Here is a 72,089-nt window from a genome sequence, read left to right as displayed (position 1 = left end):
CATTCTATATGGCCTTACGAATCTACATTTTGTTCTATTGTAAATCTCTGCTTGGAGAGCCCAAGGTTTCTACTGATTATGACAAATGAGGGAAACCATTGAGCCTATGTTCCTTTGAGTCTGGCTTACTTCACTTAATATGGTTTTTTCTAAGTCTTTCCATTTCCTTACAAATGGGGCAATGTCATTCTTTCTGACAGCAGCATAGAATTCCATTGTGTATACCACATCTTGCTGATCCACTCATCAATGGAGGGACATCTGGGTTGGTTCCATATCTTTGCTATGGTAAATAGTGCTGCAATGATCATCATTGTGCTACTGGATTTAGTCTTTCCTTGTTTCTGGACTGGGTAAATGCCAAATAGTGGAATTGCTGGGTCCTAGGGGAGTTCTATGTATAGTCTTTTGAGGAACTGCCATACTGCTTTCCATAATGGTTGAATGAGTTTACACTCCCACCAGCATTGTAGTAGTGATCCCTCCTGGCCACATCCCCTCCAGCATCTGTTGTTAGTAAATTCCTTAATCATGGCCATTCTAACTGGAGTAAGGTGGAATGTCAAAGTTGTTTTGATTTGCATTTCTTTTATGGATAGAGATGTGGAGCATTTCTTCATGTCTATAGATCATTCTTATTTCTTCTTCAGAGAAGACTCTCTTTAAGTCTTTGGCCCATCTTTTAATGGGATGATTGTTTCTTTGGAGATTAGTTTTGGAGTGATTCAACCTTTTGAGCTGTTGATATATTTTAGATATGAGGTCTTTGTCCTTTGTATGGTTAGTGAAGATCTTCTCCCACTCTGTAGGCTCCCTAGTTAAATTGCTAGCTTTGTCCTTTGCCATACAGAAACTCTGCAGTCTAATGCAGTCCCACTTATCCAGCCTTTCTTTGATTTGTTGTGTTTCTTGGTCCTTATTAAGAAAGTTTCGACCTGTGCCAAGGAGATCTGGTGTATCTCCTATTCTTTATTGTAAAGTTTTCAGTATATCTGCTTTTACCTCGAGGCCTTTGATCCATTTGGAATTAATCCTAGTGCAGGGTGACAAAGAAGGATCCAACTTTACTTTTCTGCAGGTGTTTAACCACTTGTTGAAGAGCTGTTTTTCTTCCATTCTATTTTTTTTGGCTCCCTTATGAAAAATTAGGTGGCCATAGTTCTGTGTGTTAATATCTGGGTCCTCAGTTCTATTCCATTGGTCTTCAGGCCTGTTCTTTTGCCAGTACCAAGCTGTTTTGGTCACTAGAGCTCTATAATAGAGTTTAAAGTTTGGCATGGGATATAATAAATGTAGCTGGGTTTCAGCAAAGCAAATTTTTTTAAAAGAAAGAGGATGAAAAATAGTATACAAGTAATTGATTTCCAAGCATTTATATTATAGGAAATAAAATTCCTTTTTACAAAACCAAAATGTAATAACTAGGTCCTTTTTCACCTTCTCAACATGCAGTCTGAGTTTTTGTAATAGCTTAAATAGGCTATAAATAGACTTGAAGAACTATATGGGATACTGAATAAAATAAAGTGAAAATATACTTCCATAACTCCAAAAAACACACTGGTGATTTATATTATTATATTTTTACCATCAGAAATAACTATTATAATTTTTGTATAAGGTGCTTGTTTTCCAAAAATTTTGTTTTATTGTACTATAATTTTGGATAGGGAGTAAAAGAAGCTTTGATTTATAGTTCTAAGTTCATGTATACACTTGGTCATAAATTTTGGTAGATCATCAGGACCTGATGTTTGGCCTAGTGGTAGAGTGCTTACCTATCATGCCCAAAGACCCGGGTTCGATTCCTTGGTACCACACACATAGAAAAAATTCATAAGTGGTGCTGTGGCTAAATTTGTAGAGCTCTATCCTTGAGAAAGTCTAAAGACAGTGCTCGGTCCCCTGACTGGCAAAAATAAATCCACTACTCTCTTGCGTTTCTACATTGAGATTCCCTGGTGATCTATAGTTATATCCACCACTTCACTCACTGAAGGGCGCATGTGGGAAAAGACTTAAGCAGCTGTTGTGAGAAATTACCCAGTTTTCCTTCTTACTTTCTCCTCAGGAAGCTTTTATGGTTTGGTGTGTGTGTGTGTGTGTGTGTGTGTGTGTGTGTACATGCTAGGGCTAGAACTAAGGTCTCAACCTCTCAGCTTTCTTGCTCACTGAGCTAAAAAATAGTTAAAAGAAATGAAGCTTGAATGTAATTATAAAATTATTAATATACTGTATATGATTTGAAAGACAAAAACAAGCTAGCTGGGTACAGGTAACACATCTTTAATCCTAGTTACGTATGTTATGAGATCTGGAGAATTCTGGTTTCAAGGTAGCCCAGACAGAAAGTTCTCACAATTTTATCTTCAGTTAACTAACCAGCAAAAAACTGAGCTAGAGGTATGGGTCAAGTATTAGAGTGCCAGAATGAGCAAGAAAGCTAAAGGATCATGACATCATGAGTTTAAGCCCCAATATTAGAAAAGAAAATAAGTGAAAATTTAAGGTAGTTAAATTATAGACGATATATTTAAGGGTGTATAAATCTATATAAATTATATAGATTGATTAACGTGATTAGAAATGAATAGCGAGTTAAAAATCGTGGGCATTTAGAAGAGTAGTGTAAAATTTACACAAACAGAAAACATGATGCATAATGGTTAGAACAACATAAAAACGAAGACAAAACAGTAATTATACCACATGTAAAGTAGATTCATGAAACTAGACCTGTATTGTATAAATTCAAAAGTAAATCTGCAAACTTCTTTCTTCATCTTGAGACTTAAGAGTTTAGATAGTTTAAGTAGAAAAATATTTGAAAAGTTATTGAATGGAAGATATAAAAACAAAACATTGAAATGAAAGACTCTGTTACCTAAATTTCTGAACCAAATAGACATTAATAAGGAATAAGTGTGATGAAGAAATTTTCCCAAGCATTTGAAATAGAAGTAGAATCATTTTTAGGGTTTTGATAGTTTTCTCCAATGACTATATATGTAAAAAATGAAATTATCAATCTATATCTATCTATATTTACATGCATATATTTATTTATATGTACACCTATATCTACTTATATGAATATTTATATATATATATTATCTATCTATTTATTTAGGTAGACATTGTGGGGCTTGAGCACTGAGGTTAGGGATTACAATATAGATTCAGTAAAATCATTTAGATGAGGATGTAGAGTCCTGTAAAAGTCACATGAAATCTCTGAAGACATATGGTAATTAAGTGTGGGAAGAAAGGATATGTTGTTTACTAGAGGGACAAGATTATATGCAAGATTAAATGCATTTTTAATTAATTGAAAGGATATAGAAGCATTAGGGATACAAAAGAGATATAGAAAATAATTTAAGACAGGATCCTATACAGAAAGCCGTGGGAGGAAATGTGGATGAATTTTTAAAGCAATGACAATAATGATAGAAAAACTTTCATTCTGAATCCATCTCACTAAATAAGCTGAGAATCAGAATACCTTGCTTGATTATAGACATAAAGACATGAATTACTGTGTTATCTTTCTTAGATGTTATTGATGAACATAAGTTCACAAATCTGTTGTTGATAGCATGCTTTGTTTAGAGAGAAAGAGAAGGGGGAATCTCCTTCTTGAAGTAGATTACAAAACACAATTTCAGATAACCTAAACATGGACATTACCAGATTATTTATTGTGATGTTAGTATTATTAATTTCTTACTAGAATTTCAATAATAAGGTTAGAAAGTTAAGAGAAGAAATTACAGTGCATAAAGTATTATAAGAAGGCTAAAAATGGGAATTATTCTGTAATGCTGGCCATCAAAGGAAATACAGATGAAATAACAGAACACTAGGAGCTTAAATAGCTAGATAAAGAAAACCGTACTAGAGATGAAAGAAAAGAAAATTAGAGTTTGGGTGCAAATTATATCCTGAATATTAAATTTGAAAGTTTCAAAAAAGTGTAAAGAAGACAAATTATAGGTACTTGATGGAACTCTCATAGATGGTCACTGAGAGTCTCAGTACAATAGAATTGATTTTCTTTGCTAAGAATTAAAGGATTGATTGAATATAGTCCTGGGACAGCCTCTGACAGGTGGATATAAGGAAGAGAAAAGTCAAGTGACACTGACCCACGTTAATAATGCATTTTCCTTCTGTTTGCCCATGTTTTTAGATGCAAATGTAGTCACCCTTGAAGTTCATTCTTTTTCATAATGGATAGCATGACTAATACAAAAGGAATATCTATTTCCTTTTTTTCTTATAGTACTTCTTCAATGCTTATCAGGTGTATGTATATATATGTATATATAAGAACATATATGTACATATATATACATATAATTTGTGCTAGTCAGTATGGGACAACTGCCATTCTTATATAAATGTCTTCTGAAAATTATTGTACATACATAGAATAATGACTTATCTATTCAGTGTTGATTAATAACTCTAAATTCCTTGTACAGAAAAGATAATTCCAAATTAGGTTGCTACAAATCATAATAATTAAATATTTGTAATACACAAGATAATGTAAAAGAAAAAACTTTTATTGGTGCTTTATTAAGTCAATTTTCTATCTAAACATATTAGTTGCTCCCATTCAGAAATAAATCATTACCCAGTCAGAAATTAAAATAATTTTTGCAATACAAAATACAATAAATTCTATAAGTGAATGTGTATTTTTTAATTCTAATTGAGCTAAAGAGGATCGTGTGTCATATATCTAATTTCTCCCTAGTGAATACAGCAGTTGCACTCTGTGTTTATGAAGTTGGTAAGTAAGAATTTCTTTGGCCTTTGACCTCCCTATATTATGGAGGAAACTTATGCCACTGACTAGAAATTTTCATATTTCCTGGGACTGGAAAATATGATTCAAAGGTAATTTTGGAAAAGAAGACAGAGAGAACAAAGTCAGAAGGCTACCATACTCCATGTTTAAATCGTTTTTCAATTTAGTAATACTTATTAAAATATCTTGAGCTGGGCACTGATCTTGATTAAAGTCTCATTCCGATAATCCAAGCTAGTCAGGAGGCTCTGAGCTGAAGTTACAGTATTGGAAATACACACACACACATACACACACACACACACACACACACACACTCACATGTATATATATACATATATATATACTTATTTATTCTGATGTTCAACTTCATGTACATTTCTCATTCATTTTGTTTATAGAAAATATTATTCTAAACTACCCAGAAAAATCACTAATTGATTTACCAGTTTTAATTTTATTTTATAAGTTTTAAATACAAATATAAGAAACAGTAAGGAAGGAAAAACCAAAGACAAAAAACAAGATTGTACTCAAGTCACATACACATCTAAAGTCTCAGATTTATGTGAAATCTTCTGTTTGGTAGAGGATATAGAGTAAAGAAAGAGATATTGAATTTCTGACAACATATGTGCTCAGTGCTTTGTCTCCCAATGCAGTGAGCATATATTTATTTTTCCCTGAGCTTCCTGCATTGAAACAAGTATATTATGAGCTTATCATACAAATGATTCAGAAAACACTTACCATTTATTTTCTAATAGTTCTTTTTCCCTTGAGATTACTGCCCTACCCTGAGCCATTTTAACCTTCTCATGTCTTTGACAGAGGGAACATCTTGACACGACTCTAATTCTAATTCCAATGTGTGAGAAGAATAAAAACACATTCACTTAAAAATTCTAAGGCATATTAATGACACCCTGGAAAGACATCTCACTTGTGATAAGACCATAAATTATACCTTTGCTAATGTGCTTTCATTGTGACTAGGCAATGAAGTTTCCACTCTGGATGCTGAAAGTGTGGCAACCACAGTTGCTGAGAACTATAGCATCGTGGTCTCAAACCTACAGAGAATGGTGAGGCTGGCAGAGTTCATTTACCTTTACTGTTTGGGGCTTTTTATGGTGTGTGTGTGTGTGTGTGTGTGTGTGTGTGTGTGTGTGTGTGTGTGTTTCCTTTACACCACTAGTGTGACATGAAATTCCAGTATGATTGCTGAAAACATAGGAAAAGAAGGAAAACTTGACCTAATAGTACTTATCAAGCTATTTTTCTCAGGATGAAGAGCAACCCGAGACTTTTAATTTGCGACAGCCAGCCTAAATCTGTGTTCTAGGTAGATTAACACCACTGATAGCAAGATATCTAGAATGAAAGATCCTGAGCAGGAATGACACTGCTTGTCAGTTATTTTAACAGCCTAGTATCTGCCCAAATAACTTCCAGGCCACAGATAAAATAAGAGAAAAAAAATCCCGATAATAGGTACTATCAGGTCTGGTGACTGTTCTGATAGTTAAGGACCTCTCCATCTTTTGATTCCAGTGCAGTTCTTGTAAAAACTACAAATCTGAAATTCTCACTGGATATGTCTGTAGCAGAGGACTTCCATTTCTCTGGACACTATTGGTTTCAGTGTGCTGTCGATTTGAAATACAAACAAGCTAGAAGTATTCAAGTAAGATTTGCTTTTATTTTTCCCCCCCTCAGTATTGGAATTTGCTTACTGCAGTTTGTGATATAGAGGCCATGACATGTGAAGGCCTCAGTGAAAAGCCACAAAAGAAGGGGAATTCCTAAATGAGAGGGCATGTGGGTTTAGTGAGCTGACTGACCTCCATTTCAAATATTACTCATGGAATCAGGAGTATTGGGTCCGCTGACAGAACAATTGCAGGAGGGTCAGCATGATGTGCATCTGCAGGAGTATCTGGGGACTGAAATTTGACCATTAAAATGAACTATGAGCACTATATTGGCCACAAGTGGAATGCTGTTATCCAATTTGTTCTCTTTCGCTTTTCTTGACAAATGCCCAAATCAATATTTCCTTCTTTGTGGCATATATGTGTGTCTGTGTGAATGAATATACGTGCATATAAATCTATGTGTGTATACATGAGTGTACATTAATATACATGTATATATTTGTATGTAAAAATATACATGCGTGAACATGTATGTATATAAATGTATATGTGTATAAATATATGTGTGTGCCCATGTGTGTTTATGTATATATACGTGTGTGGCATGGCATACATACGCATACCTGCTCACACGCTTGTGCAGGTCAAGACAGGGGCTTCCATTCAGAGACTGTTCACTTTTGAATTTTTGCTGGTAAATTGGAAATAAGGGTCTGACAGATCTGTCTACTAGAGTTTGTTATCTAATCAAGATTACAGGAGTGCTCCTATAATCAAGGTCAGTGTGCAGTTCCAGATAATTTAGCAGGTAAGTATTAACAAATTTTACAACATGGATTTGAACATGGAGTATAGTACAGTTGTCTTCCAACTTTGTTCCCTGTCTCCTTTTCCAATATTTATTTTCAGTCCTAGGAGGTGTGAAAATTTCATCAGTGGCATTTTATAAGCTTTTATCCATTTCAGTAAAGTTGAGGGCCAGAGAAATTCTTACCAACTTCTTAAATGTTTACTGTGCAATTGCTGTACTTCCTAGGGAGAAGTTACATATCTGCACATGGTCCTTATAAGCTCAATTAGAATGTAAAATACACATTCACACATAGGAAAATTTTATTGTGTTGTTTTTCAAATATTATTTTACTTTCTATCTCTATTTTTACCAGATAAATGAGAGAGTGTAGTAGAAAGTAATTGTGTAGGTTTTGAAAGCAAGGTTACAAGGGAGTATTTTTATTATATTAATATTTTCATTTTCTATGTATTTCATTATTATATTAATTTTTTCTCAATATTGCATTCAAATAATTTCCATAGGATTTATTTTTTGAATCATTTTTCATTTTTCAGAAAAATTAATTGATCTATAGTATAACCCCTATATCCTTTTTTAAGAATCTTTGTAGTTTGATTTATGACAAAAATTTTGTGTCTTTTCTAATTGCATGATTTATAAGCAAAAATCCATTGCCATTTGTAATTACAATAATATACTCTTACATAATATTATGTGAGGTTATAATACATTATTTTCATAAATTTTAGGATATAAATGTATACAAATCCAGTGTTAGTAGCACATTCCTGTAACTCTTGCTATTTGAAATATTGAGAGCTAATAAATGCCATTCAATGCCTGTCCTGGCAGAAAAGTCTGAGAGAATTTTATCTCTGGTTGACCTGCAAAAAGCAGTAAGTAAAGGACTGACTCAAGTGGTACAGGAGCAGGCCTGAGGGGGAAAAAAGTATACTATTATTAATAGATAAAATATAGAATTGGAATTGAATGGCCAAATGACTCCTGCAATACCTTTCTTTTTTTTGTTTTTGCCAGTCCTGGGCTTGAGCTCAGGGCCTGAGCACTGTCCTTGGACTTTCCTCAAGGCTAGAGCTCTACCACTTGAGCCTCAGCACCACTTCTGGCTTTTTTCTATGTATGTAGTACCAAGGAATCGAACCCGGGTCTTCATGCATGCTAGGCAAGCACTTTAACCACTAGGCCAAACTCCCAGCCCCTGTAATACCTTTCTTGAAGTTACTGACATACCTAAGAGAAGCTCTGACTCGAGGGTGCATGAATAACAAGCATGTAATTTATCATGAGCAATAAACATCAGAGAAGTATTTGACAATTTCAGAATTGATGATGAATCAAACTTTTGTTTTCTTTTATTTCCTTAAGGCTTAGAGTGTGTCAACAAGTCCACTGAGTCATATTATTTCCTCTTCTAACAACTATTGTGCAGATGTAATTCTTGATCATATTGATAATTTGTGATCACCTCTAATGATAGTACAAATTACTATTCCATTTGTAGCTCTTTCAAATTCAGTAAGCTAAATAGCTGGGAAAGTGTGAGATTTCACATAGTTCAGAAAACATGACACTAAAATAAAACTATATGAAAGGCATTTTTGCACTTAAGAATCTATAGAAATGGAAAAAAATCCCTCTCCATTAAGATGAGTATATTATGTGTAGTAGTGAGAGACGTACACAATGTATTCTATAAAGAGGAAAATAAATAATTTGTATTTGATAGAATTGAATGTCTTATTTAAAAGAGTAAGCATTTGGACCAGGAGTTTGGCCTAGTGGTAGAGTGCTTGCCTAGCATTCACAAAGACCTAGGTTCGAGTCCTCAGCACCACATACATAGAAAAAGCCAGAAGTGGTGCTGTGGCTCAAGTGGTAGAGCTCTAACCTTGAGAAAGCCCAAGGACAGTGTTCAGGCCCTGAGTTCAAACCCCAAGACTGGCAAAAAAAGTAAGCATTTGAAATGAAATGTGTTTTCTTCCTTCCTTCCTTCCTTCCTTCCTTCCTTCCTTCCTTCCTTCCTTCCTTCCTTCCTTCCTTTCTCTTTCTTTTCTTTTATTTCTTTCTTCCTTTCCTCTTTCTTTCTTTCTGTCTTTCTTTCTCTCTTTTTCCCTTCCTTCCTTCCTTCCTTCCTTCCTTCCTTCCTTCCTTCCTTCCTTCCTTCTTTTTTCTATCTTTTTTGTTCTAGTGCTGGGGGGTTGAACTCATGATTTAGGTGCTGTCTCTTAGTTTTGTTTGCTTAAGGCTAGCACTCTACCTCTCGAAGCACAACTTCATTTTTGGCTTTATGCTGATTAATTTGAGATAAGGTTCTACAGACTTTCCTCGTTGTCTTTGAACTGTAATACTTAGATCTCAGATTCCTGAATATCTTGGATTATAGGAATGAGTGACCGGTATCAGGCACATTTTAAGCAGTATTTGTGCATTATTCTACAAAAGTGGACAGAAGTTGCTTCAATGTAAGATACATGGAATATGATGAGAAAAGTAGTTTAGCATACACACGAAAGAAAGCCTAAACATAGGCTCAATGGTTTCCCTCATTTGTCATAATTAGTACACATCTAGGACTTTCTTATCAGAGGATTACAATAGCTCAAAACCTACATATATAAGGTCATTTATGATGAAACTAAATGAAAGGAACTCTAAGATATTGAAACAAGAGCTTTATCTTCTGTGATTGTTGTTCTTAATATACTGTGTTATTTCTCTTTCCTTTTTTGCCCTTATAGTTAATCTCATATGGTTACTGTATCTGAATTTGTTAGCTGGTATATTGTATATAAGTTTAATTGATAGGAATGGGGTGAGGGAGGGAAATGGGGAAAAAATCATAAGACGGGGTATCAATATGTGAGAAGTAATGCATCTACTACCTGTTGAATGTAACTAGTAAACTCTCTATACAATATTCCAACAATGAAAAAAAAAAGAAAATAAACCTATTAGAACAATTGAAAATGGCTAAAAGTTTTTTGTTAGGAATATGAATATTTTCCAAAATGTTTCGAAGAAAATTAATATTCATTATTTAAGAAGTGATACTTTTACAATATTCATAATAAGAAATGATCACTATTCCATTCATGCTCCTCATGTGTCCAGTCTGTACCACTTAATTTATCTGTTCTTGTTCCCTTAAAAATAATATGTATATACATATATATAAATAGAATATTGATTTTTTTATTTTTAGCATACAGCATATATCCTTTCTGTGTCTTGCTTTATTCACTAATTGTATTGTTTTTTTTTTGTTTTTTTGCCAGTCCTGGGCTTGAGCTCAGGGCCTGAGCACTGTCCTTGGACTTTCTCAAGGCTAGAGCTCTACCACTTGAGCCTCAGCATCACTTCCGGCTTTTTTTTCTATGTATGTGGTACCGAGGAATTGAACCCAGGTCTTCATGCATGCTAGGCAAACACTTTAACCACTAGGCCAAACTCCCGGCCCTCACTAATTGTATTGTAAGAGCTTTCCATGTTAACACATGCAGAAAATTCTCATTACTTTTTATAGCTACAGAATAGTTCATCAAAAGAGGGATAATCATTTATTCATGTAACACTGCATCAATACTTTTGATATTCTTAGAATATTTTTCAATGAATATTGTTATATATATATATATGAGTCATTTTGTATGCCAGTAATTATACAGATAACTTACCTGGAAGGTTATTGATTGGAAATGTTTATATACATTTTTAAAATTTTTGTAGATACTACTGATTGGTCATAGATAAACGTATATCAATTTACATTCTATTCAAAAATGCAAAATTTGGAGTTCTTGCTTTCCTTTATGTCTACAAAAGCTTATATAATCAGATGATATATTGTTTTGATAATCTACCACCATAGAGGATTAACATAGTTTTAATTTAACTTTTCTTATTAGGAGTGGAGCTGAACATCCTTTCATTTTTAGTTAAAAGCTGGTTTCCTTTTTAAAAGTAAATTTAATATATTGGCCTAGTTATCTTTTGAATTATGAATTCTTTTGTTCATGGGGTTCTGGAAATACTTCATATTTTAAAGGAAGTTTATGATAGAAAAATGGACAATCATTGCTTCTCGATTGATCAATTATAATTTCATTATGTTTATAGATTACTGTTTCCCATGAAGTTTATTTTTAAGACATTTATATTTTATAGACTTTAATCTTATAGTTTTTTGAATCCCTGTTATAGTTAGGCAGATCGTAGCTACTTAAATACCACAAGGAAATACCCCATGAATTTTTCTAGAAACTTGTACATTTAATGTTTCAGTATCACTATATGTAATCTTATAAGCAGTAGAAATATCAACCACATTCTTTTTCAATTAAATTATATCATGCTTTATTATTATTATTTATTTCCTTATTTTTGTGCTGACCTGGGACTTGAATTCAGGGTCTTAACACTGAAACTAAGCTTCTTTTGTTCAAGGATACTGCTCCATCTCTGAAGGCACAGTGTCATTTTTTGCCCCTCTTGCTTCTTTTCAGCAGCTTATTGGAGATAGCAGTTTCATGAACTTTGTTGCCCTAGCTGTCTTCAATGTAATACTCAGGGCTTAGCCTCCTGAGTACCTAGAATTTCAGGCATAAATCACTGGCCTCTGGCTCTGTAAATCATTTCTACTTAGTGATTTCACAATTAGTATTTTGGGAGGCTTACTTTCTATTATTATTTAGTTATCAGTCTCTCTGCTCATGAAATATATAGCCACCATATGAAGTATTATTATCAAATAATCCATGACATTTAGTAAGTTTTCCATGATAAGAGGTAGGAAATAATAAATTCCTAGAATATTGTGATGGCACAGATTATAAAACCAATATAACTAATGGGCTGGGAGTTTGGCCTAGTGGTAGAGTGCTTGCCTAGCTTGCACAAAGACACTTGTTCAATACCTTGGTACCATACACATAGAAAAAGCCAGAAGTGGTGCTGTGGTTCAAGTGGTAGAACTCTAGCCTTGAGAAAGCCCAAGGACAGTGCTCAGGTCCTGAGTTCAAGCTCCAGAACTGGCAATATATATATATATATATATATATATATATATATATATATATATATATAAGTATTTTTTAAAATTTTCATTACCATCATTACAAGATTTCATCTTGACATGTCTGCATATTCATGCCATATAAGTTGATTAAACTTACCACCTCTGTCAGTTTTCCTCATCCACAGTCCTTGCTTCCCAAACCAATCTCAATATGCTTCCCTGTTATATTTTCACACAGGTATACAAAGTATCGACTGTATTCATCCTCTTTCATCCTCTTTCTTCACTCCCTCCCCTGTTCCTACTTGTCCTATGGTTTGGTGAGAAAACTCAGTTTTGCGAGTTTGAGTAGGGAGGGACAGGCCAGGACAGAATACAGCTGATGCTAAAGTTTCAGCCATAATGATAAAAGTTGACATATGAGAGAATCGTCATTGGGCTTGAGGAATTGTGGCTAAAAAGACAAAGAAATCCAGTTCTCCAAAATGTTTGAAGATCTGTTTCATTTATCTCCTGGACATTCTACTTAAAAAAAATCAAGTCGAGCCGGGAGTTTGGCCTAGTGGTTAAAGTGCTTGCCTAGCATGCACGAAGACCTGGGTTCGATTGCTTGGTACCACATACATACAAAAAAGCCGGAAGTGGTGCTGAGGCTCAAGTGGTAGAACTCTAGCCTTGAGAAAGTCCAAGGACTTTCAATCAAGTCAACAATATTTTATTGTTATTCTCCTTTGGTCACTTATTTTTTTTATCAGATCGACACTTTACTTACTATAATTTAGATCCCATAATTTTACTTACATCATTTTACCTACAACTGAAAGAAACCACACCTCTGCCATACAGAAATTAAATAGTGAGAAATAGATGGGTAGAAATAGTTTGACTTTGCAGGATCATCCTTCCAGAGATCTTAAGAAATGTTCTCTCTGCCTCTATACTCTACATGCACCCTCTCGCTTCATTCAACACTGAACTCCCCTTGCAATGTCCAATGTTTCCCAATAGCAATATTGTAGACATATGCAATGCATAGCAAGGTATGGTTATGATCACTTGTGATCTCAGCAATTAGCACACTTCTAGAAACAGTAATTCAGGAGGTGGAGGTAGGAAGTTTATGAATCTGAAACCATCCTAAACAAAGTTAGTCCCGCTCTCAAAAATAAATTACAAATACAAATGCTGGTTGCATGGCTAGCGTGTATTCAAAAAGACAGATGGACAGAAGAAAGGAAGAGAGAGAGGTAGGGAGGGAGGGAGAAAGGGAAAGAGGGAGGCAAGCCGAAGGGAAAAGAAAGTAAAAGCATGCAAGATAAAAGGAAAGATAAAATAAAGTAATGGGAAAGGAAAGATGATGAAAGGAAAAGGAAATAAAGGAAAATTGGAAATGGGGAAAGGAAGCAAATATTAATATTGGAGGAAATTATCAGTATTAATTAAAATTTAAAAAGAAACTCATTAGCCTCTCCTAAGTCAGAAATCTATGTAGGGTAACGTAGGTATCCAAATGGAAAGAGGTCTTGCTAAGGAAGCAAAATGCATTCTTTTCCTAAGAATGTGGTCTGCTCCACATTTGAAGATCATTTTTTTTTGTTCCTGGAAATCTGTTTGAATATGTCTTTTGAATCTTAATTTTTGTGTTTCTTTTCAAAATACCAGCTATTTGGTAGCCTTCTCTAAGTTAAGACAATTCATAGTCAGTGCGATTTCTCTTCTAATTATAGAAATGTCTTTGGAAGCTCATGAATTTGACATGATCTCAAAGGGGAATTGATTAAAATATGAATCGACATTTTATGTGATGGTCTGATAACTTGTATTTCCATAGTTATTGCTTAGTCTAAGGCTATCAGAGCAATAAGTGAATAATTTTATTAAAGAATTACTGAGAATTATACATGTTTTTGAAGGAAGAATTTTTCATTAGGTCTAAAGTGAATTTTATATCTAACTTTAAATTACAAAAATCAAGTGTGTGACTCTCACCTCTGGATCTAAGTAGAATCCTTTTTATGTTAAGGCTTTATAAGCATATATTTTATCTATTTTTCAACATCATCACTACTGAGATGTTCTAAGAAGCTTGTGAGGTATTTTGACTGACTTTTGATTCTTAAGATATGAAATTGAAATGTGAGCCAAAATTCTTAGAATGGAAACTGAAAATGATGAGAAGCAGATTTCATTGTGCAAATTATGTCTTTATATTGGAGATATAAATAAGTAAAGCTGTCCTTCTTTTGTCATTTTAAATTTGATTATGTTTCCTTATAATCCATAGGTTGAAGCGTCAGTGGCTGATGGGATTCCATTAAGAGATCAACTCTGTAAAGAAGTTACTGCGTTAAATGAGGTCACAACCAAGGGACTCAACCCCTATAAAACTAGTGTTCCAAGGGTGTGCCAGTGGCTCACACCTGTAATCCTAGGTACTCAGGCTGCTGAAAACTGAGAATGGTGCTTCAAAGCTAGCCTGGGATATGACATCTCCAATTAACCACACAAAAGTTAGAAATGGCTCTGTGGCTCAAAAATAAAGTGCTAGCCTTGAGGAAAACATTAAGTGAAAGTGGTTAGACCTTGATTTCAAGTTCCATACTGGGCATCAAACACAAACACACACACACACACACACACACACACACACACACACACACACACATAATAATAATAATAAACAAAAAACTCTAGTGTCCTGTAAAAGGCACCAGTAAAGTGTTTATGCACCGGGGGAAAAAAAAGGTGAAGATATGGCTAGAATACAATCATTTGCAAATCAAGGAGAGACATTTCAGAAGAACCTCTGTCCAGTACCACCTTGACTCAGCTTCTAGCCCACAGGACTATAAGGAAATAGCTTTCTGTTATGAAGCCATCTGTTTTGTGGTATTTGTTATAATGCCCTCATGTGATGGAAATGCATTTCTCTATATGCTAAAAGCAGGCAAGCCAGCAAAACAGCTAATGGTCTAGCATGTGCAAGTGTCATTGTAGGATGTCTTTAGCACCAAGTTGGCATGATAGCCTAGTATTCTTCATGTTAAACAAAATTAGAACCTTTCAGGTACATGGAGCTGAGCTCCCCAGAAATATCAGTGATGCTATGTGCCTAGTTGAACACAAAGTAGGGAAGATTTGTATATAATATTTTTTCTTATGTGAAACTATGTACTAGAACCTATTTAATAACCTATTTAACAAAAGAAAACCCAGAACTTTCCCCATTTCTCCCTGAGCTTTCTGATTCTAGGCTTTATGCTCTAGGCTTTTATATTTTTTAAACAGCAGCTCCAATTCATATGAATTAAATTTGAGATCCTGTGTTATTTCACTGATCGTTTTACTATTTCAAGTAGTATACATGAATTCTTAGGTCAGTAGGCTAAATGTGCACAACATTAAATTTATTTCGAGGAGAAAATGTACCTCCCTTCATCTACCACCAGTTAACAATAATAATACATAGAACAGTTACTTAAAAACATTTAAGGCTTTGAAAGCATTTAGAATTGGGAGTTAGACTAAGTCATAATTCTCCATTAATAAACAGTAACATCACCAGTAGTAGTGTCCACTGGAGTGGAAAATCTTAATTTTTATATTACTAAACAACCAATAAAGATGATAATATATCAATTGAGAAAACTACTTTCAGTTTTACTCCTCAAATAAGCATGGTGTTGGAAGGTAGACTGTGAGATCATATATTTGATTACAAATATTAGGATCTATTTCTTAAATTTTCTTAGTAATATTTAATGAATCCCATAGCAGCATTTCAAAGAGCCTAACAACCCAAACTATTAAAACAACTCATATAATTTTTTAAATAGTCCTTATTGTCCTTAGTGGACGTAAAGAATTAACTGCTCACCTTTCCATATCCTCTCTTAAGAAATCTTTTTTTTCTGCCAGCAAATTTCATAGCTATCTGTCTGTCTATCTGTCTGTCTATCTATCTATCTATCTATCTATCTATCTATCTATCTATCTATCTATCTCTCTCTCTCTACCTGTGTACCTATCAGTCCATTAGTTAGCCAGCTAGCTAGAATCTACAGAAAATTGGTTCCATAAACTCTATATCAAAATCCAGGGATGGTGAAGTATCTTAAATAACTTTAGTATTCCTGTTTTGTTTTACTATTCATTTATCTATCTCAATATTATTTATAGAAATATAATATACAAAGTAAATGCCATGTAATTAGCTAAAATATTATCATTTATAGATTAATGTCAAGGGAAATTAAACTATATTTTGACTACAAATATTGTTACAGTATCTTATCTTGTTATCTAATATATTATATATATGTTTATTTGGTTATTTGAAATGTGATAGAGAATGGGGAAAACAAAATGAGGAGGGGTGGGGGAGGGAAATGGGGACAAAACATGAGAAGGGTTATCAATGTGTGTGAAGAATTCATGCTCTATCTGACCAACATAACTAACCCTTCTATTAATTAAAAATAAAAAATAAAAAAGAACTAAAAATAAAGCATATAAATAGAAAACACAACAAAACATTCAGAACTGTTTCCATCATGGTGTAAAGACATGTACATTCTTTGGTTATTCTCATATTGTACAGTGTCTTACCTTGTTATTTGATATATTGTATATACATGTATTTGTTTATTTGAAATAGGAAAGGGAAGAGGGGAAACAAGATGAGGGGAAGGGTGGGGGAAGAAAATGGGGACAAAAACATGAGAAGGGATATCAATGTGTATGAAGTAATGCATGCTCTATCTGGCAAATATAACTGTAATCCTTCTATTAATTAAAAATTTTAAAAAAGAAAAAATAAAGTTCTTTTATGTGTGAAAGAAATAATTTTCTTTTTTGACGATTTGGACTTTCTAATGGGTTGACAAAGAATGAGTTGCATATACACTTTTAATAATAAATATTAAATATATTTCTAATGAATTGCCATTCCTTCTTTATTTCTCTGAGCTATTTTCATGATGCTTAAAAAATACTAGTCGCTACATGTAAGCATTGCATACCTTTAAAAGAATAGTGACAGTTACAGAATTTGTAAGGAAACTGTAAAGAAAGGCAGAAGTGATTATATGTAAAAGGAGTCGAACCATTTGGGATCAACACCAAACCTAAAACAATGAATTAATCTTTAAATCGTTGGTTAAGGGGAGTGTGCATGCCTCTGTCCTAACCACCCCGGAAACCTGTGAAGATGTAATTTTCTTGACAGTCCTCCTGAGCAAGCTGGTCTCCATCTTCCCTTGAAGTTACAGAAATGTAGTTTACTTATAAGTCATTCAGAATATTCTCTTCCTACATACAGGAAATATGTAACAATCATTCAAGACAGTCATTTCCAGTTCAACTATATCTCATTCCTACACCTGTCCACATATTTTTTTTATTAAGAAAAAAATGTACTCCATGGAAGCCCAATGAAAAAGGTTAGCATTGTTGCAGACATTTTAGTGAGCGTCAAACCACATTAGAGTCAATGTTATTCTGTGGTAATGTGTTTATCTACAATAAATTTGGGCTGGGGACAAGCTTTTCCTCATCTGTTTATTCTTTCCGCTCATATGTTTCACGTTATATTTTCCATTTGTTTCCTAGAGCATTTTTTGAGGAATGCCTCTGTATTAGTCATAGGAACATGAATATTATTCTTTCTATAAAATATTTCCTAAATGATCTATTTACTCTTCTTAAACTCATTTGCATAATAAAATAGGTGAATCCTCCATCATTTTCTGAGGGCTACAAGTTAGCTTTGTATGTATGTATATATTCTAATTTTATATATACTATTATTTTTCAAAAACACATGCTGCTCTAAAACATCAAACAGGTGAGGTTCCCTTATCAAATTTATTCTGTACCTTAACTGATTCTCCTGGAAGTCGCAGCCTTGAAGAACTTTTTTTTTAAATGAGAGAAAAGGCATTCAGTCATTTAACTAAATTAAGGAAAACTGACCTACTGGTAATACTCATAAACTTAAATATTTCTATTTTTTAAAATAAATGCATTAGATTTTACTTGCCTCTTTAATTTTCACTAAAATTTCATTTACAATCTGCCCATGTGCACTAAGGCAATAGCAGCATGTGAGAATTATAATGTCTGATGACCACAATGTCATATGTGTAAGTGTAAATACACACTTGTTTGTTTGTTGTGTGATCCACTGTGTAATCGTCATAATATATGAGATTATTATTTTTGTTGTTGTTCTTTTAGTAGAACAACATTTATCATATTTTCCCACACAGATAATTAACTGTTTTTGCAAGAAAAATGTATCACAAGCGAATCAACACAACTGCTATCACAGCTTCTTGCTTCAAGGACCCTAGTATAAAAAGGTATCAAAGAGATTCCTTGGTTTAAGTTTCATTGCATCACTCCAGTCAGTGACTTCAAACTGTTCCCACTCACTCAGGAAAAGCCAGTCTTCAGGGCTTGTAGAGCCTGTGTTCTACTTTCTCTATTCCTTTTCTGTTTTGTCCTTATCTTTTCTCTAATATCCTTGAGAAATCTCTGCACTGCTAGGCGCAGTATTTTCTCCCTGTTTTCCAAAACCTCTCAACTTTCTCTGTCTTTGGGCTTCACATTTGTTGCCTGCTCTCTTTTACTGGTTTTCCTCTAACTGGGGATAATTAATAAGAAAACTTTATGAGGGGCTGGGAGTTTGGCCTAGTGGTTAAAGTGCTTGCCTAGCATGCATGAAGACCCAGGTTCGATTCCTCGGTACCACATACATAGAAAAAAGCTGGAAGTGGTGCTGAGGCTCAAGCGGTAGAGCTCTAGCCTTGAGAAAGTCCAAGGACAGTGCTCAGGCCCTGAGCTCAAGCCCAGGACTGGCAAAAAAAAAAAAAAAAGAAAACTTTATGAAAAATCCACCCATTACGTGGATACATTTCAAATATATTCTGACTAAAAAGACTATTAATCAAATGAAGAATAAATGGATATTTCGAATTATTGATTATTATTAATTGATTGTGTTTGGTAAACTGAAAGAGGCCCTTATTTTTTAAGAGTTTTATGATTATGTATAATGGCTGATAGTCTGATTCTCGTATCTGTCTCTCATATGAGATTTGTGTTTAGTTTATGTTGGCAAGAAGCACAATCTAGGTTGAAGGTTGTGGGCAAGTTGTCCACTGAGGAACTGAGCTCAGGAGAGAGGCATGTGAGTGTGGAAACTGAAAGGGAGAAACCAGAGCTCTTTCAAATAAAAACTAAGAAAAATGTAGACAAAAAAGAACCCTGGTATTTTGTCAATACGTATATATATTTGTTAATTCATATATTCATATATGAATATATTGCATATATACATGAAATGATATATATATTATATTTGTAGTATATGCATATGCATGTTATATATACATATATATGTGTGTATATACATAACTAATATTCTTGTTGATACCAGAAAGAGATTCCAAAAGGTCCAAGGACATGCTAGAAAGTGAATGAAAATAGGAGCCAGATGTTGGTGTAGTAGGCATGAGCATACAGCAGCTTAGGAGGAAATCACAGAGATTGTAAATCTGGATCCCTTGGTGCTTTCAGGTCCTGAGAATATTGCATTTGAATCTCTCTCCTGGGAATGTGTGGCAATTTCCACATTAAACAGTCATCAGGAAACCTTGGTGTTTCATTGTTGTTGATGGTGTTTTTAAGCATAACAGACAATAGGAAATTTTGCAAATGAGGCATATGGAAAATTGTTCTCATTTTAGAGACAAAAGATTTTTTCTTTTACTTTCTTCTCTCTTACCTCTATGAAGATTTCCTCTTCTTTAAAACTGTGAGAAATGTTCGAGGAAATAGAATGATAAAAAAACCAACACAATCCTCAAATACCATATATGCTTAATGATAAATTCCTTTTCTTTACCTTTAAGGAGATTTAGACAGTTCCGTTTGTCCTGTAGCCTTGGGGTAGCCAGGAAAGTTAGGCACAGTGTTTTAATGCTTATTCCTTCTTTTTCACTGTGAGCAATCATTAATCCCTAATGCCTGGAACTGCATAAATTTCATCTACAAAGGAAGCCCACAGGTCGTTTTTATTTGGAGCATTTTTTTATATGCGCCACAATATATTCTGTTATGTATTACCTCGTCTGAATGCAAAACTGTTTTATATGCAGATTTAAGGTAATGAGCACTCAAGTTTAAAAAATGGCTCTGGTATCCTGTAGCTTCTCAGTAATAATATACTCTTACATTCCAACAGCGAAGGATGGATTATGGGTTTTTCAATTTGCATCAGGCATATTAATTGCAGAGTAGGGTTTCCACATAAAATATCAATGTACTGGAACAAACTGTTAATGTACCAGAATATGAACACTTACATTCATTTCTGGAGCTCTAAAAAGATCCATCTCTTTCTTTTTCTTTCCTTGTATACTTCTGGAGATGGTGTAGTTTTGGAGTCAGTTAATGAGAACTACTACATAACCAGGCTTTCTCCAAAAATTCCTAATTAGATTAAGTGCAATAGGGCTTTATGTAAGTCATTTCTGTTAAGAAACAATACAATAAGCCATTAGGGAAAAAGAATAAATTCAGCAGGTTTGTGAAAAACTTATTTTGGAGTTGCTTTTAAGAACTATGACATGGAAGATGAACTTTATGTTGTAGTTGGAGGCCAAGAAGCACACTTGAATTTTATTTGTTTTATCTCACTTAACTGTGGATAGAATACCTAAACTACTGAAACTGTGGCTGGAAGTTTTATAACTAATATGCAGCTGAGGTTTGGCACTTCAGGTTTAATTATAGAAAATGGTGTGTGTTTCGATATTTTATTTCATGGAAGTATTCAAGTTGTATATTGTCTTGTAAGCTTAAATCCGTGAATGTCCATTTTCCTAAAGGATTGTAATAAAAGTGTAAATAAATGAGCCATTATATTGTAATTTGTCTTGTTGGCTTGATAACTAATGTAAATTAATAGAATATAGGTTTAATTCTGAAAACATATTCTATATATCCTCTAATATGAACATATCTTATAGTGAAAAGAAAGCTACAGAAAGAAAAATTGAGACAGGATTTTTTACTGACTACATTTTTTCTCTTGGTATCTGTATATAGTATGTGATACGCTATTGAATTGGATAATAGTTATTGAGTACATAATGTGTCCATCTCAAGTTGAGACCTTTTCTAAGTATTACTCTTTCATTTTGTGTTATTTTTTATACTTAGTGAAATGTTATTCACAAACAATAATAAAATGGGCATTCACTTTTTTGAAAGTATTCTCAGAAAGACAATATTTATGTTTGTATGCCTCAGCTATAAGCAAGGAATTATCTCACTTGGGAGAGAAGAAATACAACCCACATAACCCAACAGGAGACTTGATTCATTTTGTGTCTGAAAGGATCTCTGCAATGTTACAACCTGAAATGAGTTTCCTTTTCAATCTTCAGGTGAAAAAAGTAGTGAGAATACTGTTTTTTTTTCTCTCAATGTGTCTTTTGCTAAAACTTATGAGGAAAAAAAAAGAAGAAAAGAAAAATGTAAGATGTGTATTTTTAATGTGTTATTTTGAACTGATATATTTTTACATTCTAAATGCTACCTATGACAAAAGGAAAGCAATGTATGCTTTTTTCATGATTTAAACATAATCTAATCAATGATAAAAGTAATTTAATACTATTTGAAGAATAGCCAAAGGCAATGTAACTGTGCCTTTGCAATAGTAGCACAGAAGCTGAAAACCAGGTGTGGTGAGCTCTGTGAAAAGAGCAGGGTAAATCACACAAGTTCTAAACTCTTTCTGCATCTTCTGGGTTGCAAGCATTGTAAGAGTAGTACCCATGTGTTATTAGACTTTTGTTTTACATTTAGTAGGGTGTGTGTTAACTGATAGGGATTTGATTTCTAATAGAAAGGCCAAGTGCTTCTTTACAGTTGTTTTATTTATGGACAATTCTTTCGCCTGCATACCTTTTGTTTCCTGATATATTTCCTTCCTTCAAAATGCCGCAATACACAAGATGCTGGCTGTTTTGACTAATATTTTTATATTGCACACTTGGATAAGAAATAGGTTCTGGTACCACATTCTTATAGAAATGTAATCTTATTTCCATCAACTGGAAAGGTACTACATTTTCAGAATTTGCTTTTTTTGGGAAAACATCATTAGTACAAGTAAGGATATATCAATTAATATATGCATAAATTTAGATCTTAGGAACTTTCACTCGTTAATAGAAAGTGCTTATTGATTACATAGGAGAATTATGAAATAAGTGATTAAATGTACCTACCTCTCCTCCTAATATACATGCCTTCTATTTCCTCAGATAAAAAAGTCAAATAAAAATTAATATCAGTTCAAAGTGATGGTAACTGCCGGAATCTTATCATTACATCTTCTAAATCATCACTCGACACAACCACAATTTCAGCAAAGCTTTTATGATTTGGGGTTGCAAGTTTTACTTTATTTTTTAAAATATTTTAATGTTCTTGTGAAGAGATTTAATCTCTCAAAGTTTGTTGGTAAATTACATTGATGAATGCATTCTGACAGGAAGCTTTACTGAAATGAAAAGGACTCATGTCAGGGTGGGAATAACTATTCTAAGAGCTTTTTCCTGCTCTGGTTGTCAGGGAAACCACGGCTTTGTCTGTACGTGTTTGGAATGGCTTCCTCATTAGAGCTCAGGTTCCCAGACAAGCACTTTGTGGTGCTGATGAATCGGAAGGGATGAACCTATTTAAGGTGATTAACTTCAAATTATGAAAAATAGTATATTTTTTAAAGATAGATTTTTTAAAAAGACAAACATCTAGAAATGTGGGGAATCTGTGACATTAATGTTGATTAGTGTTCCATTTCTGTGACTGAAAGAGTATTCTCATTTTTTCTTATTTTGTTTGTTCATTTACATATTTATAGAGGAATAAGTAGATAGAATCTAACCTATTACTGCTACCAAATAAGCCTGGATGTACAAATATACAGATATCATTTCTTATTAGCAATCTTGGTCTTTTCCTTGAAAAGCCAAATCACAAGGTATTTTAATGCTAAAATATTATAAAAGCAGACTATTTTCTTTGACCTAAAGACATAAAAAAGAGTGAGAACTAATCTTGGAAACCCAGGAAATTTTATTATTTTCAAAAACAAAGGAAATGTTACTCTCAGAAATCATGTGAACCAATGTTTGCAGCAGAAATTATATGAACCAACATTTACAACAAAGAAGTCAGCATAGCATTTTTATTGCTCTAAATTTAATATATTTTCTAAGAATGATGTGAGGAAGCATTAAAATATCTCAAGTTGAAGAAATCTCTGACCCATTCTCAGTATCATAGTCCTCTTCCTTCTTTTTCATTTTTCGTCCAATTTCCTTTAAAATTCAGTGGCATTGAAAATTCTGTTCTTGACTTATGACACAGACATTAAATGGGTTTATAAACACTTTTCTTTCAACAACAGAAATTGTATAAAGCCTAAACTATTATGCAATGATTTATCCTGATTACAAAAAGATGAACCAAGTTCAAAAAACAATCACTGGATCATTTTTTGAAAATTATATTATTCAAATCTGTTAGCTTCGATCAACTTGAAAAATATTGATTTTTGTCTGTGGTGTCTCCTAGAAGAGAAATGTCAAAATGATATTCTAAACCATGCCAGCCTAGCTGAGGTTAGGGATACAGTTTCATTTGATTGCTTTTGTACATGTGCTGCTTAAAATTCTATTAGATGTGCAAGAGATGGTATTTAGGAATATATTACAAAGAGTGTAGAGAACTTAGCTTTTAATTGCTTTTAAAGTGAGAGGGAATTAAGCATGAAGCCAGAGTTCCACCTGATATACAGACTTGCATGAGCAACTGTGTGTAAAAAAAAAAGAGTATATTGACTGAGATTACATATACTAAAATCTGTGTGTTAGCAGCACTCCCCTGTAATTTTAGCTAACCAAAAAGCTAATAATAGAAGGATCATGGTTCACAAACAATGGGGGCAGATAAGTTTATATGACCCCCTCCTCAACTCATAGCTTGTTGATATGCCTATGTCTGTCATTCTAAACTACATTTGAGGTTGAGACTGAGATTCCAGTCCATTCAAGGCAGAAAATTACAAGACTACCTTGTCAGAGCACAGTCAGATAGGATGTAGTGTACCTGTCATCCCAGCAATAACAGGAAGCCTAAATATAGGTGGATCCTGCTCAACACATGCACCTATGAAGAAAGGACAAGCCAAGAAAGAGAAAGAAAGAAAAAAGAAAGAAAGACGAAACAAAGGAAGAAAGAAAGAGCGAGAAGAGAGGGAGGGAAGGAAGGAAGGAAGGAAAGAAGGAAGGAAGGAAGGAAGGAAGGAAGGAAGGAGAAATGGAAGGGAAAGGAAGGGAAGGGGTGAGAAGGGAAGGGAAGGGAGGCAGGTGGGCCCCCTAAGTTCAGATCTTGGTAGGAAAACATCAAGAAACAACGAATTAACCCCAACCAATCATACAAACAAAATGGCTCATCTGAGCACCAATGTCTCATGCCTGTTATCCAACTACTCAGGAGAATGAGGTCTGAGGATCACGGTTCAAAGCCAACCCAGGCACTAACCACAGAAGACCATAAGTGGCGCTGTGGCTCAAGTGGTAGAGCACTATCTTTCAGCTGAAGAGTTCAGGGACAGCACGGAGGCCTAAAGTTCAAGCCCTTGACAGGAAAAAAAAATTGCTCAATAACACATCATCATTGCAGTACTTTCTTTTTATTTTTCTAGTGTTTCTGGGGTTTGCCTGCATTTTGTAGGCAAGTCCTCTAACACTTAAACAAAATCCCAGCCCTTTCTGTTTTCACCACAATGATGGCTCAGGCCTAAAATTACATCTACCTGGGAGATAGTGATTAGGACGCTCACAGGTCAGTTCTGGCCAGGCAAAACTTAATCAACTCTATCTCGATGAACAAGCTAGGATGGATGTGCGCATTTTGAACCCCAGGTAAAAGAAAAAGGAATACTAATGGAAATACAGAAGTAATTCAAGTAAAAAGGCCTGGGATTTTGTTTAAGTGATAGCAAATGCAGGCAAACAGCAGCAATTGTAGAAAAAGAGAAGGAAATACCATAGTGATAATTTTCTATCTTTCCTATGTGAAAGCATCATGTCAGAAGCTTTAAAAGCTACTAATTTTTGACGTCTGAGGTCAGAAATTTTTACGCCATTGAAATGGGATTGCTTTGACAGTGCTATTTAAAAGTTGTTCCCTTGTAGTTTAATGTGAAACTATACAATGTGACCATAGTATTAGAACTCACTCTCATGTGTTTAATTTTGCTGAACATCCAAAGCATCTGTGATATTGTTGCTGCTGTTTTAAATCTATCTTTACTGGATGTGCAGGCCAGCAACTTAGAAGGTGAAAATGAAGATCTTCACTAGTAAGCCTGATCCAAAGGAATATAGGCTCCATGGTTTCCCTCATTTGTAATAATTAGTAGACACCTAGGACTCTCTTGGCATAAATTCACAATAGCTCAAAACCTAGGTACATAAGGTCATATAGGATGAAACTTAACACAAGGATCTCCAGAATATGGAAACAAGAGCTTTATCTTGAGTGATTGCTGTTCTTAATGTTTTGTTATTTTTCTTCTCTTTTTTTGCCCTTATAGTTAATCTCATGTTCTTACTGTATCTGTATATGGTATATACATTTATTTGTTTATTTGTTTAGTGAAGGAAAGGGGGGAATAAAAGTTGACTAGGAGGGGGTGGAGGGAGTGAACTGGGGACCAAACCATGAGAAGGGGTATCAATGTGTGAGAAGTAATGTACCTACTACCTGATGAATGTAACTGTAACCCCTGTATACATTATCCCAAAAAGAAAAAAGAAAAAGAAATAAATGGGACATATGATGCTATGTGATGAAGCAAAATGAGTTCTGACATCAGATCCCATTGCTTTTATATTCTAGCATTGAGACTTAGATATTGGTCATTCCTTTTGAATAGTCATCTTCACTGTAGTCTGTTATACGTTAAGAATAATTTTATCTTCCACCCAGAAATGTATTTGTGTGTGTGTGTGTGTGTGTGTGTGTGTGTGTGTGTGTTTGTACAATGCAGTGAGGGACAAAACTTAAGTAAATTATTACTCAACAAATATATTTACTTCATCATTAATTATAATGTATACTTTAAGTTGAATCTAAGCTGTCTGAAGAAATATGAGAATATTTCAGTGATTTAGAAATAATATGAGAGGGCCTAGAGCTTGGCCTAGTGGTAGAGTGCTTGTCTGGAATGCATGAAGACCCAGGTTCGATTCCTCCATACCACATACATAGAAAAAAGCCAGAAGTGGTGCTGAGGCTCAAGTGGTAGAGCCATAGCCTTGAGAAAGTCCAAGAACAGTGCTCAGGCCCTGAGCGCAAGCCTAGGACTGGCAAAAAAAAAAAAAGAAAGAAAGAACATGAGAAAAATTCTTAACAACTGTAAGTTGCTTAAAAATCATGAAGAAAACATTGTTTTTTCTCATTTAAAGATTTATTATTTCAAGTAATTGTATGAACAAGTTGCCATTTAACAAAGTAGATATGTCCACTTTGGTGGATATGTGTGTCATGAGTACCACAAACACTGAGAAAATCAGATACAAATTGTAAAACCCTATTTATGTAAAACACAGTTTCCAAATAAGAATAAAAACACATCTTTTGTGAAGAGTAATGCATTAGTAATGTTTAAATGTTTATTTATATTGATCGAGCTGTTCACTTCTACTTTGATTTCAACTTTTATTTCAGGAAAACCAAAATAAAATGTAATGTGCTATGAAAATAATTAGAATATTGACTAGATTGTTAGCAGTTGGACTTTCTATATTTTCCAAAAGTCATGCTAGATTTCTTTTTACTAAGTCTGTTTCCTTGTTTTAACATCAAATAAGTTTATAAAGATATCATCAGTTAGTTGGGCCATGAGTGTGGCCTAGTGGTAGAGTCCTTGCCTAGCATTTATGAAGCCCTAGGTGCCATTCCTTGTTACCACATACATAGAAAAAGCTGCACGTGGGACTGTCAATCAAGTGGTAGAGCACTAGCATTAAGAAACCTCACGGACAATACCCAGGCTTCAAATTCAATCCTAAGGACAGGAAAAAAAAGGTATAAGTTATTGTACGTATTTTTAATACACATATTTGAATTAAGCCAAGTGCTTAGTGTAAAGAAAAGATAAGATAGGCATGCTATGAAGGACCCTGAAAAACAGAAATATTGACATAAGCTTGTACATGCTAGGATGGAAGTGGTATTATAATGCCCAGAAATTTGAAGCCCCCTAAATGGATCACCAGAGGCCACAGATCAATGCAAACAGCAATGAGTCGTTTATTGACGAGCTCGAGTACAGGTCTCTGTGCACTGATAATCTAGTGCAGACCAGAGGCCCTGAGCACAAAGTTACAGCACCTTTTATACCTTTTTGGTAGGGGCAAGGACCTAGCAAACATTGGCAACAAATCAGTATACCACACGGGAAAATTCATACCAAACTTCTAGAGCAACACAAAGTGGGAAAGGGGCAGAGGCTAATTGTTGGTGGTCTAGTGGGCTGTCGTGCTTTGAATTGATTGGTCAGAGCCCCATGATCATTTAGGGGGATGGTTTTTAGGGCCGATAGGGGTCTAGGGAGGTCTCCATGGTAACGGGTTTGTGATTGGTTGACATTTGCCCTAGTTTGCTGGCCCACCGCAAGTCAGACCTTGTAGGCATCAGATGGCCACTATCTCTAGTTCCAGGCCTAGGTGGAGGGGTCTGGAATGTGTACTTTGTCACGTACTCCCTGCCAAAGGGTCGTTAAATCATTCTCCAGATCTGGGAGTGTCTGGGGCCCAGGACGAGTGGGTGGTTGTAGATTAGCCACATTCCTCAATGTTTTAGCAAGCAAGCAAGCAAGTATACAGAAGCAAAAAGGCAAGTTCAAGAAAACACAAATTCAATACAAATTTAAAAATGCAAATGGCTATCACAGGCTCATCAAAAATATAGATAGATATTTTTCTATGCTCCTCAGTATCTACAAATATGCAATTATTCATGTATGTGTCTTCAGGGCTTTGACATTATACATGTAGTATAATTCAATAATACCATTACGTATATGTTAGGGATATCTATGTAAGAAAATGTACAGTGGATATAAATAAGTTGCAGTTATAGATATATTATAGGTACATAGAGAAATATGAGTATATTCCCTGCAAATTATCAAATACATAAACATTTAGTAAGCAAAATTGTTGAAGTAAACTTAATTTTGCTTTTAATTTTGCATTGAATGCCTTTTTAATTGTATTTTAATTAATAATCCAGTATTTTCTTATTATTACCTCTAATTGGAATTTTACATTTTGGATTGCAAGTACATTTTATGCATATATATTTATCAGTTTCTTACTTGACTTCACAAAAAAAGATAAGCATGTCAAAAATTGAAGGAGACCATGAATATGTTTATTTGAATCTGGTTTACTTCACATAATATAATTCTTTCCCAAGTCTTTCCATTTCCTTATGAATGGGACAATGTTATTCCTTCTGATGGAGGCATAGAATTTCAAAGAATTCTTGATCCGATCATCTACAAAGGGGCATCTGGGTTGGTTCAATATCTTAGCTATGGTAAATAATGCTGTAATGAACATCATTGTGCTGATAGCTTCAAAATGGCCTTGTTTGTGGTCATTTGGGTAAATGCCCAGAAGTGGCTATTACTGGGTCATAGGGGAGCTGTGTTTAGTTTTTTGAGGAACCTTCATATTGCTTTCCATAGTGATTGAATGAGTTTACACTCCCAAAAATCGTGTAGTAGTGATCCCTCCTGGCCACATCCCCTCCAGAATCTGTTATTATTAGATTTCTTGATAATGACCATTCTAACTGGGATAGGGTAGAATCTCAATGCTAATTTGATTTATACTTTTGTGACCAGTAATGTTGAGCATTTCTTTGTATGTCCAGATAGTTCTAGAAGATCACAATAGCTCAATAGTTATGTACATATGATCATAGAAAATGATGCTAAAGGATCTCTTTTGTTGTATCTTGGTTATCTCATATTGTTACAATATCTTACCTTGTTTATCTGGAACATTGTATAAATGTTTATTTGTTTATTTGAAATAGGATAGTGAAGTAAGCCAGACTCAGGTAACATAGGCTCAATGGTTTCCCTCATTTGTCATAATTAGTATAAACCTTGGACTCTCCTAGCAGAGGTTTATAATAGGGCAAAACCTAGATACATAAGGCCAAATAAGATGAGGCTAAATGAAAGAACTTCCAGAATATGGAAACAAGAGCCATATAATGTGTGATTTTTGTTCTTAATGTGCTATGTTATTTCTCAGCTCTTTTGTTGTTCCTTGGTTATCTCATATTGTTATAGTATCTGACCTTCGTATCTCATATATTGTATATATATTTGTTTATTTGAAATAGGATAGGAAAGGGGGGAAACAAGATGAGGGAAGGTGTGGGTGGAGCAAAGAAATGGGGATAAAAACATGGGAAGGGATATCAATGTCTGTGAAGAAATGCACTTCTATGTGGCGAATAAAAAAAAATGATGCTAAAGGGAATAAAAACTAAGATACAGAAACAAGAGATTCTTTTTTTTGCCAGTCCTGGGCTTGAGTTCAGGGCCTGAGCAGTGTCCCTGGACTTTCTCAAGGCTAGAGCTCTACCACTTGAGCCTCAGCAGCACTTCCGGCTTTTTTCTATGTATGTGGTACCAAGGAATCGAACCCGGGTCTTCATGCATCCTAGGCAAGCACTTTAACCACTAGGCCAAACTCCCGGCCCCAGAAACAAGAGATTTTTCTTTGTTGTTTTTAGTGTATTGTGTGAAAGTATTTATTTTTTTCGTTCTTTTTTCCCTTTGCTTTATCCTATGTTGTCATTGTATTTGATTTTCATATCCTGTGACTTGTGAATACATTATCTGAATAGGAAGGGAAAGGGAAACAAACGATGAGACAAAGGACAAAGGGCATTGCTGGGGGTAGCAACTCACACCTATAATCCTAGCTACTCAGGAGGCTGAGATCTGAGGATTGTGGTTCCAAGCCAGCCCAGGCACTAAAGTTTGTGGAAGTCTTATCTCCAACTAAACCGCTAGAAAAAGAGAAGTGGTGCTGAGGCTCAAGCAGTAGAGCAGTAGCCTTGAGCTGAAGAGCTCAGTAACAACGCGTAGGCCCAGAGTTCAAGGCCCATGACCCACAAAAATAAAGGACAAAGGCAAAGCCAGTACAGCAGAAAGACTTATAAGACAAAATGTTGGAAATGAATTTTACAACCTAGAGGAATGTGGAGGAGGGAAAATGGGAGAAAAATAGGGGGGGGGTAATTAATGTTCAACAATAAATGTACTCCTTTAATTTATTTATGAGACTGTGACCGCTCTGTACATCACCTTGACAATAAAATTAAATTAAAAAAAACAATTAAAAATAAAATGGGAGGATATTAAATTTTTATTAGGAAAATTGAATATCCAGAGGTTTTTAATATAATGTGAATTGCAAATCAATTAATGTAAATGTAGATGAAATATGATCTGTAATATAGATGTGAGAGAACTTTATTTTCCTATGTTATATTAAAATAAATACATTTAAAAGTTTCCTGAAATGAATGGAACTTGTGGACTTCCAAGAATGAGAACAACAAAGGTTAACAAAAACAATTATGTAGGGGCCGGGAGTTTGTCCTAGTGGTTAAAGTGCTTGCCTAGAATGCACGAAGGCCCGGGTTCGATTCCTTGGTACCACATACATAGAAAAAAGCCGGAAGTGGTGCTGAGGCTCAAGTGGTAGAGCTCTAACCTTGAGAAAGTCCAAGAACAGTGCTCAGGCCCTGAGCTCAAGCCCAGGACTGGCAAAAACAAACAAAAACCCAAAAAATAATTATGTAAATTGTTAGAGGAATGAACTAACACATTATCTTTATGGAAGTTTGCAATCATTGAAAGAGTGATATTGACAATGATGGTTAAGATACATTGACACAAATAAACATTTATACTTAAATTTAAGCACAAAGAGCATTCTAGGTCCTGCTATCACATACATCTTTATTTTAACATCTACATTGGAAAAAGAACATGATATAATGATTGATTTTTAGAATGTACAGTATTTTCTACACCAGGTCTGACCATTCTAAACATCCTGTGGCTTAATTTTGAGAAATCACTAAAGAAGTAATCAAAAGAAAGTCTCCATAGGTCGCTGAATAAACAAACCTGAATAGAGGTGACAACTTCTAAAAATGAATAAACAAATTATTATAGTTATAAGAAGATATTTAAACTTTGTCACTTCCTTTTCAGAGCTTCACCACCTAGAATCTTGTACCACTTAAAAAAAATGTACAAAAATAACCCTGAAGCTTCCTTCCATGACAACCCTTAAAGAAAAATAATAATTTGTCCTCATCCCATGTCTGGACTTCACTCATCTTTATTGAAAGAGCATGCTAGTCTTGTCTTTCAGTCTGTCAATCATGGTTTCACTTCATGTTTTCTCTTAATCACTCCACACTTACTGTGTAGTTTTTGCATGTTGTATTTTGTTTGCAATATGTAGGAAGTCTACAAGAAAGAAATGCAACAAGAAAATAAATTCTTCTTCATAGAAATTTGGTGGAGTGTGTTGATCCTGTACACTGCCAAAAGTTTTGATAGCCTCAGCATAGCTTGATCTTCTGGGTACTGCAGTTTTTCTGTAATACTAACTATTCAGGGGGTTGACATCTGAGAATTGCTGTTCAAAGCCAGCCAGGGTAGGAAACTCATGAAGACATTTAGCTCCAATAATCACTGCTACCCCCCAAACAAAACAAAACAAAAACAAAGCAAAACAAACAAACAAACAAAAAAACAATCAGAAAAAGAGCTGTGGTTCAAACTGGTAGAGCACTAGAGTTGAGTAAAAAAAACAAAAACAAAAAAAAACTTAGGGCAAGTGCCCAGGACTTGAGTTCAAGCCCCATGGGTGACACACAAACACATACACGCACACACACACACACACACACACACACACACACACACACACCAGATGTACTATATATTTCCATGTGTAAAGATATTTCTGTAATTTCCTGATGGTTTGATAGTACATCATAATTTTATTCTTACTCTATTACAAAGGTATTATAGTTTTGATATCGAATTTTCAGCAATCATTTAACAAGAGAGTGAAATATAACCTAAAAGCAATCCATTTATAATTAATAGGAATATAACATCATCAACCAGTTGACCTTCAGTAATGGAGAAATTTCTCAATGAGAAATGGGTTTTCAGGTTGATATTTTCCTGGTACAGAACTCCTTACACATACAATAACTGAAAGCAGTATATAGCTTTATGTTTAATATGAAGATTAAAGGGAAATTATCAAGGAAAGCTGCAGAATTAAAGACATTTTTTCTGAAGTAGTACTATTATAGTCTCTCAGAAGTAGAGGTAATTATAATAATTACATTAAAAATTTGTTCTAAACACATGATTTACAGAACATTGTAAATAATCATTTTTAAAAATGAATATTTGTTATTCATATTTACCACATTTCTTTGTAGTGTCCTTTTAACATGACAATAATTCTGATACTGCATTCTACAAAATGTGAGAGAACTGATGGGATCAATGCTATAAAATGTACTGAATACAAATAACATGTACATTACTCTTCTCAAATTGTATTAAAAATATTTCACCTATTCAATATACTCTGTGAAAACTAATGATGTTCAAACATCTAAACAAATTAAGACATATTACATTTTTCTCTGCTCCTCCATGGATATGTATGTACCTCATGACATATTTCAGATCTTTGCCTATGATTTTAAATATATTTGCAAATAGTTACAAAACTTAATCAGAACACAATGAATCCATGTTGTCTGTCATTTAAAACCTTTTAAAATTTTTGAAAAGATTTTCTCCCAGAATTCATCATTTTGTAAGGCTTGCCATAATGTGAAATCTCTCTGGGAAAAGTGTGAAGATCATTAAGTTAATATTACTATTGCTAAACAAATGTATTCAAATGTATTTGCATGATTGAAATTTTATTAAGCAAGTTCAGTGTTTTCCTTTGCCTTGCTTATATGAAAATTGTTCAAGGTTTTTTTTTATCCTGAAAATAACATCATCCAGATTAAAATGTTCAAAATATCCCTAAACACATACTGCTTATAATAAGCAGGGGAAGGATGCATGCCAGCTAATCTACTTTACTGTTCTCAAAAAGGGCAAGCATGGCACTTGAGAGTCAGCACAACTATTCATTGTAATAAAACCACTCCTGAAAGTGACTTTGTCCGGAATCAATAGCTCTGTGTTATAACTTGATGTATTTTAGAGCCAGGTTATTAAAGATTACTAACGAATGCAACCATCCTACATCTTCATAAAAACTCACAGTTCATTCACCTTTTTATTCCAAATGCAGAAAATTTTTTCCTGCCAACGTAAAACTTAGTCCTTGTTTCTATTTAAGTCAGTGTAGCTACTATCAAAGCTAACCAACAAGAAGTTATACAGTGGAATATGTAAAGATCTCTCAGGTCTACAATCACTCATTATATGGCTTTTGTTTTTATATCCTAGAGGTCCTTTCATTTAGCGGCATACTGTATGGCCATATGTATCTAGGTTTTGCTCTATAGAAAATCTCTGCTAGGAAAGCCCAAGGTTTCTACTGATTAGAACAAATGAGGGAAACCACTGAGCCTATGTTCCTTTGAGTCTGGCTTACTTCACTTAATAGGATTTTTTCTAACTCATTGCATTTTCTTACAAATTGGGCATGTTGTTCTTTCTGACAGCAGCATAGAATTCCATTGTGTACAAATACCACATCTTGTTGATCCACTCATCAACTGAGTGGCATCTGGGTTGGTTCCATGTCTTTGCTATGGTAAATAGTGCTGCAATGAACATCATTGTGCTAGTGGATTTAGTATGCCCTTGTTTCTGGACGGCTGGGTAAATGCCCAGTAGTGGAATTGCTGGGTCATAGGGAAGCTCTATGTTTAGTCTTTTGAGGAACTGCTTTCCATAGTGGTTGAACCATTCCCACCAACAGTGTAGTAGTGATCCCTCCTAGCCACATCCCCTCCAACATCTGTTGTTATTATTTTTCTTGATCCTGGCCATTCTAACTGGAGTGAGGTGGAATCTTAGAGTTGTTTTGATTTGCATTTCTTTTATGACCAGGAATGTCGATCATTTCTTCATGTGTCTATAGGTCATTTTTGTTTCTTCTTCAGAGAAGACTCTCTTTAGGTCTTTGGCCCATCTTTTAATGGGATGGTTGTTTCTTTGGAGATTAGTTTTGGAGTGATTCAATTTTTTGATCTGTTGATATATTTTAGATATGAGGCCTTTGTCCTTTGTATGGTTAGTGAAGATCTTCTCCCATTCTGTAGGCTTCTTATTTAAATTACTAGCTATGTCCTTTGCATACAAAAGCTCTGCAATTTAATGCAGTCCCACTTATCCAGCCTTTTTCTGATTTGTTGTGTTTCTTGGTCCTTATTGAGAAAGTTTCGACCTGTTCCAAGGAGGCCTAGTGTGTCTCCTACTTCTTCTTGTAAAGTTTTCAGTGTGTCAGCTTTTACCTCAAGGCCTTTGATCCATTTGGAGTTAATTCTAGTGCAGGATGACAGAGAAGGATCCAATTTTAGTTTTCTGCAGGTGCTTAATCAGTTCTGCTAGCACCACTTGTTGAAGAGGCTGTCTTTCTTCCATTCTATTTTTTTTGCTCCCTTGTCCTTAATGTACTATGTTATTTCTCATCTCTTTTGCTGTCCCTTGGTTTCTCATATTGTTACAGTATGTCACTTTGTTATCTGATATATTGGAAAAATGCATATTTGGTTATTTGAAATTGGATAGGGAAGGGGGGAAAATAAGATGAGGGGTGGGGGTCGGGGTGAGAGAAATGGGGACCCAGACATGAGAAAGGGTATCAATGTATGTGAAGTAATGCCCCTTCTAGCTGGGGAATATAATGTAACTCTTCTATTAATTACAATACAAAATATATGAAAAAAATTCCTCAGGTCTCATAGAAAACAGAGAATGTTTGCAGTAAAACAGCAAAGAAAACTGACATGCTGTAATAGAGAATTTTCTGATGTACTGATTAGTGTTTAAAAAGGAAAATCAAGGAAGCAATAGTTGTATGTATTTTGAATCTATGTTTATATCTATCTGTTTATCTATATCTAGAGAGATAGATGATAGGTAGATATAGATGTGTATAGATCTATCTATCTATCTCTTTCTTCTTTAGGGGAGAAATATATTTTAAAGGGTATGCTTACATACAAGTTTGGAATATATTCTGTAAATGACATAACTCTCAATAAGATGAGGGCCAGGAGATCGGCCTAGTGGTAGAGTGCTTGCCTGATATGCATGAAAGCCCAGGTTGGATTCCTTAGTGCCACATTCATAGAAAAAGCCAGAAGTAATGCTGTGGCTCAAGTGGTAGACCTCTAGCCTTGAGAAAGTCCAAGGTCATTGCTCAGTCCCTGAGTTCAAGCCCCAGAACTGGCAAAAAAATGAGGCACTCAATTATAAATGCTTGGGAATTTCAATAATTTTGTGTACAGCTGATTTCTCTTGTGATCACAAATATAACCTAAGGATTCTCATAAAGGTAATTGGCATTGCATTGCATATTTCTTATCATTTTGTAGGAAAGCTGTTTAGCAGGTTTTGCTTGTAAGAATATTTGATAATATCTAGTATCCTGACTCATTTTCTAAAAGTGAATGAGAAAGAGTAAAATCACAAAGCAGAAGATTGTATGTGGAAATCACTGAGCGGAAGATAATTCTTCCTAGTTGTTCTAAAAGGAGAGCCTATGCATCGAAGTCTAAATCAATTTTTACTGTGCTTGTCTAGGATTAAGTAAGAATGGACACATGACCTACAAACCATTCTTATAGCAAAAATCCAAGGACGTCTCCGGACACAGGTGTGAGAAAATTTTTGAATCCTTCATCTGGGATCTGTTCTTTCTCCTGCTTGCACCAGACAGATGGGCCAAGGGTGAGGCTCCAGTATAGAAATTTGAGTGAACTTAGTTTACTAGTCATTGCTTTGCTCTAAGAATAAAAACTCTGCAGATGTTCATATTGTACATACCAACTTTTTTCTCATATGCTTCTTTTCTTTGAGGTGGAGAAGTCGTGCTTGAGAGCATAATGAGATGTTTCCTTAAGATGTGCTTGGCCACGTTAGCCACTCCTCAAATCCTTTTTGCTCTGATTATATTCAAGACAGCATCTCCCTTCAGTCCTGGACCACCCTGTTCTACCTTGTGTTTGTCCTACTGGTGTATCCCTTTGTCCCTAAAGATGACCAGAATATACCTCTGTACACAGGTATTGTGCTGACCCTGTAGTGGGGATGAGAGACACAAGTAACTGTGGGCAGTCATTGAGTGGAATGAAATCTCTCAAACTTTTATGTCTAAACCAGTCTGGAAACATGATTCCTGATCTCCACCTCTCAAAAAGTGCAGATTACAGGCCTGAAACTCCCCACTGAGTTTTCTTAAATATTTCCCAGTCATTTCATATTTATTACATCACAACCAAAATGAACAAGTTGCACTACTACAACTTAGAGATAAAGATATAACGATATAAAATAGAGAGATGAAGATATAAAAAAATTCCTGCCTCAGAGACTTTCTTAAGGTAGAGAAGACAAATTAATTAGCTGCATTTTGTGATACTATACATGAACACTCTGATGAATAGAAAACTATTAGAAAAGATACTATACTAGTGTTGAATGATTTTAAATGCTATTAGAAGCAGGAGTAGTTATGTTAAAAATTATAATTTTTAATATCTACCTCTCCATTCTGCATAAAAATATCATGCAAAGTCTGTCTGTTAAATCTTTCCAACTGCGGGCTCTCCTATTTGTCTTTTTTACTTGTGTGTCACACACTACATTTTCTTGTGCTCAAATTTGTTTGTGAAAGTTTCATCGTATTTAATCTTTTCTCACCTCCAAAGACCTTTGTTTTCTGTGAAACCAAACAATTTTCCACAATGCATGGTAAGAATACATGGATGTATTCTGTCTGCCTCGCGTCTCTCCCCAAGTCCTGATTGAATTTCTCTCATTTCTGTCCTCAGATTTGCTTCAGGAGCACTAGACTGTGTCATTAGATATGACTCATCAGTTGTGGCATAATCTTATCAATTCCAGCCCAATGTCTTCTGTCCTCATTTAAATAGAAATTTTTCTTTATTGCAAGGCTATCAAATATGTTTTATTCACAGAGTCTTGTAATAAAAGGTGAAACTGCAGTCTACTTTCAGTCATATAATACCTTCAAAAATGGCTGTAGCCTGTAGGAAATCGCTGCATGCATTTTTCTATGGATGCTTCTTTGTTTCTGAGAAATCGAACTAGTATAACATGGTAAATGCATTTCTGCCTGTGACAATACTCTGAATGTTTATGAAAAATCAGAACAATATTTATTATGCTTAATTGTTTAGTTGTTTATATTCTTTAAACAACTTCATAGCCAACTTGGAATTTATCCCCCAAATCAAATTTCATGATGTATTTTCAAACATATTCTCTGAACAGCAACCCTCAATATTGTAATTGGAGTGTCTTTGTTATACATGAAATATGACATGAAAGGCTGACAAAATTCTTCTCAAATTTTGTTACCAATCATCTTTTAGTTTTACTGTCTTAATTATTTCTCGTAGGATTTCTGTATTTTCTGTCCATTTTTCAATTATTTTCATTTGTCCCATTTCTCCCTACTGTCATGATTGCCCTTACTTCTCACCAGGAATATGTGCTATCTACATACTATATATCATTACTACTCACATCCGAATAAAATATAGAGAAAAAAAGAATGAAACCCCAAATCCCTCAAAAAATTACAGCACATATTAGGTTAAAAATCCCCACTTAGGCAGGTTCCACTTTATTGTTTAACTGCAATTTATCCTTAAAATATTGTAAAAGTTGGAAGTACCACTAAATGTTTTTTTATAATTCCACAATCATTTTATTTCTCAAAATATGTAATATCTTAAACAAATTGCAGAATTTTTTCCACATATTAAAAATAGGAAAAAATAGGGAGTTAAGATGTTTTACTTGATGGTTTTTTAAAACTATACACAGAAACCAGGTGCAGGTGTTTCAAGCCTATAATCTTAGCTACTCAGGAGGCTGACATTTAGAAGCCAACCTAGTTAGGAAAGTACTTGAGAGAATTATCTCTAATCACACACACACACACACACACACACACACACACACTCACAGAAGTGAACCTGTGGCTCAAGTGGTAGAAACAGCCTTAGCCAAAATCTTAGACACAACATCCATGCCCTGAGTTCAAGCCCCAGGACGCACTCTGTCTCTGTCTCTGTCTCTGTCTCTGTCTCTCCCCCCCTCTCTCTCTCTCTCTCACACACACACACACACACACACATACACATATACAAAGCTCAAGAAGTCATAGATATTTCAGTCTATTGAAAATGTAATTTGTATGACTTACATAGCCATTGGTATTTATCAGATTAAAACTATAAAATAAATCAAAATCTATAAAAATAAATCAAAATCTATAAAAATAAATCTAAAATAAAAATATCATAAATTAAAAATGTTAGTTTTCATTAATATAAAACTTAAGGAAATTTGCAGTTATACCTCTCTCAGGCACAAGACTTTGAGGAAAGGGTCATTCTTGGTTTTAATTTTTCTCCAGCTTGACTTTTACCACAGTTTTTCACCCCTGCACTATTTAGTGATTGTTTTTGTTATCCACTCTTGGGATTGTAATTTATAAAAAAGAAAAAGGATGAGTGAAGAAGGGATTTTTTTTCCTTATTAACACTGAGTGATGTAATTCTGCTTCAATTTTTATGTCTTACAGCTTATTATTTAGTTATTTATTTAGAATCATGGGAGCATACTATATAGTCAGATTAGAACTAATCTGGCTAATTTTCATTCAGTCTGGCCTGAAACTCTGGTATTCCTCATCTCTGCCTCTTAATCAGCTGGGATAACAGAAGTTAGCCATGATGCCTAGCCATGCTAGAAACGTCTTCTGTTAACTTCTCATCCTCCAAATGACTCTTTCAGGTCTTTAGATTTCTGTCTACCTCAACAGTGTATCATCCCTTTGATATTTTTCTTACCCCTTTATCCTCATTTTTTAGAACTCTGTTTGATTACTATACAGAATATTTCGTACCAATTCTCATCTAACTAGAAAATTTACATTTTCAATGCACATTGATATATTCTTTTTATTGTCTTTTCATAAAATTTCATTTACTTTTTATTTAAATGAAATTTACCATGAGGGTTTTATACAGAGGGGTTAGTTACATACATGAAGTCTCCCACATTTTTTCTCCATCTTTCCCTCTCTTCCAATCCTTCTCCTACCCCCAAGTTGTAAAGTTCATTTCCAGCAGATTGTCTTGTGGTTATCACAGTTATTCTTACGCCTTTACCCCATTCCCCACATTTCCAGTATCCATTTCCTAGTATTTGTTTGGTTGGAGTGTGAGTTAACCCTCCTAAGTGGATTTTATCATTTTATTATATTAACACTAATCCTTCATGCTCTGGTTATTGCATCAGGGATAAAGTTAATAAATTCTTTTTTGGATATCAGTGAGAAATTTAAATATTTCTCAAAATGCAAGACAAGGAGGTGATTGGTATCAAATTAATAGTTTAATCCATATATAGTTTATTTTGTCACATTTGTGTCCATGACTTTATTTCCTGGAAATCTAACTTCTTTGAGTTCATAATCAACCTTGCACACATCTCTCACAACATATATCCAATTAATACCTGCAGGAAAAGCTCTCATAATAGTTTTAAATTTTTTCCTCTGACATGAAGTCTTCTTAATAACTATTCCAGAAAAGATTACACTCTCAACATAAGAAAGCCAGGCATGTGCACAGAGTTTGGTCGATTTCCTCTTTTAGCAAATAAGCAGTTGGAGTAATTTTGGTGCTGACAATGTGACATCTATTCATTGCAATCCTGTAGTTTTTTTTTGTTTTAAATTGTATTGTAAAGGTGACATACAGAGGGGTTACAGTTACAAAAGTCAGGTATAGAATAAATTTTCTTTTTCCATTTTTCTCTCTCTCTCTCCTATACTCCTTCAAGTTATATAGTTACTTCTCTTTGTTTCTTTTCTTTTTTTTTGCCACTGCTAGGACTTGAACTCAGGTGCTCTGCCACTTGAGCCACAAAACAACTTCCAGCTTTTCCTGTGTATATGCTACCAGGGAATGGAACCCAGGGCTTTGTGCATGGTAGGCAAGCACTCTACCACTAAGCCATGCCCCTGGACCATATAGTTCATTTTCAACATAGTTTCTAGTGAATATTCACCCTTTGTCTCACCATTCTGTGCTTCCCCTTATTCTCACGAAATCAGATAAACAGGACAAAAGCTACAGAAGTAAAAAAGAGTGACAAAAGGGGGGAAAGCCATAAAAAGTAAAATAAAAATAACTTCTTTCCATTTCTTGGAATTCCATTTGATAAGCATCATTTTATATGATAATATGCACAAAACTATTGAGCTCTTGTGATCCTCTCCTAAAAATATATCCTTTTTGGTCTCATTGTGTGAATGTTTGCAGTCTTGTTTAAGTTGCCATGTCCAAGTATAATTATTATTTTATTCTTCTATCCATTGACTTTAGTTGTGGATTTATAGGCATACTCTAAATATTACAAATGAGGGAAATCATGTAACTCATGTTTCTTTCTGTCTGGCTTACTTCCTTTAACATGACTTTTTCAAAGTCTTTCCATTTCCTCCATTCTTTATACTGAAAGGTTATATTTCTACTGTGTATGTATATGACATGATCTTGACCCAATCATCCACAGAAGGGCATCAGCATTTATTCTATATCTTAGGTTTGGTATATAATGCTGCAATGGACATGGCTGTGCTCATAGCTTTAGTGTGATTTGGTTTGACTTAACCAAAATTGTGAAGTACCTTTATGATAAAAACATTAAAGCCTGAAAAAGGAAATCAAAGAAGACTTAAGGAAGTGGATAAACCTCCCAAACACCTGGGTTGGGATAATTAATATTGTGAAAATGACAATAATGTCAAAGGCTATCTACAAATTCAATGCAATACACATCAAAATCCCAACATTCTTTAAATAGAAGAAAAAAATCTAAAAAGTCATATGAAATAAGAAAGTAGCAAAAACAATCCTTAGAAGGAAGAACAGTGCTGGAGGAATATCAACACAAAACTTAAAACTAGTACAAAACTTTAGTAATAAAAACAGATTGGTAGTGGCATAAGAATAGGCCTGAAGACCAATGGAAGAGAATTGATTCCAAGAATTGAACCCACAGAGCTATAGACACTTACTTTTTGATTAGAGACCATCCCCCCCCCCAAAAAAAAAGAATTGAAGAAAGTCTCTTTAAAAAATAGTGCTGGGTCCGGGAGTTTGGCCTAGTGGTACAGTGTTTGCCTTGCATGCACGAAGACCCGGGTTCAATTCCTTGGTACCACATACTTAGAAAAAGCCAGAAATGGTGCTGAGGCTCAAGTGGTAGACCTCTAGACTTGAGAAAAATACAAGGACAGTGCTCAGACCCTGAGCTTAAGCCCAGGACTGGCAAAAAAAAAATTGCTTACAGAATTTGCTATACACTGTAGGAAACTGAAAATATATCATCCTGCACCAAAATCAATTCCAAATGGATCAAACACCTCAATATGAGACCAGATATCCTGAAACTACAGCAGGATGGGATAGGGGAAACACTAGGGCTCCTTGGATAATAGACACATGAAGAGATGTTCAACATTCTGTCTATGAAAGGAATTTAATTGAGCTTTCAGCTCACTCCAATTAGAACGGCCATTATCAAGAAAAGAAATAGTAGTAGATGCTGGTGGGATGTAGCCAAAAGGGAAGGCTACAGTTACATCTATGGAGAAATGGTTCAATTGTGGTCTCTAGGGATTTGTTGTGCTGTACCAAACCTGTCTTGTGTCATATACCCTCATTTTTAGATGGCATTTCTGTTTTTTAGCCTTTTTAGAAAGAAATTATGGAAAAGCATTATGATATTCTAACTTATATTTTATTTTTATTTTTTTGCTATTACTGGGGCTTGTAGTCAAGGCTTGTAGACTTGAGCTTTCTCAAGGCTTGTGCTTTATCACTTGAGCCACAGAACCACTTTCAGCTTTTTTCTATGCATGTGATACCAAAGAATCAAACCCGGGTCTTTGTGCATACTAGGAAAGCACTCTACCTCTAGTTCAAACTTCAGTGGCCTATCTAACTCCAGTACATTTTCTGTTAGAAAGTTATTAAGTATTATTTTGATGTTGTTAAGAATAAAGGCCCATAAGGAACAGGAATCAACGGAAGATGGAGGCGGTTCAGTGTGAGTCGTTCTGAGCCCCCGCCAAGATACAAGCTCTGGCAGTGTAGGGGATGGTTCTTTACCAAAAATTGATCCTAAGTAAACTTTAGCGAAACACAGATCTCAGTCACAAAGGACAAAGGGAGAAATCTGGCAGAAGGAAGACAGCGGGAAGCCCCGCGAGTCGCAGAGCAGACAGCTCTTCTCGGTGGCGCAGACCTACCGGAGGCAGACATAGCCACACAGAGCCTGCACGACCCCAGAGCCGACACCCTGTCGTGCACGGACCTGCCAGCTTCATGGAACCAGAAAATCCAGCAATTTGTGAGTACCTCCAACAAGAAGTTTCCACTTCTGCTCGTGAACGACATTGGGAGGGAGCCCCTCCCCCACAAGCTGAGAGTAGCGCCATCTTGACTGCTGGCAAAAACCCAGCCAAAACAATTGGCCTGAGAGGTGGTGCTGGCAACGCCATCATTCTAACTGGCAAAGGATTTCCCAGAGATACCTTAGCCGGATATCCGGCCCTAGCACTGCTGAAGTCCTTCCCCTACTCCAGCGCACAGGCCTGGTGTACAAAGTCACCTGCGAATCTTTCAGCTTTGTTTTACCAATCAATCAAGAAATCTGATCTGAAAAACTGCAAAGCCAAATCACAAGAGAAAAAGACTTTGTGAAGTGTTTGGATCCCGAATTTAGTGGAGACACAAGTTTCCTATCCTGAAACCTGTCCCCCCCCAAGAAAAAAACTGTAGAATACCCTTTTTTTTCTTTTTCTTTTTTTGTTCTTCTACTCATTTTCATTTGCATTTTTAGGTGTTCTTATTTTCTCTTTGCCATTTTACCTACACCTTTTTTTCTAATGTTATGATTCATTCCTCTTTTTTTTTCTTTTCTTTTCTCTTTTTTTTTTCTCCTCTCCTTTCCCGCATAACTTCTGACATTGTGGTCGCTCCTAGAAACACAGTGACAGCTCGGGGTACAGTCTGAATAAAAATGATATCTATATTGATACACTCACCTGCTTTTTAATCTCCTGGTTCTCAACCCTAGTGTCTCTTGGGTAAGAACTCACAATAGTGAGGAATCTCCCCACACCTTTTTTTTTTTGCTGTGTTTTGTTTTGTTTTGTTGTTGTTTTGTTACTTTTTTCTTTTTAAAATTTGTATCATTGAAATCTCCAATATCTACCTCCCTCTTTTCTCTATATATTCTTCTTATTACTCTTCCTATTTTCAAAAGTTTTATCTAAGTTCTTCTAAACTTTATACTCAAATATTCTACTTGTCTATCACCTTAGGTCAATTATTCTTATGCTATACCTTTCCTTCATTACTATAATAATCTTACATTCCTACATTACTCTTTTCCTACCTCCCCTGTTGTCTTTAATATTATTTTTCTATCTCTGCTCCTCTGTTCATCCTTCAACTCTTATAATGCATGGATCTACATTTGATGGTTGTTGAGCAATGCTGTATATCTAGGTTTTCAATTATGCTCTAGGTCAAGAGGAACTTAAATACAATAGAGATTGGATTGAGGGGCTTATTGTTTGGGTCATAAATCGGTAATCTGTGGTTTATTAGATTTGTATGTAAGCGCACAAAAAGAAAGACAGAGTGATAATACCAATCTAAAATTGTGAACATCTATTTTCAGACAGCTAACAAGGTCTAGGTTGGTTATATCTGAAAAATTATAATCTTGTTTAGTATTAATCTTGCCCCCATTTTCAAATGGGCAGAACAAGAAACTCAAGGAATAGCATCTCCCACCCAATATAAACAGGCAATGGAACAGTGAGGGGCAAATCTAGAGGAGAGTATTCCAAGTGATTTACAAATGCAATTGATAAACAAGATTAATGAAAAGTGTGAAAACATAAAGAAAGAGATAAGGGAGGAAGCCATAGCTAAACAAGAGGAAACCATAAACAAGGTTACATGTGAAAAAGGGGAAGCAATAAAGGAGGCCATAATATAGTTTTTTCAAAGAAAAATGGACGTATTCATAGACTCCACAAACAAAAAGGTGACTGAACTCCAACAAATGTCCAAAGTGAATAAAGCTGCTGGGCTAATCACTCAAATGGAAATCAAGGAGTTAAAGAAATCCATACATGATCTAAAACAAGAGATGCAAGGCATCAGAAATGAGCAATTAGAAGCAAGGGAGATGAAGAATAAAGTAGATAGCTTTGATACCATGTTAGACAATGCAGAAGAGAGAATTTCTGGGTTGAAAATAATTTAATATTTACAGAGAAAGAACAGAAAATGAGTCAATTCAAATCTACGAAATATGAGAGAATTCTTCAGGAGGTCCAAGACACAATTAGGAAGCCTAATTTAAAGCTAATTGGTGGGGTGCTGAGTCTTAGGGTCTGCCCGCCTGTCAGTCTCCAGTCAGAGGGCTGGGGGTTGAGCCCATTGGGCGGGTGGGAGTTGGGACAGCCCGCCTCCCTTGGTGGGGTGCTGGGTCTTATGGGTAGCCCCCCCTGTCAATCTCCAGTCAATGGCCTGAGGGAGGGGGCTGTTGAGGGAAGGGACAGGATTCTAAATTCCTTGCCCCCCTGCTCCTGCCAATCTTTCTCAGGCGGGGTGTTGGGGTCTGAGTTAAGTTTTATTGCTTGGCACCCGCTCTGCTTTCCCGATGTGTTTGGGGATGCGCTGTATTACTCATGCCTCTGCGTCCCTCTGCGGGTGCTCCACGGTGGTGGGGAGTCTTTCACTCCCCTCGGGTCTCCGCCTCCGCCTGTGTTCTCTGTCTGGGTTCCCCTGCTTGCTGTTAGGGTTCCGCGTCTGGGTTCCGCTGCTTCCGCCTTTGGATGGCCCTGTTCTGTGCTGGTTTCTGCAGCCATTGGGCTCCCAGCCTGGTGCCCTCCACTGCCGCCGCTTTTCGTGGATTAGAGCCGGTGCTCTATTACAGAGCTATAATTCTCAAAACAGCTTGGTACTGGCACAGGAACAGGCCTGAAGACCAATGGAATAGAACTGAGGACCCAGATATTAAACCACAGACCTATGGCCACCTAATCTTTGATAAGGGAGCCAAAAAAAATAGAATGGAAGAAAGACAGCCCCTTCAACAAGTTGTGCTGGCAGAACTGGTTAAGCACCTGCAGAAAACTAAAGCTGGATCCTTCTTTGTCACCTTGCACTAGAATTAACTCCAAATGGATCAAAGACCTGGAGGTAAAAGCTGACACACTGAAAACTTTACAGGAAGGAATAGGAGATACACTAGGCCTCCTTGGCACAGGTTGAAACTTTCTTAATAAGGACCAAGAATCACAACAAATCAGAGAAAGGCTGGATAAGTGGGACTGCATTAAACTGCAGAGCTTTTGTATGGCAAAGGACATAGCTAGTAAACTAATCAGGAAGCCTACAGAGTGGGAGAAGATCTTCACCAACCAAACAACGGACAAAGGCCTCATATCTAAAATATATCAACAACTCAAAAAATTGAATCACTCCAAAACTAACCTCCAAAGTAACAACCATCCCATTAAAAAATGGGCCAAAGACTTAAAGAGAGTCTTCTCTGAAGAAGAAACAAAAATGGCCAATGGACACATGAAGAAATGCTCCACATCTCTGGTCATAAAAGAAATGCAAATCAAAACAACTCTAAGATTCCACCTCACTCCAGTTAGAATGGCCAGGATCAGGAAAACGAATGACAACAGATGCTGGAGGGGATGTGGCCAGGAGGGATCACTCCTACACTGTTGGTGGGAGTGCAAACTCGTTCAACCACTATGGAAAGCAGTGTGGCAGTGCCTCAAAAGGCTAAACATAGAACTCCCCTATGACCCAGCAATTCCACTACTTGGCATTTACCCAACCATCCAGAAACAAGGACATACTAAACCCACTAGCACAACAATGTTCATTGCAGCACTATTCACCATAGCAAAGATATGGAACCAACCTAGATGTCCCTCAGTTGATGAGTGGATCAACAAGTTGTGGTATTTGTACACAATGGAATTCTATGCTGCTGTCAGAAAGAATGACATCGCCCCATTTGTTAGGAAATGGAAAGACTTAGAAAAAATCATATTAAGTGAAGTAAGCCAGATTCAAAGGAACTTAGGCTCAAGGGTTTCCCTCATTCATCATAATCAGTAGAAACCTTGGGCTCTACTAGCAGAGATTTGCAATAGAGCAAAATCTTGATACATAAGGCCATATAATGTGAAGGTAATTGAAAGGACCTCCAGGATATTGAAACAAAAGCCATATAATGAATGATTGTTGTCCTTAATGTACTATGTTGTCTCTCATCTCCTTTGCTGTCCCTTGGTTATCTCATATTGGTATAGTATCTCACTTTGTTATCTGATATATTGAATTTATTTGTATTTGGATATTTGAAATTTGATAGGGAATGGGGGAAAACCAAGACAGGTGGGGGTGTGGGCGGGAGGGAAATGGGTACCAAGACATGTGAAAGGGTATCAATGTATGTGAATTAATGCACCTTCTATGTGGCAAATATCATGTAACCCTTTTACTAATTACAATAAAAAATTAAAAAAAAAAGGTAATTGGTATTGAGAAGGGTCTGGAGAAAGAGTTCAATGGCATTGGAAATATATTTCAGGGAATCATCTCAGAGAACTTCCCAAATATTCAGAATGGCAGGCCCATCCAGATACAAGAAGCTTTTAGAACCCCAAACAGACCTAACCAGAAAAGGACATCCACCCGCCACATTATAATCTGAACAGGATCAATAGAGACCAAAGAAAGGATCCTAAAAGCAGCCAGGGAGAAGAGAACAATCACCTACAAAGGAAAACCAATCTGAGTAACCACAGATTTCTCAGCAGAGACCATGCTAGCAAGAAGAGATTGGAACCATATATGCCATGCCCTTAAGTCAAATAACTACCAACCAAGAATACTGTACACAGCTAAGCTCTCATTCATAACTGAAGGAAAAATAAAAACATTCCATTCCAGGGAAAAGCTGCAACATTACCCAGCAATCAAACCAGCATTACAGAAAATTCTCAAAGATGTTCTACACACTGAAAAAAACCCAAATGTAATACAGAGAAACAAATGTCACTAAAAAAATCATACTATCTAAGTACCACAAGAACTGTCAAGACACAGGCCCTAATGAAAGCTTTCAAAAATGGCAGGAACTATTAAATATTTCTCAATCCTGACTCTCAATATCAATGGACTTAACTCTCCAATTAAATGACATAGACTATCCAGTCGGATCAAAAAGCAAGATCCATCATTCTGCTGTCTTCAATAGATACATCTTACCCCCCCCAAACAAACATTTTTTGAAAGTGAGAGGTTGGAATAAACTCTATCAAGCTAACCGCCCCCATAAACAGGCTGGAGTTGCCATCCTCATATCTGATAAAATAGACATCAAACTAAATTAGTTAGAAAAGACAAAGAAGGTTACTACATACTACTAAAGGGATCTTTCCTCCAGGAGGATATAACCATCCTAAATATCTACACACTTAATCCCGGAGCACTAACCTACACCAAGCAAACTTTACTTTTACTGAAAACATACATAGATCAAAACACAGTGAGTGTTGGTGACTTTAACACACCACTCTCACCTGTGGACAGATCAACCAGACAAAAACTCAAAAGAGAAAACTTAGATTTGAACAACTGTATAGACCAACTAGATCTAACAGACATTTGCAGATTATTCCACCCAGGAACAACACAATATATGTTTTTTTTCAGCAGCACATGGAACATTTTCCAAAATGGACCATATTTTAGGGCATAAAACAAACCTGGGCAGATTCAGAAACACTGAAATTGTTCCCTGCACTCTCTTAGACCACAAGGGCATTGAATTGGAACTGAACACCCATCTCCACCAATGAAAACCATGTAACTCATGGAGATTGAACAACACAATGCTGAATCACCAATGGGCCATCAAGGAGATCAGAAAAAAAATCCAACAGTTTATGAAATTTAACAAAAAGGAGCATACAAAATACCAGCTCCTTTGGGACATGACAAAGTCAGTACTCAGTGGAAAATTTATAGCTCTGAGTGCCTACAATAAAAAATGGGATAAATCGCAAACCAACAATTTAATATGTTGCCTTAAGCACCTGGAAGAAGAGCAACAAGCCAACCCTAATCCCAGTAGATAGAAGCAAATTATTAAAATCAAACCAGGATTAAATGAATTGGAGTCCAAAAAAACTATAGAAAGAATCAAGAAAACAAGGAGTTGGTTCTTTGAAAAAAATTAACAAAACTGACAGACCCTTAGCAAACCATAACAAAAAAAAGAAGGGGGCATACTGAAATAAAGAAAATCACAGATGAGAATGGTAATATCATGACAGAAATTACCAAGATCCAGAGCATCATGAGGGAATGATGAATTTCTAGCCAATATTAACATACCCACACTGAACCAAGAAGAACTAACCGAACTCAACAGGCCTATTTCAGGCACTGAAATAGAAATGGCAATAAAAGACCTTCAACCTAAGAAAAGCCCAGGGCCAGATGGATTCACAGCTGAATTCTATAAGGTCTTCAAAGCAGACCTCACAGCAACACTCCTTAAGCTCTTCAAGGAAATTGAAAATGAAGGCTCTTTACCAAACTCATTCTATGAAGCCAGTATAACCCTCATCCCAAACTGGACAGAGATTCATCAAAGAAAGAGAACTATAGACCCATTTCTTTGCTGAATATTGATGCAAAACTTCTAAACAAAATACTGGCCAACAATCTACAACAACTCATCAAAAAATTATACACTATGATCAAACAGAATTCATCACAGGGAGGCAAAATTGGTTCAACATATAAAAATCAATTAATATAATTCAACACATCAACATGATCAAGGAAAAAAATCACGTGACTGTCTCAAAAGATGCAGAAAAGGCATTTGACAAGATCCAATACCACTTTATGTTAAAACCTCTGGAGAAACAAGGAATCCATGGAACATTCCTCAGTACAATAAAGGCAGTGTATCACAAACCCACGGCTAGTATTATACTTAAAGGCGAAAAGTTTAAGCCATTCCCTCTAAAATCAGGAATGAGACAAGGATGCCCACTCTCTCCACTCCTCTTTTACATAGTATTAGAATTCCTAGCCAGAGCAATAAGGCGAGATGCAAGCATACAGGGGATCCAAATAGGGAAGGAGGAAGTGAAACTTCCCCTCTTTGCAGATGACATCATTCTGTATTTAAAGAATCCTACAGAGTCCACTCTCAAGTTCCTGCAGCTAATTCCAAACTTTGGAAAGGTAGCAGGATATAAAATTAACCCTCAAAAATCTACTGCCTTCCTCTATGCCAATGGTTAGAGGAATGCACCAACAATCAGGAAAGCAACTCCTTTTGCAATAGCCCCAAAGAAAATAAAGCACCTAGGAACTACCTTAACTAAGAAGGTAAGGGAACTTTTTAATGAAAACTTTAAAATCCTGAAAAAGAAAATTAAAGCAGACCTGAAGAAATGGAAAAAACTCCCATGCTCCTGGATTGGAAAAACCAACATTGTGAAAATGGCAATCTTGCCAAGGGCTATCTACAAATTCAACGCAATACCCACCAATATCCCAATGTCATTCTTTAAAGAAATAGAAGAGGCGATCCAAAATTTCATATGGAATAATAAAAGACCCTGTATAGCAAAAACACTTCTTAGCAAAAAGAACAGCACAGGAGGAATTTCAATACCAAACTTTAGACTCTATTACAGGGCTATAATTACCAAAACAGCTTGGTACTGGAACAAGAACAGGCCTGAAGACCAATGGAATAGAACTGAGGACCCAGATATAAAACCACTGACCTATGGCCACCTAATTTTGATAAGGGAGCCAAAAAATAGAATGGAAGAAAGACAGCCTCTTCAACAAGTTGTGCTGGCAGAACTGGTTAAGCACCTGCAGAAAACTAAAATTGGATCCTTCTTTCGGACCCTGCACTAGAAGTAACTCCAAATGAATCAAAGACCTCAAGGTAAAAGCCGACACACTGAAAACTTTACAAGAGGGAATAAGAGATACACTAGGCCTCCTTGGCCCAGGTTGAAACTTTCTTAATAAGGACCAAGAATCACAACAAATCACAGAAAGGCTGGATAAGTGGGACTGCATTAAACTGCAGAGCTTTTGTATGGCAAAGGATATAGCTAGTAAATTGATTAGGAAGCCTATAGAGTGGGAGAAGATCTTCACCAACCATACCACAGACAAAGGCCTCATATTTAAAATATATCAACAGCTCAATAAATTGAATCACTCCAAAACTAATCTCCAAAGTAACAACCATCCCATTAAAAGATGGGCCAAAGACTTACAAGGGAGTCTTCTCTGATGAAGATAAAAATGGCCAGTGGACACATGAAGAAATGCTTAACATCTCTGGTCATAGAAGAAATGCAAATCAAAATAAATCTGAGATTCCACTTCACTCCAGTTAGAATGGCCAGGATCAAGAAAAATAATAATAACAGATGCTAGAGGGGATATGGCCAGGAGGGATCATTAGTTACTACACTGTTGGTGGGAATGAAAACTCATTCAACCACTATGGAAAGCAGTATGGCAGTTCCTCAAAAGATTAAACATAGAGCTCCCCTATGACCCAGCAAATCCAGTACTTGGCATTTACCCAATTGTCCAGAAAGAAGGGCATACTAAATCCACTAGCATAATAATGTTTATTGCAGCACTATTTACCATAGCAAAGATATGGAACCAACCCAGATGACCCCTCAGTTGATGAGTCGATCAACAAGATGTGGTATTTGTACACAATGGAATTCTATGCTGCTGTCAGAAAGAATGGCATCGCCCCATTTGTTAGGAAATGAAAAGACTTAGAAAAAATCATATTAAGTGAAGTAAGGCAGACTCAAAGATACATAGGCTCAATGGTTTCCCTCTTTTGTCATAATCAGTAGAATCCTTGGGCTCTCATAGCAGAGATTTTCAATAAAGCAAAACCTAGATACATATGGCCATATAGTATGACACTAAGTGAAAAGACCTCTAGGATATATTAACAAAAGCCATATAATGAATGATTGTTGTCCTTAATGTACTCTGTTATTTCTCATGTGTTTTGCTGTCCCTTGGTTATCTCATATTGTTACAATATCTCATTTTGTTATCTGGTATATTGGATATATTTTTATTTGGTTATTTGAAATTGGATAGGGAAGGGGGGAAAACAAAATGAGCGAGCGGTGGGCGTGGGGGGAGGGAAATGGGGACCAGGATAAAGAAAGGGTATCAATGTATGTGAATTAATGCACCTTCTATCTGGCGAATATAATGTTACCCTTCTATTAATTCCAATAAAAAATATATGAAAAATTATAAAGGCTTATTTGCATGATATATCTCTGCTTTTGGAAGTTTTGGTGGATTGTGTTATTGGCAAAGCTAGTCAATAATGGGGAATGAGTAGCTCATAATCCAAATAAAGAACACTTGCTCACATGAACAAAGACCTGGGTTCAATTCTAGGCAGTAAGCAAAAACAGCAATAATATCAGAAAAGAAAATGAGACCTTATCCCATTCATCTAACTCACTCACCTACTAAAGTATTGAACATAGTGCTATTGATAGTATTCTGGGCTGATACACATACATATATATATGTATGTATGTATGTATATATAATTTATAGTGATGTCAGCTCTTTTATTCTTGGTAACTATAATTTATATCTTCAAATTTCTCAATTAATTTTAATTTTTAGAACTTATTCCATCAGTTTCTGCATAGAGTTATGAAATCTATAAAAATAAACAAAAACAAAGTTGGGCTCGGTTGCTCATGCCTGTAATCCTAACTACTCAGGAGACAGATCTGAGGATCAAGGTTCAATGACAGCCTGGGCACAGAAGGGCCTGAGATTCTTATCTCCAATTAACCTCTAGAATACGGTAAGTGGGGCTTGGCTCAAGAGTAGGGTGGTAGTGTTGAGCTGAAGAGCTCATGAACAATGCTCTGGCCCAGGGGTGGGGCAGTAGCCTTGAGCTGAAAGAGCCCAGGGAGAGGGCACAGGCTGAGGTCAATCCCCATGACTCACAAAAAATAAAAATAAATACAAAGAATATAAATTTAAGAAAAACCTAATAGGAAATTATATTTCTATATAATTGTAACACTTTTGAAATGTTAATGAATTATAAGGCAGGAAATGTTAAATACACAAACACACACACATGCACACACACATATATTGCTTGATACTTTTAAAATATGTGTGAAGCCTTGAGGTGATTTTTGGCAATGCTTCATGTGGTTGGGCATCAAGGTGATTGTTGTTTTTGTTGTTTACTGATATTTGTCTTGTAAAGATTTTCTCTTGAAAGTGAAAATATAATTGCTGTAATTTAAAGAGGAAAAAGAAATCTCCCCCAAATTTCTACAGCTGTAAAGATTTTTTATGAATTCCTTAGAGGAATATGATAAAAAATGGAAACTCCCTATATTTCAAATACAAGAAGAATATTATCAAATCACTATTTAGCTTTGGATTTCTCATTATGATTTTGAAAGGTATAAGCAGTACTGACCTATCTTAACAATTAGAAAACTATGGGTCATTGATAATGGTATAGCTTATCCACAGCCATGAGAGAGTTGAGATGTCAAAGAAACCTAAAGTTATAATTTGCAATATTTTTAATGACGATAAAGGCTTCAAAAATCAGGTGATCTTTGGTAAAACCCAGAATGAAGAAGAACCCACCACAGAAACAGATAAGATAAAAAGCAGTTAGATCATTTTTGACATATTTTTAAATTTTTTGCCAGTCTTGGAGCTTGAACTCAGGGCGCGATCACTTTCCTTGGACTTTCTCAAGGTTAGAGCTCTACCACTTGAGCCTCAGCACCACTTCTGGCTTTTTCTATATATGTGGTACCTAGGAATCAAACCCAGCACTTCAAGCATACTAGGCAAGCACTCTACCTCTAGGCAAAACTCCCGGCCCCCATTTTTTACATATTCTTAAAGATAAAATGTTTTAATTTAGCACAATGTTAGTTCTACAAAAATATGAACACACACACACATACATATATAGAGAAAGAGAGATACAAATAAAACATATATATCAGTAAACATACAACAGGCAAAGGCCAAAGACTTACAAGAGTCTTCTCCAAAGAAGAAATAAGAATGGCCTATAGACATATGAAGAAATGCTCGACATCTCTTGTCATAAAAGAAATGCAAATCAAAATAACTCTGAGATTCCACCTCACTCCAGTTAGAAGGGCCAGGATCAAGAAATCTAATAACAGATGCTGGTGGGGATATGGCCAGGAGGGATCATTAATTACTACACTGTTGGTGGGAATGGAAACTTATTCAACCACTATGGAAAGCAGTATGGCAGTTCCTCAAAAGACTAAACATAGAGCTTCCCTATGACCCAGCAATTCCACTACTTGGCATTTACCGAATTGTTCAGAAACAAGGATATACTGTAGTCACTAGCACAATGATGTTCATTGCAGCACTATTTACCATAGTAAAGATATGGAACCAATGCAGATGCCACTCAGTTGATGAGTGGATCAACAAGATGTGGTATTTATACACAATGGAATTCTATGCTGCTGTCAGAAAGAATGACATTGCCCCATTTGTAAAGAAATGCAAAGACTTAGAAAAAATCATATGAAGTGAAGTAAGCCAGACTCAAAGGTACATAGGAGCAATGATTTCTCTCATTTGTTAGAATTAGTAGAATTCTGGGGTTCTCCTAGCAGAGATTTACAATAGAACAAAGCCTAGATACAAAAGGCCATATAGTATGACACTAAATGAAAGGATATAGAAGCAAAAGCCATGTAATGAGTGATTGTCATCCTTGATGTACTACGTTATTTCTCATGTGTTTTGCTGTCCCTTGGTTATTTCATATTGTTACAGTATTTCACCTTGTTATCTGATATATTGTATATATGCTTATTTGGTTATTTGAGATAGGATAGGGAAGGAGGAAAAACAAGAGAAGGAGTGGGTGTTGGGGGAGAGAAATGGGGACCAAGACATGAGATAGGGTACCAATGTTTGTGAAGTAATGCATCTTCTATCTGGTGAATATAATGTAACCCTTCTATTAATTACAATAAAAATATGTGGAAAAAAGAAAAAATATACCATGAAGATGTGATAAATTTTTATTTAAAGTGGAAATTAAAAAAAAAAAGCTATACTGAAACTGGGAATTTTCACATAGCACTTGAAGAAACAGGAAAAAAATCGTTATGAATTAAGAATCTTAAACAATTTCTTGTAAGAAATTTAACCTTTCTGACATATGCAGAACTAGAACATCACATATAGTAATACAAAATGCATTATTTTGACAGGTGCATTTAATATTTATTCAAATATGCCATACGTTTTCCTACAAGTGTGGACAAATTTGAAGTACTGAAATATTAAATCTTCTGATATCAATTTAACAGAGCTTGAAATCAAACAGAAAGCAATAATTTAAAATTTCCCAAATGTTTTCAAATCACACAATACATAAGTAATCACTGAATGGAAATATAAATGTCAATGGAAATTAGAAAATCTTTTAAATGATCGGGAAAATGCAGATAATTTAACCTCAAGAAAATTTACAGCACTATTGTGTGTTATAGAGGGAAAAATAGTCATGTATTATGGTACCATGTCTTTAGTCCTAGCTATCCAGTAGGCAGAGGTAGAAGGAAATCCGATCTGAAACCAACCTAGGTCAAAAGAGGCACAATTCTGAAACTGGAAAAGAAACAGTAAGCTATATCCAAAAATATAGAAATCATAAAAACATATTTGCAAAAGATGAAAGACTGAAAAAATTCAGTTGAGAGCTACAGGACTATGCCTCAAAGCCAGCTGGTATAGAAAAGTCTATGTGACTCCATCTTTAATTAACCAGTGTAATGTCAGACTGTAGGCATGTCTTAAGTGGTGAGAATGCTGTGAGAATGCAAAATTAAGAACATAAGATACACAAATTCAAGCACAAATAATGGCACAATTTAAAAAAAAGAAAGGAAAAGAAGAAATAAACAAAGCATAAATTCTGTAGGATTAGGAAACATAACCTATGGATACTTTATGTAAGTAAGTAGATTTAAATTAATTGAAATGGGAGAAAAAACTGTCTGGAAAATTTTACTTACCAAAGCTGATAGAAAAAAACAAAATGAAACTGAAGTATACCCTAAATTATTTTAACCACTTTTAAAAAATATGCTAAAAATTATCTCATCTAGATACTTTTTGGAATGTCCTTCCAAATATTCAATAAGGAGCAACAGCTAAATTTACATGAATGACCCCCTACAAACACACCACTTACAGAGATATAATGATAATATTTAATAGCTGTTTAATGAAGCTGTCATACTTTTAGCATTAAAATATGTAGAGAAATTAGAAACAAAATCAATCAGAAGCTAATATCTTTGTAAAAATAGTAAATTATTTAATAATTTTATACAACTTAACACTATGAAAACCACAAATAGTAGGTTTGTTGCATTACTAGATATATTTGTATTGCAAATACAAATTCTTGGGTTTAAATTTAGAGGCTATATCAAGACGTATTCTGTATAGGATCAAATATGAAATCAATTACATTTGCATATCAGAATTTTCAAAAATTATTTTATGTGAAGGTTTATCTATGAGAAACATTGATTATTCTTTAAGCTAGTGTACTAATTAGAACACAGTATCTCAGAAAATATAATTAGAAAACCTTATTAACAAATTATTAATAATCAGGATTCATTTTTTAAAAAAATTTGTTATATCCATTAAAATGACTATTGTTGTATCCATTAATATATATTTGTTAATTTTGTAGAATTGTTTGTTCATGTAAATGATGAATAAAATATGTTCTTAAAATGCAATAGTAAAGTGAATATAACTATTAATTTTACCACAATATTTTATGACATGTACATTTAATATCCCTTGACCAATTTTGCATAATTTCCTTATTGATAACTTCTCTAGAATTATTTCTGTATACATTTTATGTAGCAAAGGACTCAAGATAGAGTACAGATTGGGATGTTTATAATGTTTTTGGGGTCCAGATGAGTATTTGTGTAATAAAAATGTTGCATCAAATTTATTTTCTTTCAATACCTTAATAATATCTCATTTTCCTTTTTTTGTTTGTGTGTGAATTATGGGGCTTGAACCCAGCCTGGGTGCTTTCCCTGAGCTCTTCAACTCAAGGCTACTATCCTACTCTCCAGCCCAGCCCCACTTCCTGTTTTCTAGAGGTTAATTGGAGATAAGAATCTCAGGTCCTTTTGTGTCAGGGCTGGCTTTTAACCTCGATCCTCAGATTTCAGCCTCTTGAGTAGTTAGGATTACAGGCGTGAACCACTGTGCTCTACTAATTTTCATTTAGTAACAGGATTATGGCTCAAGCTTGATATAGAGCTTTAGATTCCTGTAAATATTCAGCTATTACATTTTTAAATTTATTTTGAACTGTTTTCTGACCTAACCAACCTGACCTATAAGCCAATAAACAAAAAACAGAAAGCAAAAATCTTAAGATAAATATACATCATATTTTACAAAAGAGTGTGCATATGCTAAGTTCGTAACTCTTAATGAATTTGAAGGAATTTATTATTCATTTTATTCCTTTTGTCCAAAATATTTTAACAAAGCAACTAATTTTGGATGTTTTCAAAGTTATGAATAAGGATGTATAATTTATGTTATTTTAAATAACTCTCTGCTACTGTTAATTAATTTATTCTTCTTTTCTGTCTACCCTGCCCAATAACCACTATTTGCATTGGTTTGTTTTGATTAGTTTACATTGCTTAGGATCATCATCAAGTTTGATCATCAAGTGTTGTTCAAACAGAAAACTTGCCTGTTACTTTTCATATTGCCAGAGGCATCCACAAGTTAATGACTTCCTTTATTTCTTTTCACAGTTCTTTTTCCCAGCAGGTCAGAGTCTCTCAGTGAAAGATTAGTAGAGGCCTGAGGTAACCAAAGAAAATATAAATGACTCTTTACAGTCACAATTTTTTATTAGATATGCCATTTTAACTATTGTCTTAGAGAATAAACAAGAGATATTACCCTACTTCTCTGTCTCTGAGTATTATTTCAGTGTGAGTAAGACACTGAAAAGACAGAGATATTTTGAGTAGAATCTGGTGTTGTTAATGAATTAATTTCTAACAATCCAATTCCTGTTGGATTGCTGGTGGGTTACTAGTCCTTGTGGTTCTAAAGTGAGAGTGACCGGTCCAAATATGGGCATTCCTGGAGTATAAATGCACTTTGAGGATTTTGTTGTTGTTGTTGTTGTGAATTGGAGATTACTCTCACAGATTTTCCTGCCCAGGCTAGCTTTGAACCACAGATCTTAGGTCTCAGCCTACCCACCTACACCGAGTAGCTAGGATTTCACACGTGTTTTACAGTCAGATACATTTTTTTTTTACCAGTCCTGGGCCTTGAATTCAAGGCCTAGGCACTGTCCTTGGGCTTTCTCAAGGCTAGAGCTCTACCACTTGAGCCACAGGACCATTTCTGGCTTTTTTTTCTATGTATGTGGTACCTAGGAATCAAACCCAGGGCTTCGTGCTTGCGAGGCAAGCCCTCTACCACTAGGCCAAACTCCCAGCCCTCAGATAGAATTTTTAAAACTGTGTTTACTCTATATTTCTAGATACAGTGATCTTACTCTTACTTACAGTCATGAAGTGAACTGATTACTTGGAAGAAGGAAAATTATGTGCGTGTGTGAGTGTATGCCTCTCTGGGGCTTGAATTCAGTGCCTGAGTGCTGTGTCTGACCCTTTGTGCTAAAGACTAGAGCTCTTCCACTTTAGCCAGAAATCCACTTCTGCCTTTTGGGTAGTTAACTGGAGATAAGAGTGTCATGCACTTCCCTTCCTGAATTGACTGAACAATGAGTTTCAGATCTCAGCCTCCTTAGTAGCTAGTATAGGTTTAAATCACTGGTTGTCAGCTGGATGTTTCCTTTAATAAGAAAAAAAGTCTTGGCCTTTATCAGCTATTGTTAAATGTTCTTTAAACCACAGAGAAAATGACATATATTTTGAAAAGTATCTGATTAATCTTTGTAGATAGTAAACATATAATTGTTGCCCAAAGCGACAGAAAAGATCAAAATTAGACCAATATAGTGTCATGCTTAAAAATTCAAATTCACTAGAAATTACATGTTCTGATTGAGCTTCCAATAAGTCTCTGGAGGCTATGAAGACTGAAAATGAAAGTTTCTTCTCTATTGCATAATTGCCAATTAGTTATATATTTAGTAAGATGTAAAATACCACAAATAATATAATTAAAATATAATTACATATGTAGTGTATATACTATATATAATATGATATAGTCTTCTTTTTGGTGACCCTGAGACTTGAACTCAAGGCCTGATTCTCCTTGTTCTCAAGGATAGTGCTCTACCATTTGAGCCACAGCTCCACTTTAGTTTTATTCTGAGTAGATTTTTGGAGATAAGTGTCCCACAGATTTTCTTGCCTATGGTGGCTTCAAACAGTGAGTCTCAGATCTCAGCCTCTAAGTATTTAGGAACACAAATGTAAGCCACTGGCACCTGGCAGAAATATTAGATTAATGATATTTCTTCTTTCACATCTCAGCAAAATGAGAAAACTAACTCTTAACATTTCTCAATGACTCCTAAAGCATTGTTTGGCACTGTTAATACAGTTACAAGTTGAGCGAACTTCAGTAGCTAAAACTACTTTTTTTTTTTTTGCTCCCGAATATGAGTCTTTTTTTTTAATTCCAGACAAGAATTCCCTATGTAGTTGAGGTTAGCTTTGAATTCATGATAACCTGCTTTGAAGTCTTGAGCTTGAAACTACAGCTATATACCACTTTACCAGTATGTTTGGCATAATTATATGTGTGTATGGATTCTTTAGGGAACAAATTGTACTTTCATTACATATATAAATAGATTTAGTAAATAAAATATAAACAATAGTGAATATTTAAATGGTACAATTTTCTTTCAAATTGCCAATTATCTTCTTGTTTTCAGTAATATATTTATTTTCAAATAATTTTGCCTAAGGTAAAGAAGAATGAATTTGCAACCAGTTCATCTTTTGATGTGCATTTCCTGTTTAACAGTCAATTATATAATTGCATATGTATGAGGTATGAAAGCTAAACGACTATAATGAGTCATGGGTAATGATTTTAGATCAGTTGGAGATTAATACAGACTGTGGAAAGAACAAGTTATATTAATGATAGGTTACTGAGTGATTCTGTGACAAAGCATCTTTTTTTTTCCTTCTTCAGAAGTACATTTCCAAAGGAAAGACAGTTGATATAATTTTATTCAGTTATATTCGTACATGATGCTCTTCCTAAACAAATTGTTCCATAACATATTGTATTGTTCATATTTTTATCACTGTGGTCACAAATACTTGCTGGATGTAATTTAAGGAAAGACAGATTTATTTTGTCTACAATTACAGTGGTTTCCACATATAGTATTTGGCTGTACTGATTCTGGGCCTATAATGAGAGAGGGCATTATAACAATAGAATCATATTTTAAAGGCCACTCACCTAATGATAGACATAACACATAGGTTTATTTTTTGAAGCATAGTTTATTTCTAAACCATTAAGTATATCGAGTTCCATTTCTTCATAGATAGACCAAAACTAGGAAACAATAACTGGACCAGGTTCTGAATATTCCATCATCTGAAGGGATGGGATTCTTTTTTAAAAAATTTTTTTAATGCCAAGCTAATGTATAGAGGGGTTACAGCTACTGCATTATAATATTATGAGAAAATATTGTAACACTATTGTTTTATATTTTAGGAATTATAATAAATATGATCAGTCATAGTATCAATAATTATCTTTACATAATTGAATGTTACCTGTAATATATATTATCTAATTTGAGTAAAGACATGTATTATAAATGTGAAGACAACCAGGAACTATCTATTCAATGTAAAGCAAAACATATTTCTAGATTCCAGTCTTTTTTCATATATTTTTATTGCAATTAATAGAAGGATTATATTATATTCACCAGGTAGAAGGTGCATTCATTCACAAACATTGATACCCTTTCTTATATCTTGGTCCCCATTTCCCTCCCCCAACATCCGCCCCTCATCATGTTTTCCCCCCTTCCCTATCCAATTTCAAATAACCAAATAAGCATATATACAATATATAAGATAACAAGATAAAATACTGTAATAATATGAGATAACCAAGAGACAGAAAACACATGAGAGATAACATAGTACATCAAGGACAACAATCACTCATTTCATGGCTTTTGTTTCTTATCCTACAGGTCCTTTCATTTAGCATCATACTATACGGCCTTATGTATCTAGGTTTTGCTTGATTGTAAATATCTGCTAGGAGAGCCCAAGGTTTCTACTGATTATGACAAATGACAGAAACTTTTGAGCCTATGTTTTTTTGAGTCTGGCTTACTTCACTTAATATGATTTTTTCTAAGTCTTTCCATTTCCTAACAAATGGGGCAGTGTCATTCTTTCTGCAGCATAGAATTCCATTGTGTATAAATACCACATCTTGTTGATCCACTCATCAACTGAGTGGCATTTGGGTTGGTTCCATATCTTTGCTATGGTAAACAGTGCTGCAATGAACATCATTGTGCTAGTGGCTGTAGTATATCCTTGTTTCTGGACAATTGGATAAATGCCAAGTAGCGAAATTGCTGGGTCCTAGGGGAGTTCTATGTTTAGTCTTTTGAGGAACTGCCATACTGCTTTCCATAGTGGTTGAATGAGTTTGCATTCCCACCAACAGTGTAGTAATTAATGATCCCTCCTGGCTACATCCCCACCAGCATCTGTTGTTATTAGATTTCGTGATCCTGGCCATTCTAACTGGAGTGAGGTGGAATCTCAGAGTTGTTTATGGCCAGAGATGCTGAGTGGTTGTTTCTCTGGAGATTGGTTTTGGAGTGATTGAATTTTTGGGGCTGTTGATATATTTTAGATATGAGGCCTTTGTCTATTGTATGGTTAGTGAAGGTCTTCTCCCATTCTGTAGGCTTTCTAGTTAGTTTGCTAGTTACATCCTTTGCCATACAGAAGCTCTGCAGTTTAATGCAGTCCCACTTAAGGGATGGGATTTTTTTAAGTCTTTCCTAGTGTTTCAGAGGTACTGAGTTAAGTACGTATAATTTATGGCCATTTCATCACACTTTATGTCTATAAAATAAGAGACCCACTTATTACTGTCAATATTACTTTCCCCTCTCATAAGGGAAAAAAATGAAAAGAAATAACATAGTACATGAAGAACATAATCACAAAGATAAATATTATTTTAAGTAGCAAGGTAATTATTTACATTGACTCAATGCCTAGAATATGAAAAGTCATACATCTATTTATGTATTGTCATTTAAAAAACACAAATTACACTATGGTAGTCATGAACAATCTAATAACATATAAAACTTATTTGGCTTCCCACAAAAATATCCAACTCTCTTTGTAATATACAAATGTCTCCCATTGTCTGTAATCAGACTGTTGTGTCTGTGGAAGGATTTTCATAAAGTAACATATTTTATACTAAGTTAAGACATATAAAGTTGTCATTTTTTAGGTCAAGTAGTTTAATACAGTTAATTTCATGAGATTGAATCTTACAGTAAGAAACCATTTTTAATTTCAATTATGTTCATATAATTTTAGGTATCTCTGTCTTCCTGGGTCATTTGAACATTAGGTCATGTTTTAACGCATATTGTGAAGTCTATTATTAAGCTACTGTGTTTCCATGAAATATATGTATTTTTCTTAATTAGATTTCCTAGCTAGCTACTTTATTTTTCAGGTCCCAAAATAAATAAATAAATAAACTTGCCAGAGCAGAATAATTAGGTTAACCTTTCCTTGCTCTAAAGTTCACTTGTAAAAGTCATTCTGATTTATAATAACACCAGTGTACTACCTCAGCATTTAACAATTAAATCTATTTTTATTTTTTCTGATCTTTACTCTAGCTAAAATATCATCCTTTTTCATTATTTAAAGAAAATGCCTGATTTTGTGAGACATGGATTTTTTGCATATATAATATTTCAGTCACTTTAAAGTAAAACATTCCCAATATAACACATTTATAGCATTGTTTTATATGCGAATCTGAAAGGAAAGTCTGAGCTTCTGTAATTCCAAAATCCTGTTATTAACATTCTTTTCCCCTATAGAATTCTGGGACAACGACTGTGTAGGTTTATCTTCTTTAACCTCAAATTCTAGCAACAATCAATTTATTGGTAGTATAAGGGTCTCCCAGCTATGAAAAACAGCTTGAGGTGATATTTGCTACCCTTCAGTTATCAGAGAGCTGAATCCTCACTAGTGTTACAGTAAGAAATCAGTAGAAAATAATGATCAATCAAGAGTTTTAGATCTCAGGAGGAATTTAGCCATCAAACATGAAAATATTCAACTGCGAAGCCAACTTCAGCATGAATATTTGTGTTGAAACTATCAAAGATAAGGAGAGATCTGAACGGATGGATTTTGGTAGTTATATGACCTACGCAATGTTACAGTATGCTCAAGATAGGATATAATTTCTCTAGCTGCTAGATATTCTGTTTTGCTTTTATCCAAATCAGATGGATGATTCAATCTCATTTAAGAGCACCCTGAAATTCAAGACGCCATGAAGGAATTTCAAGAACATTAGAATTAATCTTCTTTTTCAAATAAATGGGAGTTGAAAATTAATACATTATTATCTCTAGCAAATGAAAGAAAAATACTTTATCCAGTAACATCAAACTTGTCATGGGAGAATAAGAGATATATATGAGTATATGCACAGACCTAAGAAACATTGTCATTCATGTATTTTGGTGAAGATTTCATCTAAAGAAGCTATTGAGAATCTTAGATATAAAGAAAGATAAACGACAGGGAAAGCTGGTATCCATTAACTTTAAAATCAACTATATAATAAAATGCACAATATTAATACTAAAAATAGTTTATGTATCCGAAAGGTCATAAGAAAGTTTAATACTGATTACTAATGATCAGGCAAGAAAAAGTTAGGAAATGAATGCAGAGAAGACTACTTCGGAGAGGAAATAAGAATAGCCAATAGACACATGAAGAATGTTAACTATCTCCCTGGCTATAAAAGAAATCCAAATTAAAACCACATTGAGATTGCACATCACTGAAGTTAGAATGGTCATTATAAAAAAATAAAGATGCTGGAGAGGATGTGGTCAAAATCACAATCTACTACACATTTGGTGGTATAAACTGGTTCAACCAACTGGAAAGCAGTGTGGAGGTTTCACAAAAGACTAAACATAGAGTTTGCCTATGATCCAGCAAGCTCATGACTCGGCATTTATTCAAACAATCACAAACATGACCTCACTAAAGGGCTCCTCAAAACTATGTTCATTGCAGCATTATTTATCATAGCCAACTTATAGGACCAATCCATATAACTCTCAGTAGATGAATGGATCAAGAAAATATATACACATCATGGAATTCTAAGGTTCTATCTGAAAGAATGACATTGCCCCATTCATAAGGAAATAGAAAGACAGGAAAAAAGTAAAGTACCCCAGACCCAAAGCAGCATAGGCTGCATGGTTTCCCTCACTTGTAATAATTAGTGTATATCTAGGATAGTCCTAGCAGAGGATCACAATAGTTCAATAGCTATGTGCATAAGACCACATAGCTAATGGAAATGAACTGTAATGCATGAAAACAAGAGGGTGTTCTTGGTTGTTATTGTTTGTTGGTTTTCTTCTTTTAATGTACTGTGTGAAGTTATTTCTTTTTCTTTCCTTCCCTTCCTTTAGTATATCACCTGTTGTCACTATTTTTTATTTTGTTACCCTGTGTTTTGCATATGTGTTTTATCTGATTTGGGGATGGGAAGGGGAATGACATATGGTGAGACAAAAGGCAAAGTGTGAACCAGTGCAATAAAGGTACTCAATAGACACTACGTTGGTAAAGAACTTTAGAAACTGAGGGGTGGGAGGGAAAGTAGGAGAAAACAAGGGAGGGAGTAACACTACTTGACAAGAAATGTACTCATTATCTCACTTGTGTAACTTTAACTCCTCTGTACATCACCTTTATAAAGTTAATCACTAGAGATACAGGTAGCTTTATTCTTCAGTCTCCTCCATTGTTCCATTTTGGTCTTTGCGTCTATTTTGTTTTCATATCACTTTTTATTTGTTCCCATTATGTCTCTGCAGAATAATTTGATACCTGGTCTTGCTATACTCCAGAATTGTGTTATGAAGTTTGCTTTTTATTATTCAAGCTATTTTTATGCTTTCAAATAATCCTGGGGTTGATTTTTCTATCTTTGTAAAGAATGGCATTAGAATTCTAATGGGTATTGCATTGTATCTGTAGATTGTGTTCTACAGTATAGCTATGATATTCATTTTGCAATCCATTAGCAAGGAAGGTTTTTTTTTCTTTTTTCTGGCATCTTTAATTTTCTTTAACGTTTCAAAGTTTTATTGTAAAGATTTTTCAGTTTATTGGTTAATACGGAGGTGTTTTTATATTTATTTTTTGTGGCTATTGTGAATGGAATTTTCTCCTTGTTTCTTTCACAGCCTTTGCATTGATATACAGACCATCTAATTCTTGGGAGTACAGATTTTATATCCTAATACATTTCTGAATGAGTTTATCAGATCAATTTTTCTTAGCATCTGTCCAAACCCTTAAATATAGGCTTTTATCATCTGTAAACAGGTATACTTTCACTTTTTCCTTTTTTACTTGAATCCATTATATTTTATTGATTTTATTATTTTATGTTTATTTTTTTCTGCCCTACTATTCTGGTTAAGAATGCTCATGCCATACAGAATAAGGGTTGGGAAATCAGGTATCCATAGAAATAATTTGAATTTTTCCCATTTATTTGATGGTAGCTATAGTTATGTAAAATAGAGCCTTTATTTTTTTTTAATCTCAAATATGAATTTTATTACTTTGGGGAGAGGTAGCATGGAAGATTCAGAGAAAGATACAAATAAAAAAAGTGTTTATCTTATCCATATCTTGCCTCCTAATGGCATGAAATCCAGAAGGATTTGCATACCAGCATCCATTTTTATCCATCATCCAGTATGTCTTTGAAAAGAGCGCACTTACCTGCAGGTAAGTTTACACTGGGATTTTCTTTTTAATTTTCTTATTGTAATTAGTAAAAGGGTTACATGATATTTTCCAGATAGAAGGTGCATTAATTCACATACATTGATACCCTTTCACATGTCTTGGTATCCATTTCCCTCCCCCCCCACACCCCCCACCTGTCTTGGTTTTCCCCCCTTCCCTATCAAATTTCAAATATCCAAATACAAATAAATTCAATATATCAGATAACAAAGTGAGATACTATACCAATATGAGATAACCAAGGGACAGCAAAGGAGATGAGAGACAACATAGTACATTAAGGACAACAATCATTCATTATATGGCTTTTGTTTCAACATCCTGGAGGTCCTTTCAATTACCTTCACATTATATGGCCTTATGCATCAAGATTTTGCTCTATTACAAATCTCTGCTAGTAGAGCCCAAGGTTTCTACTGATTATGACGAATGAGGGAAACCCTTGAGCCTAAGTTCCTTTGAGTCTGGCTTACTTCACTTAATATGATTTTTTCTAAGTCTTTCCATTTCCTAACAAATGGGGCGATGTCATTCTTTCTGACAGCAGCATAGAATTCCATTGTGTACAAATACCACAACTTGTTGATCCACTCATCAACTGAGGGACATCTAGGTTGGTTCCATATCTTTGCTATGGTGAATAGTGCTGCAATGAACATTGTTGTGCTAGTGGGTTTAGTATGTCCTTGTTTCTGGATGGTTGGGTAAATGCCAAGTAGTGGAATTGCTGGGTCATAGGGGAGTTCTATGTTTAGCCTTTTGAGGCACTGCCACACTGCTTTCCATAGTGGTTGAACGAGTTTGCACTCCCACCAACAGTGTAGGAGTGATCCCTCCTGGCCACATCCCCTCCAGCATCTGTTGTCATTCGTTTTCCTGATCCTGGCCATTCTAACTGGAGTGAGGTGGAATCTTAGAGTTGTTTTGATTTGCATTTCTTTTATGACCAGAGATGTGGAGCATTTCTTCATGTGTCTATAGGCCATTTTTGTTTCTTCTTCAGAGAAGACTCTCTTTAAGTCTTTGGCCCATTTTTTAATGGGATGGTTGTTACTTTGGAGGTTAGTTTTGGAGTGATTCAATTTTTTGAGTTGTTGATATATTTTAGATATGAGGCCTTTGTCCGTTGTTTGGTTGGTGAAGATCTTCTCCCACTCTGTAGGCTTCCTGATTAGTTTACTAGCTATGTCCTTTGCCATACAAAAGCTCTGCAGTTTAATGCAGTCCCACTTATCCAGTCTTTCTCTGATTTGTTGTGATTCTTGGTCCTTATTAAGAAAGTTTCAACCTGTGCCAAGGAGGCCTAGTGTATCTCCTATTCCTTCCTGTAAAGTTTTCAGTGTGTCAGCTTTTACCTCCAGGTCTTTGATCCATTTGGAGTTAATTCTAGTGCAAGGTGACAAAGAAGGATCCAGCTTTAGTTTTCTGCAGGTGCTTAACCAGTTCTGCCAGCACAACTTGTTGAAGGGGCTGTCTTTCTTCCATTCTATTTTTTTGGCTCCCTTGTCAAAGATTAGGTGGCCATAGGTCTGTGGTTTAATATCTGGGTCCTCAGTTCTATTCCATTGGTCTTCAGGCCTGTTCCTGTGCCAGTACCAAGCTGTTTTGAGAATTATAGCTCTGTAATAGAGTCTAAAGTATTACACTTAATGTTGAAAATCTAAAGCCATTCCCTCTAAAATCAGGAATGAGACAAGGATGCCCACTCTCTCCACTCCTCTTTAACATAGTACTAGAATTCCTAGCCAGTGCAATAAGGCAAGAAGCAAGCATAACGGGGATCCAAGTAGGGAAAGAGGAAATAAAACTATCCCTCTTTGCAGATGACATGATTCTGTATTTAAAGAATCCTATAGACTCTACTCCCAAGCTCCTTGAGCTGATTCAAAGCTTTGGAAGAGTAGCAGGCTATAAAATCAACCCTCAAAAATCAACTGCCTTCCTTTACACCAACAGTGAGAGGAACGAGGCAATAATCAGGAAAGAAACTCCTTTTCAATAGCCTCAAAGAAAATATAGTACCTAGGAATTAGCTTAACTAAGAATGTAAAGAACCGTTTTGATGAAAACTTTAAAACCCTAAAAAAGGAAATTAAAGCAGAACTAAGGAAATGGAAAAACCTCCCATGATCCTGGATTGGAAGAATCAACATTGTGAAAATGACAATCTTGCCAAGAGCTATCTACAAATTCAATGCAATACCCATCAACATCCCAATGTCATTCTTTAAAGAAATAGAAGAGGCAATCCAAAATTTCATATGGAATAATAAAAGAACCCGTATAGCAAAAACACTTCTTTGCAGAAAGAACAGCACTGGAGGAATTTCAATAGAGCCTTTATTAAGCTCATTCTGTTAAGGTGGTGAGGACCAAGTACGGGTAAGGAAGGTTAGCGAGGGGCTAAAATGAGGATGAAAATGTTTGAAGTGAATTATTAGTATGTATGGAAGAAGAAACATGAAGCCTGTTGAAATTGCTTGACAGATAGAATGATAAGGGAGAGTTTTGGAAAAGGGATTTTGATCAGGATACATCAATATAATGTACAATACATACACGTGCAGAGAAAGATCACAATGAAATCTGAAGATCACTGTTCAGAGCCAAATGATACAGGAAAGTAGAGAGATTCATCTCTAATAAACCACTCAGGAAAAGCCAGGAGTAGCACTGTTGCTAAAGAGCCAGAGTCCTAGCCTTGAGCAAAAGAAGCTTAGAGACATAGCCCAGGCCATAAAGTCAAGCCCCAAAACAAAGCACCAAAACTTAGTCAATTAATTAACTAAAAAATAAAGGAAGGCATTTCAATATTTTTGTAACCTGCAAAAACAAGATTTTGAAAACACTTTTAATTCATTTTGAGCAATTTAGTTATTCATTTATTTTTATGAGTTAGAGATAGGATTTTATTAAGCCACAGGTAAGGTAGTTGTCCCAGGCTGGTTTGAAAATCAGGCAAACTTGTAGACACACCCCTGTACCACATCACAGAATATCCAGAGGACAGGACATCCATGCTTGTGGCTGGTGATACATGCTTTAATCACTTGGCTCAGGTTATATCAATGAAATCTTTCCATGACAAGAATATTGTTTCTCCAAATTTAATTAATAAAGATTTCACTATGAGATATTTTGGAAATTATATTAGTAACTGATTTTTCTCATTACACTTACACTTTTAGTTTTAATTACCATTTGCCTGTTAGTACAGTCATAATATATAATATATAATCATTTAAATATGTTAAAATTAATAAATAGCAATGACAAGATTTACCAAACCTGGCATAATGGATATATCTGGGAAGAAGGATGAGAAAATTGCAAACTTGTTAGTAAATCTTTTATTCAAGCTACACAAATGATACTAAAGTACTTATTAGTTGCAAAATTGTACATATGAAAATTCTACATGAGAGATATTCATGAAACTATAACAATAAGCAAACTAAAATAATGAAATATTTTCAAAGATAGTCTTGTAACACCCTTGGATGTGATTTTTTTCTACATTTAAATTATAAGTAAAATGCCTATTAATTTATAAATATCTTGGAAAACATATGGTATGAAACAACCTAACATTTTTAAACACATATATGCACAGATATATTCACATTTTAATTTAATGATGATATTTATTTTAACAATTTGTAAGCTGATTTTATAAATGAGGTGAAAATATTGAAAAATTAAAAAATACTTGGAAGAGTTATTTTCATTTTAGCAAAACTAGCCAAAAAAAAAGAGCAAATAGCTGAAATAATTTGTTTACATTATTTTCTCAGTTCAGGTAAATTTGCTTTCACTAAATTCTGTGGCATAATAAAAGAAACTTTAGGAAAGCAAGTTTTCAGTCTGCCAAAAAATAACTCACTGATCAATCAAATTTAAGCATATAAGAGAGTAGTAAGACAAATCGTTGTAAAATTATTAAACCTCAAGTCAAACCAAAAGGTCAATGTACAAAATTCTACACAGACAAATATCACCTTCAAAAAAATCCAATAATTAGTAAAATTTACAATTCTCAACGTCTCAAAAATGCATATTAAGTGGTTTTTATGGTAGAAATAATGTATCTGACAACCATGTCCCTGAAGCATTTAATTTGTATGTGTGAAAGATAGAGAAAACAATATAATGGATATAGAAAAACATACTTAATGATTCAAAGATATACAATGTTTTTTGCCAGTCCTATGCCTTGAACTCAGGGCCTAGGCATTCTCCTTGGGCTTTCTCAAGGCCAACATTCTGCCACTTGAGCTATAGCACCATTTCCAGCTTTTTTCTATGTATGTGGTACCAAGGTATTGGACCTGGGTCTTCCTGCATGCTAGGCAAGCACTCTACCACTAGGTCAAATAATATATATTATTATATACAATAATTTTTAAACACTGAATTTGACCATAGTAGATGACAAATAAAGATGCATTACTTAACGCATTTGGGGAGAATATTTTATGAAAAAAATTATAAAATATGAAGTCTAGGAGTAAAAATCAACAACATAGTTCTTGTCTAATGCCCAAAATGCATGGGGTTTGATCTCTTGCACTTAAAAGCAAGCAAACAGACAAGAATACTGATATTTATGTTCTCAAGACTCATTGATTTGATCTGAAAGATTGCTATTTGTGTGATATGTAGTTGTTAAGTTGTATGTCCAAGTGATGGAAAAATAATGGAAACTATGTGACATAAACTCATCAGTTTGAATTTGTTTATACAGTGAGGGATTCAGAATTAGGAAAATGTACCAGTGTAGCTCACTTTCATAATAAAAATGACATAACAAATTCTTGACTATACTTTGTTGTCTTTTTTATGCCCCCATTGGTTTGTGATCTACCCTTTCGTTTCCACCTGAGATGATGCCCATTCCCCTAATAACATGTTGCAACTACATTAGATTTTGATCATGTAAATTTGAACATGTATTAAAAAATGAACAAAAATGTAATAATAATTTTTGGCAGCCCAGGGCTTGAGCTCAGGGCCTGAGCACTGTCTTTGGGCTTTTTCAAGGCTAGAGTTTTAACACTTGAGCCACAACATCACTTCAGGCTTTTTTTTCTATGTGGTACCATGGAATTGAACCTGGATCTTCATAGGGCCAAACACTAGGCCCCCAAGATGTAATATTATTATGTAAATATTATTATCTGCATTATTTATGCAATACTATTTACATATTCTACAACATATATACAGAATTTTACATTTTTATTATAATATATAATAAACATTTTACATTTATTTACATAATTTCTGTAGGTAGCATGGTTTCACCCTGGGATAGTTTCAAAGAGAATGAAGAGGCAAAGAACAAACTGGAATGATGACTAGTGAACAATATTGATATATTTTGTGTCTGTATATGAAGAGAGTATAAGGAAACTCATTGAAAAACTGTTGTATAATAGGCAGCAGGCAAAACAAGGAAAGAAAAATCAAGATGGGTGATCAATCTTATTAAATTCTAATATGTGTACATGTGGAAAACCAGGATGAAATCCCTTTCCATAATGCATATTTTAACATAACAAAGAATGGTAGGAAACAGCCAAAGTGGAGGACAGGAGTCCATGGGTCAGGGTTGGGCTAACAGTCAGGGTAAAGGATGTTGAACTTTGTCAACATGATACGTGTGCATTTGTGTAAATAGAGGACAAAACATGTTGGCATCGTATTTTTATTTTGAAACATTTGGTTACCTTTAAATCATTTTACAGAGGATTCAATAAGCCCTGAGTTCATGTGTATGATGAATCTTGATTAGTGTCCCTCCTTCCATTATTTTCCCTTAGGCCAGGTGGTAGAAGGGAAAGCAGGATAAGAAGTAGAGAGGCAGAAGAGGTGAGTTTTCTGGAGGGCCTTGGGTATAGGGATGTACTCATTGGACAGC

The sequence above is a fragment of the Megascapheus bottae genome, chromosome 14 (genome assembly GCF_031878675.1).
Source record: "Megascapheus bottae isolate mThoBot1 chromosome 14, mThoBot2.hap1, whole genome shotgun sequence".
In the NCBI taxonomy this organism is placed as follows: domain Eukaryota; kingdom Metazoa; phylum Chordata; class Mammalia; order Rodentia; family Geomyidae; genus Megascapheus; species Megascapheus bottae.
Note: the sequence above shows the minus strand (reverse complement) of the source record.